Consider the following 72,089-nt stretch of genomic DNA (forward strand, 5'->3'; position numbering starts at 1 on the left):
TATTTGGAGAAGCAGAGATTTGGGCCTAATTTGTTTAATTCTCAAGTTTATGTTCTTCACAATTTATCATTCTCTCCACATTGGGGACTTTCAGAAATGAGTAAGATATAGAACCTACCCTACAAGGCCCATGTTACACATACGCTGAATTACTTAGTATACTGTACTTCTAAAGGAAATATTCTATTCTTCTGATAGAGCTTATTACCAAACAACCATACATATTTTACTAACTTCGTAATATTCTTCCTTTGATTATTCCTTTGCATATTTAAAATTATTTTAAGTTGTTTCTTTCCATTTGTTCCTGGCACAAGAATGTCAAATAAATTTAACAGTTTAATTTTCAGAAATTTCAAATTATCACAATCTTTTCTGAGCAACATCGAAGAAATTAGTATAAGGCGATAGTTAAAACTTAGCTTAATTAAACACTTTCCTTTTTAAATGCCATTTCAGAAATATATGCAAAATGAACACTACATTTGCCTTGCCTAAAATGGGTATACTTCTTCTTTCCGCTCCCCCAGCTTTTAACCTCTGATGAACTAAGTGAACAAGGCAACACTTTCTGACACCACTGATCAACATGGTGTTTCTCATGAAAAGATGAAGCAGAAGTGTCTTCCTTTAGGATGTGTACTAGCCATTTTAACTAGGATAAAACCAGAACTCCGGTCAGTACATAAATTGGATGAACACCACCTCTAAATTACTTTTATTTTTTTTTTTTGCTTGCTTTAGCTCCTAAGTAAATGCAACTCAGATAGACCAGAGAAATGAACCTTGACATGAGTATCATAAGGCTTAAATTTAAATCTTGTAATAATTTAGTGAGTTACTTAAATTCTGAACAATCTTAATATCCTTATATATAATGATGGCAGGATAATATCTATAGACATGGAAGGAAATATTACAACTTATGTAAAAACTCTTGGCACACACTAGTTGGTTACAACCATCAGTCACTTTCACCAAAAACAAAAAAAACAAAAAAAAAAACAGGCAATTTCAATAAAATAAAACATTTTACAGTATAACATTGTCAGGAACATTTAAATAAGACATCATGGAAATCAAGTTTCTAATACAAAGAATTATACGAACCAGGCAGTTATACTAATTTAGAGAAAGACTTTTTTTTTATTGAAGTATCTATTTAAGTTCTGTTTAGTATTGTAATTCTAATTGCTAATATAATTTCCAAGCTATGTTTGATATTCTTTCCATAGTGTCTGTTTCCAATAACGTTTTTAAACTCTTCAGAAAATAATGGTATAATTTGTAACTGTAATCACAATTTGGATGATCTCATTTTGCATTTATAAAGTCAAGGGGCTTCCCCTTAACAATTTATACTTGCCAGAAAAAAAACACTAGTATTAAGCCGACTACATCACCATCAAATAAGACGTAAACCCAATGGGGAAGAAGAAGACAGTTCTAGATCCTTTTCCTCTTACTAATATAAACTTAATCCCGGCTTACAATTAATTTTTGAAATTGTTCTATATCCACCGTAATGTTTAAAGCTTCGTTTCTACCTCTGGGCCTCATCAGTAAAACCCACACATCAACCCTGTTAGCAAAACAACTGGCTTTTCAAATGTGATGTCTTGTAGTTCTTATTTACAATCCTCATCACATCGAACTCAGTAATCTTTCAGTAAGAGTGATTATTAATGCTGTCAAAAGCAGAAGCTGGGATTCAATATTTTTTTTCTTTTCTTTTTTATTTTTAATAAAACTGGATAATTAAGATTGAGCCTACTAATGTGACTCTAGAGCCTCTGGGTAATCAGAAGAGTCCTATGATTGAGTATTAATACAGCAAAGACCCTGTCTTTACTTAAAATTCTACGCGTACTCCAAAATACTTATACAAGCCACAAATGGTTAAATAAAAGTGATAGGAATAGTCACTCATCATAATACAGAGTTAATTAGATATTTCGTTAATTTTTCAGATTCAAAATATAAGTACCACATAAAATTTTATCTGATTGACTTATCTTCTGTAATTTAAGACAGCCATAAGATCTCTTATGTCCACTACAGCGTATGACCTTTTTACTAACTCGGCTGTGTCTTTAACACACTAAGAAACTGAACAATGTTTTGAAGAAAAAAAAAAAAGAAAGAAAGAAATAAAAGGATAAAACAAATCTGACGAGGATAAGAGACATTTTGGAGAAATCAGATGGTTCAAGATTCAAAGTAATGAAAGAAAAAGGTAAGATGAGGTAATGTGTTTTGATTTTTCAGAAAAAGGTCATGATGTAATGAAGATTATCATTCTTAATCAGATCTATTTACTTGCATTCTGAAGAAAGGTGTAGAACAAAATATAAATTTCCAAAGGTCTATTTATTTATCACCAAAAGACACAATATGTGAAGGAGCTGACAAGAATGTTAGGATGTTTGATGTTCATCACCACCGCCAACCCATATTCAGGAAAAAATATATATTTGGCCTAATTTAAAAAAATATATATATATTTGGCCTAATTTAAAAATATTCCTGGACCTCTTATTGATCAATATCTCTATAGAAAGAATGAGAGTATAGCATCTGAAGTGAAACAGTACTATTAGAAAATGATACCATGAGCATTAGGATGTATAATTCATGTTGCTTTCATTTGCTCAGACCATTGTAAAAATCCATAAATCACTTTCTTGTTCATGTATTGCTTAAGTGCAATTTGTCATTTTGCATTAGAGGGCTGCTGCAGCTCATCGGTGCTTTTAATTCACTGTTTAGAGTTTAACAAAACTCTGGCCCCGTCTGATCACTGAAAAGACACTGAAATGTGAAGCCACACCAATATTAACTAGGTTAAACAAAAGGAAGAACACTTCTACTTGGCATATCAAATAATGCTTAATGGAATCTCTAGTATTTTCAGTGCCCGAAAACATGGATTAGTTCTCCGTTGTGTTCAAAGCATTAGAACACAGCAACTAAAGAGTTACCTGAATGATTGTAATAGCATAGGCTATATATATTTTTTCCATGAAACTCTAGTCAACATTCACTCCTTACTGTGGATGAACAAAAGCTAACACGGAGTCTGTGGCATTGGTCCCTCCTCTCTGCCTTCACACCTCTTAGGTTACACTTCTACAAATAAACCTACCACCTCCTGGCCGCCCTTAAGAGATGCAGTGCTGTCCAGGTCCTTTGCGTCTGCTCTCTGCACTCTCCTTGCTGGCAATGACAAGTGCCAGAAACCATCTAGCTCGATCCTGGATGAGCCTGGCCTTTGAAAGACTCCTTATTGACAGTTTTAATTTTTTGTCTTCCATTTCTTATAAAAAAAAAAAATCTCAAAGCTCTGGGCACACTGCAATAATAAGAGGATTTAGAAACAAATTGCTTTCAAGTCAAGTTAAATCACTGCAAACACTCATTTATCCAAACGCTGGTTAACAAACTTGTTTCCCTCCCGCCCTTTCGAGAAAAGGGCAGGGAAGAAAGCAACCCCATTACCTAGTTTGGAATTTTGGAAGCAGGTATGGAAAACGCATTCCTGGGCCCTTAGCGCCCCACTCTTTCTGCTGCACCTAGAGCCCAATGAAACAGACGAATGCGCATTATCCCTCTTACACCAATCAGAACTTTTATGAAAATTGATTTTGAGAATCTCTCTCCAAATTACAAGTACTTTCCTCTTCTGTTTTAGGATGCAATTTGTTTGGGGCCAGTCGGTTGGCTCTCCTGGAGAGGGCAGGGCAGGGCAGCGCGGAGGGTTTCGTTCGCTAGGGATGGCTCCCGCCTTCCGGTTCCAGAGATGGGGGTGCCCCAGCGATTCAGTACTGCACGATATTCTGCATTTCAAAGAGGTCGGTAGCCTTTGCCACCGAGGTTGTTATTTACATATTTGTCTTCTGGAAAATCGGGGGTCCACCAAAGAGAGGGTGCGAAAGAAAAGGAGAAGGGGGGAAAATCGGCTTGATTGACACAACAAGGGAGAAAATAAACCAGTTACACATAAGAGGCACTTTTAAAAAGGTAATCGTAAAGGGTTGTTTTGTTTTGTTTTGTAAGGAGGTGGGCTGTTTAATGGTTCCAGATGTAGAAGGCAAAGAAGGCTATCAATGTCAATATCTGAATTTTGGTCCCCAACAAAACGCTACAGCAATTGTCCTTGGCTGGAGCTACCTGGAGGGAGGCGGACTGCCGGGCTCGAGGCCATCCTCCCCGGCAGAAGACCCCGCTGGCACCCCGCCGGTCCCGGGGCGCCTCAGAGACTACAGGTCGGAGAGGCGAGACCTCTAGAGGACCCGGGTCAGCGTCGCCGGCGCGGACACAGGCCTCTGCGACCCGAGAAATCCTGCAGAGCCCCCAACAGGCGAGCCCTGCCGACCGAGAGCTGCAAGCAAAATTTTCTGGCTTGCCCTATGCTGCTTTCGCCGCTAGGGGGCGCCTGTAACCCACGTTTGCGGAGAGAAGTTCCCGTTCAAACAGAACCGCTACAAAAAAAAAAAAAAAAGGCAGCTCAAGTGTTACAGTGGCTGTAGTGATTATTTACAGGCAAATCTGACCATCTCTCCACGCTCTCATCTCCACCTCTGGAAGGTCTCCGGCTCTCAGCGGACGCCCCAAATCAGCTCAAACTTCATCTGCATTTTGAGAGCACAAACCTCCAATATCTGGATCTGCATTGTCATTCAGCCGCATGGCTCTCACACGCAAACACGCACGCACACACGCGCATACACACAAGTGTTTCCATACGTACAAATGAAAACATTAGAAAATTACCGTCATTAAAAAATAACGTTCCAGGATTCTGACGGGTCAGCTTGAAGACCTCAAACATGTCATTTCGATCGTGCAGATCTAAAGAAAAAAGAAGGGGGGGAGGTAGAAAGTACAGATGCAGTGCCGTATTAATATTCAGATACACTATAATCTCCTTTTCATTGATCCACAGGTCCTTTTATAAAGTGCCGTTCCATTCTCAGTCGCAGACGTGACGCTAAAACCATTTTAACTGCAGCGGTTTTCGCTTGGCTTTGGCCAGTCATCAATTTACTGCAGCTGGAAAAAGGATTAGCCATTTTTGCTGGCATCCTTTCCTTCAAATCGCTCACAGGCAGGACCCATCACCATGAAAGAACTAAGGGGGCGGTGGGGGTGGGGGGAGGGCAGAAGGCACGCACTGGCGGGACTGGCAGGGGCACGCCTCGGTCCGCAGTCACGCCCATGGGCACTCGCCCTCCTTAATTCCTGCCAGGAGGGAGTGGCAGCGCACCTCGGGGTTGGAGAAACGACTCTCCTTTTCCCGCAGGTCGTGGCGGTGTTACTCTGCGGTCATTCATTACCAGGAAGCCATAAGGAACCTTCCTATCTAGTGGCTTAAGGAGACTGGAACAGGGGCTGCTTTAGTGAAATCGACCACCCTCTACCGCCCCTTAATTAATATAAAACTATTTTTTAAATCTTTTCTTGGAGAATTGGCATGCAGATCTCTCTCTAGCATTAAGGAGTTCACGGTAGATTTTAACTTCCCAGGAACTGGGTGCCTGGATGCGCTTGGAGAGTGTGCACTCAGAACGCGTCAAGCGCGTCTTTCGAAACCCGGGGTGGGGGCGGGGGTGGGGGTCCGTTGGGACGTACACAGAGCTGTGCGCGGGCCAGGGAGGAGGGACGAGAGCGCCCTGAGTGTGCCAGCGCGTTCGCCGATACCCGCAGCGGCACACACTCGAGCCGCGCGTGTGCACGCCCCCCGCCCGCTTCCCGCCCCCACCCACCAGAGGTCGCGGCAGCCAGGCTGTCCTCATCTAGTGAGCGTGCCCCAAGCTGGGCGAGAATCGGTGCCCTGGTGTAGCACGGGGGCGAGGGGCGGTGGGGGGAAGGAATTTCCAATTGTCGGCGGAGTCTGGGGGGCGCCGGGGGGAAACCGGCAACAGCCGGCGCTAGCCGCCACGGAGGAGCCCACGGCTGGGCGATGCGCAGGGACATCGGCGGCGCCTGGCAGCGCCCGGCGGTGCCCCGCGCGCCACGCCAGCGAGGCCAGCGTCAGGCTGGCGGGCTCACAGCAGAGCTCAGATGAAAACAAGCTCCCCAGTCGCAGCTCAAAGCGCTCGCAGCTCAAACTAGGTCTCCAAGCGAATTATTATTCTCTTTGGTATGAATACTGTGGGTCTACAGTTAGGCTGGGAAGAGGCCAGTCTAAAGAGTCTGCACGTCTGTAGGGGCGGCCAGCCCTCACCCCTTTGACGTGAACCCCACCTCCGCCCCACACCCACTGCTGCGCACCTGTTCACAACGGCCCCCGCGGACCCTCGCGCTTAATTTGGCACAGGCCGTAACGTGTCCCTTTTTAAAATGCCCTGCCAGTCTTCGCCAGAGCCGCTTAATTAGGTAGCCCGCGCCGATGAACAGCCCCTCTGCAACTTATTTTTTCCCCCGTTCTAGGTGATTTATTTCCACGATCAGTGGCAAGGAAATACCTTAAAGGAAAAAGAATGTTAGCGTCATTGGAAACCCCGCTCCGGAGAGAGGATACCGCTGCTGTTGTTGCTATTGTGGTTTCGCGTTTGCTGATGCAAACAGGGGAACCTCTCTATTCCCTTTCCATTACCTGCGGCTGGGGACTGGGAACTTTCCGTGGCAGAGTCCCCAGCTAGCGCCTCGGGACCTGCCGGGCTGTTCTCTCTCTGTGTGTCACACTCACACTCACAGCCACCACCGGGGCGCGAGTTCTATCCCGCCCCGCCTGGCTGCCAGTGACGCGCCTACTTGACAGCCAGCTCGGCCAATTAGCGGTGCCTCGGTGGGTGGTGCTCCTCAGCGATTGGTTGGCAGAATGAGGGCGCTGCGCAAAAACAGAGAAGCGTTGCGCTCGGAGCTCAGAAACTGCCAGCCGAGATCAGAGGCTCTGAGGCTAAGGCTGGAGGAGGGAAGGACGGGAAGGAAGAGAGACAGGTTAGAGGGAAAGAGGCTTGAGAAGGAAACAGCAAGAAACTGCCCATCACACTTACAGAAAGTCAAATGACGGTGGCGATGAGGACAGAGAGAGACAAGACGATGAAAGCCAAAAAATACAAATAGAGCGAAAAGAGGGGGGAAAAAATGCCAAGGAGAACATCCATCCGGAAAGATGAAGAGAATGAAAGTTTTATGCTGCAGAGCCGTTCTATGCTTTTTCGGCACAACATTCTCTCGCTGTTTTTAAGCCCTTTCGCGTTTGCCCGCCGTTGACACTGAGAGGCATGTTCAGCGGTGCCGGCAGCGTCTCTTCTTCCTGCTCCTCTTCCTCCTCACCTTCCTCCTCCTTCTTTCCCTCCTCCTTCGCCTCCCATCAGCAAGAAGACAAACCGAGGACAGTCTTGAAATATCGAAATTTCCTCCTTGGGATTTGCCAGCGCCGCGTTGCGCCAAGACTGTCGGAATAAAGGACGCTGACTATTTTGTTATTATTTTATTAATTGGTCAGTGAGAAGATTACAGATGAGGAAAGGGGACGCCTGTCACCCTTCCTGCGCTAAGATTGAAAAATGAGGCTGAATTGGGGAAAGCCCTAAAATGAAGCAAAAGGAATAAGATTTTTAAGGACAGAAAGCCACAGGAGCCCCCCGCCCCCCCCCCAACACACACACGGCGCACTTTTATTTGTGTTTTTATTTTTTTATTTTTTTCGTGGTGGTGGGGGAGGTGATTGGGTGGCTGACTGGCTGCGAGAAGCTGCTTCCTTTCCCTTTGGAGATGATTGTGCTATTATTCTTTGCCTTGCTCTGGATGGTGGAAGGAGTCTTTTCCCAGCTTCACTACACGGTGCAGGAGGAGCAGGAACATGGCACTTTCGTGGGGAATATCGCTGAAGATCTGGGCTTGGACATTACAAAACTTTCGGCTCGCAGGTTTCAAACGGTGCCCAACTCGCGGACCCCATATCTGGACCTCAACCTGGAGACCGGGGTGCTGTACGTGAACGAGAAGATCGACCGCGAGCAAATCTGCAAGCAGAGCCCCTCCTGCGTCCTGCACCTGGAGGTCTTCCTGGAGAACCCCTTGGAGCTGTTCCGGGTGGAGATCGAGGTGCTGGACATCAATGACAACCCGCCCTCCTTCCCGGAGCCGGACCTGACGGTGGAGATCTCTGAGAGCGCCACGCCGGGCACCCGCTTCCCCTTGGAGAGCGCGTTCGACCCAGACGTGGGCACCAACTCCTTGCGCGACTACGAGATCACCCCCAACAGCTACTTCTCCCTAGACGTGCAGACCCAGGGGGATGGCAACCGATTCGCGGAGCTGGTGCTGGAGAAGCCGCTGGACCGAGAGCAGCAAGCGGTGCACCGCTACGTGCTGACCGCGGTGGACGGGGGAGGAGGGGGAGGAGGAGGTGAAGGAGGAGGCGGCGGCGGGGTAGGGGGCCTGCCTCCCCAGCAGCAGCGCACCGGCACGGCCCTCCTCACCATCCGAGTGCTGGACTCCAACGACAATGTGCCCGCCTTTGACCAACCCGTCTACACTGTGTCCCTACCAGAGAACTCGCCGCCGGGCACGCTCGTGATCCAGCTCAACGCCACAGACCCAGATGAGGGCCAGAATGGCGAGGTCGTGTACTCCTTCAGCAGCCACATTTCGCCCCGCGCGCGGGAGCTCTTCGGACTGTCCCCGCGCAGCGGCCGGCTGGAGGTGAGCGGCGAGCTGGACTACGAAGAGAGCCCGGTGTACCAAGTGTACGTACAAGCCAAGGACCTGGGCCCCAACGCCGTGCCCGCACACTGCAAGGTGCTCGTGCGAGTGCTGGATGCTAACGACAACGCGCCCGAGATCAGCTTCAGCACCGTGAAGGAGGCGGTGAGCGAGGGCGCGGCGCCCGGCACCGTGGTGGCCCTGTTCAGCGTGACCGACCGCGACTCGGAAGAGAACGGGCAGGTGCAGTGCGAGCTGCTAGGGGATGTGCCCTTCCGCCTCAAGTCTTCTTTCAAGAACTACTATACCATCGTGACCGAGGCCCCCCTGGACCGCGAGGCGGGGGACTCCTACACTCTGACCGTGGTGGCTCGGGACCGGGGCGAGCCGGCGCTCTCCACCAGTAAATCGATTCAGGTGCAAGTGTCAGATGTGAACGACAACGCGCCGCGATTCAGCCAGCCGGTCTACGACGTGTATGTGACCGAGAACAACGTGCCCGGCGCCTACATCTACGCCGTGAGCGCCACGGACCGCGATGAGGGCGCCAACGCCCAGCTAGCCTACTCGATCCTCGAGTGCCAGATCCAGGGCATGAGCGTCTTCACTTACGTGTCCATCAACTCCGAGAACGGCTACCTGTACGCCCTGCGCTCCTTCGACTACGAGCAGCTCAAGGACTTCAGCTTTCAAGTGGAAGCCCGGGACGCCGGCAGCCCGCAGGCGCTGGCTGGCAACGCCACAGTCAACATCCTCATCGTGGATCAGAACGACAACGCCCCTGCCATCGTGGCGCCTCTGCCAGGGCGCAACGGGACCCCGGCGCGAGAGGTGCTGCCCCGCTCGGCGGAGCCGGGTTACCTGCTGACTCGTGTGGCCGCGGTGGACGCGGACGACGGCGAGAACGCCCGGCTCACCTACAGCATCGTGCGGGGCAACGAAATGAACCTGTTCCGCATGGACTGGCGCACCGGGGAGCTCCGCACAGCGCGCCGGGTGCCGGCCAAGCGCGACCCCCAGCGGCCTTACGAGCTGGTGATCGAGGTGCGCGATCACGGGCAGCCACCCTTGTCCTCCACCGCCACCCTGGTGGTGCAGCTGGTGGATGGCGCTGTCGAGCCCCAGGGCGGGGGCGGGGGCGGGGGTGGGGGTTCAGGGGAGCATCAGCGCCCCAGTCGCTCCGGCGGCGGGGAGACTTCGCTGGACCTCACCCTCATCCTCATCATCGCTCTGGGTTCGGTGTCCTTCATCTTCCTGCTGGCCATGATCGTCCTGGCCGTGCGTTGCCAAAAAGAGAAGAAGCTCAACATCTACACGTGTCTGGCCAGCGACTGCTGCCTCTGCTGCTGCTGTTGTGGCGGTGGGGGCTCGACCTGCTGCGGCCGCCAAGCCCGGGCGCGCAAGAAGAAACTCAGCAAGTCGGACATCATGCTGGTGCAGAGCTCCAACGTGCCCAGCAACCCCGCCCAGGTGCCGGTGGAGGAGTCCGGGAGCTTCAGCTCCCACCACCACAACCAGAATTACTGCTACCAGGTCTGCCTGACCCCGGAGTCCGCCAAGACCGACCTGATGTTCCTTAAGCCCTGCAGCCCTTCTCGGAGTACGGACACTGAGCACAACCCCTGCGGGGCCATCGTCACCGGCTACACAGACCAGCAGCCCGACATCATCTCCAACGGAAGCATTTTGTCCAACGAGGTAAGGCTGAAGCGAAAGGACCACCATCTCTCATCTCCTCCATCCGAGAGCCTCCTCTAGCCCGGCCCTTGTATCTCTGGTGCACTGTGTATTTATTTTTAGAATATTAGCTTATTTGTATCTTTGTGAGGGTCAGAATGGGGCGTCACCCTCTCCCACCCCTCCGTGTGTAACCTAAACTTCCTGTTGTCCCTAATTTCCTGCGCTTCACTCCTCCACGTTTATTTTTCATTTCCTCCCCTTGGTGCTTCGCCACCTCAGACCTTCTTTCTTCCCTCTGGCATTTTCCCTTTACAATTCTAACCCCCTCTCAGTCCTTTCCCTTCTCAGAAATCTGAGAGTAAAGGGGCGAGCGGGCGGTGGGGAGAGGGAGATGTGGCGGAGGGACTTGCTGGCCCTGGGAAAGCTCTTTTTCTCTTTGCATTTGTCCCAGGCGTTAATAAAGTTCATTGTTTTGCCCTGTTTATCGATGCTTTCAGTCACGTGTAAAAGTAAGCTATAGATTGTTGAACTTTGCACAGTTGTCTAAACTCGAATGCATGTTGTAGAGAATGAGTTATCAGATCCTTGTCCTCTGAACTCGGGTTGCAGAAAAGCCTTCAGTTCTGCTCTGGACAGCATTTGCAGACGCTCTTGAAGCCGAAGGCCCACACAGTGTGAATTTGAATGAAGTTGTTTTGGCACAAACCCCTGTAAGCTTAAATAAACTAAACGGAAGGCTTAAACGATTGTTGTTTAAAATATATCTTTTAGCTAATAATCACCTTCTTGCCACTGTTTTTGATAAATCACTGCTGTTGGCATTCTTCATCAAAGAATTTGGCTTGTCAATTCTGATTTCTTCTTGAAAGATGGAGAAGTGGCAAGGTTGCAAGGAGGGAGGGAGAGGGAGAATAGAGTTGATCTCTGTAAAAGAAAGTTTGGACCGGAAGAGGTGTGTGGGTGGTGGAGGAGGGAGGGAGGGAGGAGGATGCAGAGGGCCTTTGGAGGGGGGAAGGTTTTGGCGGGAGGGAGGATTATGAACTCTTTCTTGGCAGGTTATTTTATCCATTTGAGTCTTAGATATTACTAATTGACTTTCATGAATATTTGTACAGCTCATTTGTATCTTAAGCACATTTTGAAAATAAACAACAAAATAATTCCGTAAAACATCCAAACTTTTTGCTTATTGAGCGTGCTGTTTTTCTTGTGTCAACCAATGTGCACCTAAACACTTTTTGAGGCCATCGAAAGAGAGACTACAGAGTATAACTAGGTTGACTCTGTTAGAGACAATAATTTTACAAGCCCCAGCAATGAGGTCATTTGCATTCTCGCCTTAAAAACATCCACACATCTAAAATTGGCCTTTTATTTCTGCATTTTTAAACTTTACTGAAAATCTAGAATGAAGCGTCTGCATATGTCCCTTCCCTCATCCAGCAATCAGGCCGAGGTCTTAGGACAGCATGGAAATTCATAAAAATGTACACAATTACTTCAGCTAGAATAAGTCCCTAACCTCAAAAGCAGTCTATTAGTCAAACCCTTAGCATTCAAATGCTCTTGATTTATTTATTTTTTTTCTAGACCAAACACCAGAGAGCAGAGCTCAGCTATCTAGTTGACAGACCTCGCCGAGTTAACAGGTACGGAATCCTTTTTCTTTCCTAGCTTGGTGAATGGACAATTTACCACCTACTCAAAGTAGGAGGAATTAGGTATATTATTCAATATTAAAATACAAATCACATAAAGTATTTCCAATTAAGGTAGAACATAAATACTAATGTTTGGTTTCCTAGATAATACATTTGAAAAAATGCGTATATTTCATTTATATACTACTTAACATATTTGAATATTTTGTCAGTTTACATTTTTACACTGCTTCTGATAAGTCTTCCTAACTGTTCCAGGGGTATATATACAACTGCTGTATAAAAATTATGTAAACAGATACTTAGCTCCAATCATAGAATAATGCCTAAATTTTCATGCCTTAAAGGCTCAAACTGACTACTAATACTCGGTTTGAAAGAGTTAGGCCTAAGTTTATGAAAATGAGCTTTATGCAGAAATAAAGCCAATTGAGAGGCCTATGCATCTGCAGCGCCATCAGTGACCATGTGGTGGCAGAAGAATGTTTTCTGTGTTATTTTATCTTTTTTTTTATTCTAATATTCACATTTTTGTACTTCTAGTTCTGCATTCCAGGAAGCCGACATAGTAAGCTCTAAGGACAGTGGTCATGGAGACAGTGAACAGGGAGATAGTGATCACGATGCCACCAACCGTGGCCAGTCAGCTGGTAAGTGTGATCAAAGGGCGATCTAAATGCTGACTTTGATAGTTGTTGGTTTTTTTTTTTTACATAAATTTAGAAAAGATGATGCCCTAGGTAATTTTTTGTAAGTTTGACGTTGGTACCTCTAAGGAAAGACGGTGTCAACCTATGTTGAAAACTGTATACTCAAAGAGTATTTTGAAATTTCAGTGTTTCTTTTTGGAGATTTAAAATTAGAACTTCATTGTGGAATATGTTAGAATATGAAATATTTCTTCCTTATGTAATGTTCTTTAATGGGATTATATTGCATGCAAAAAGCCATAGATCTCTCACATGGGCCAGTCCCCAGTCTTCAGTCAATTAAGATATTATTAGACCGGTTTATGGATAAGGTAACTGAAGATGAATGAAATTGATCGGTACAAGGTCACAGGAGGATAAGTGGATGACTGGGCACTAGAATCCAAATTTCTTGCTTTCCAGAACAGTGCATTTCATATGCCACCAAGTACTGAATGAGAGAAGGAATGGTGATTGAAAGTCATAAGGAGGTTGAAAGCGGGATTTCCAACCCTGGATTCTTAGGCTTCAGAATGTTAGCAAACATTTCATAATGTGTATTTTCTGAAGTGTCCTCGGTTTCGTCATATTTTCAATAGAGTCCATGACCGGCCAAAAAGTTAGATTCTGCGTATATTTATATGTGGGCCTAATGGTAGTCACTGATGAGGTTGCAATGTGATACATACTTTTTATTTTATTTTACTTTATGTTGTTTACTTTACTTTTTTTCTACATAACTTTAACCTTCACATTTTATAGGATCCCAATAACTCTAATTACTAATATGTAAAGGAAACACTTAAAAGAAATAATATATGGACCTTAAAATAATGAAAATAATCTCATAAACTTTGGGTATTCTTTTCGCTCATTTGCACTTCCCCTGTAAAGGGTGCTTGTGGATTTTTTTTACTTTTTTTTTCTGATTGAGTTCTGTGTTTATCTGGCACATAAGGAAATGGAAAGCAAGTCAACTTCTGTAACTCCTAAAACTGCCCATCATTGGACTGTCTCTGGGTTCAACCCCTTTCGCTTGAGATTCGAGCTTTGTTTTGGTTAATGACATAAGAGTAGAGTGACAGGCTCCCGGTTTTCAAGGTAACACGGGTCCTCGAGAGCACCCATTCCTCAACACACTGGCGGACCTCTGGATGGTGCTGCAACAGTGTGTCAAAGGGCAGGACACGCCTCGTGGTCGCCTGGCAGCAGTGGTCACTGCGAGCCCATCCCTGGGCTACTGTGTGCTGTGTCTGAGGCTGCCTTGGGAAACACAGGCAGCAGGAGGGGGGAAAGGCTGCTCAAGGGTCTCTTTATATTGCTGCAAGTCATTAATATGCACACCTAATGAGACTTGAGAACTGCCAAGAACCCCCGGAGGTCCCTGCCCCTTGCGGGCCTTCACGCTAAGTGAACAGAGCATCTATTTAGTGTCTGGGAACCTGACAACAAACCAGATCTTGCCAGAAGTTTATATTTGAGTACAAAGTCCCTTTCATTTTTGGCCTATATATGGCATATGATTTATTGTTATCTTTAAGAAGCTGTACATTTAGAATTGTGCATTCCCGTTCTTTTCCCGGAGCTTCTGATTGAACAGTCAGCCTTTGAAAACTTTTAAAGCAAAATCTTTAATGGTAAAGAGTAGCTGCAGCATGCTTCCTGGGATACGTTTTATTCCTTTCCCACTCCCCCACTTTGTTTTTTTCTGTAGCACTCCAATCTCAATGAACATTTCAATTAGTTTAGTCCCTCAGACATAATGAGCCATAATAACCTAACCGAAGAAAGAGAAATGAATAAACATCTGCAAAAAGAGCTAAATTCGGAAGATGGATGGGAATATATTCTTATCAATGTGCCTTCCCAGTAGCTATTTTATTTCACAGGCTCTCAGTGTTGCCATTTTGGTAATGTCTCTTTCAAATTATTTGAGACGTCAAAGCATTAAAAGGAAAATTAAAATGCTAAATGGTGTTCTGGAAGACATTTTTAAAAAGTAAGGCTGTTTTCATTTTTCTTGATCAAAATGGCAAAATGTTTTTCTAGCTTTAATTTTTCAACATGTGAAAGCATTACAGAATTAACAGTCTATGTATTTCATTAGCACTTACAGGGCAGCCACTACATACTGGGGACAAGCATAGCTGTTTGGGGGTTGTAATAACACACTTGGATTAAGAAGTAATGCACCTTTGTGTGCTGAACTGCAATCACATTTAATGTGTCTAATTTTGTTGGAAGAATGATTTTGAATGTTTTCTTTTTTAAAGTATAAAATTCTAAATGCAGAGAATTAAAATGTCTTTACTTAATGATTTTTTCCAGTCCATGCTGATGTATACTATAAACCTCACACCAAGTAGCTAGAATATTTTCTAAAAGTTAAGCCCATTTCAGGTAAATAAATACATGTCTTTTATTTCCTTGAAAAGCCAGGTATTAATGACCTTCTAATTTTGTGATATTTGGGAAATATTCATAGCACGTCTATTTTCAAGGTTAGGATATGAAACATTTCATCCTAATAAGCAAATCTCCCTTAGCTGGATTTTAAGTGGAAAAGGTTAGATGATCAAGGAAAAATAACTCTGGCAAGATAGATTCTGCATTCTCTCCTTTAGTTCGTACCTCATTCCATACTGCATTTTATATACTGTTTAGCTTAGTACCTCACCTGTTTAAATTTCCTAACTTTTTCTTTATCTCCACTTTCTTTTTCTATGTTAACATTACTTCATACGCATTTATTTCGATATCCTTCCATTTATTCTTCTATGAATAGTTTTCTTTTTTGTCCTCTCCGCCCTTGCTTTTCCCCTTTCTAAGCCATTTGCAGTCACCAATCTTGTTCATAGAAGGGCTCTAAATACGGAGGCAGCTGCACAGAGAATCACATAAGCTTTTTCAGTTTTCCACTGCACCTGGCTCCATGTGTGAAATTCTTCGGCTTGTCCACAGCTCCGTGGCACTTTCTTTCTGTAGCCTTGTCAAGGTGCTTTCCGTTTTTTTTCAGTGCACTATTGATGTATTGGTTAGATATGGCAGAAATCCAAGGAGATGTGGCAAAGGCATGCACAAATCATCACGAGTGGGAATGCTGATTAATCATGGCTTCAATAGCCAAAAAAATAGTCGAAGTGGACTTTAAAAGAAATATATTTTCAATTTTGTTTCTTATTGTACAGTTAAATTAAAAGTTAGTTGGTTTTTTTTTTCTGATTTAGAATACTGATCCAAAAATTTTAGTTGTATATTCTTAACATTTTAATATAATTGGAGGTACATCTAAGGGGATCTATTAAGTTGTAAGAAGTTTTTTTTTTCCTACTTATTAAATACTTACAATGTGCATAATACTAGGATCGTTTATGAATCTAGTCTTTAATAATAGTGCCTTCTTAAAAATATATTAAAGAAGAAAACCCTAAGAAATGATTCTGTTAATGTTACTTATTGTAGTTTATCTGAAAATCATCAAATTGCACTTGTTAATTTTTCTTTCAATTATAAGGGAACTTAGCTTCTAAATGTGTTTATGTCTTATTATTATGAGATTGACACATGATATCTAGTCAAAATTTGGCTGTACATTAGAAAATAAAGTGATTTGAATTATCACTATATTCAAACTAGAAGATAAATTATATCATGAAATGTATTAAGCCATTGCACAACTACCACAGTATCAACAAGAGAATTCTTGACTTATCATAAATACAAATTTCTCTTTTCCAACTCCAACAAGAATTTAGACACTGGCAAATTAGCTTTTGGCTTTATAAATAAAGCAAATTTACACCATTGTTTGTACAAGCTAATTCAGGTTTCTGGTGAAAATCTGAGCTACAACTTGACAATGTAGAGAAATTTATAGTTGGAAAAACATATATAAGACTAAATATTGAAAGAAAATGGAAAAAAATACAAACATTTTGAAAGAATAGGTAGGGAGGAAATTTTGACATATAAGTTTTGAATTTTCATGATTAAATTCTGTTGATAAATATCTGCTTCCAAACTATATTCTCCTAGTAATTATAGTAATGATTGTGGTTATAGTAAATATCTCTCAGTTTCCCATTGTCAAGTGGTTAGAGAAAGACTGGAAATTTCCTCAAAAAATTAAGTGTTGAATTGTTAAAAAATTAAATTCTTATGTCTTGAAAAAAATTAACGTTTTTTAATGAAGATTTGGGACATGAGAAAGAAATGTACGCATGATTTCATATTATTACATTCATCAGAAAACAGGACGAATTGAATACACACATAATATTTTTGAAATCACAATTTGTTCTCAGTGGTAGTATCACTGCCTCTGACTATAGGGACAAGTTACTTGCCAGTTAAAAAAGATGTATTTTAAAATTTGTCTAAATATATCTTTGCAGAACAGGCAGTCTATCACTTCAGCTGTCATGCCTTGTAGCGCAGATTATTTCTGAGAAGTGGAGAAAGTAAATAAGTAGGAAAAGAAATTGCAAGTAAAATATATATGTTGAGATATTTCTTAGAAACTACCATGACTTCAAAACTGAAGTTTGGCCTGTATTTTTCTGCTATACAAAGCCCACAGTTTCTATAATAAGGACATTTGAATCAAGAAAAAAAAATTAAGTTAAATTTATTTTCTCTTGGGCCTTTAATGTGATCGGTTACAAAACTTCAAGAGCAATGCGAAAGGTACATACATTTTAATATACCGCATGCATTATAATACTGGACATCCCTGTGCTTCGTTGACAGTAAAACTTAAATATTCCTCTGCTTATTTGGTCATTAAAATAATATATTTAATGGGGCTAGTGTCAAATGAAAAGAGAGAAAAAAAATATTACCCTTCCAATGGCTCCCTAAGATGTAGATCGGTAATAGGAAAAATTTATCTGGTTCTCAAACTATATAACTAAAAATCAAATGAAAAAAAATCTATTTTCAAATAATGTTTCCATTACTTCTCTGAAATTTATTGATGCACTATTCGTGTCATTAAAAAAACGTTTCTGTGATATTTTCCTCATAAAAATCTATGTACACTTACTTTATCAGTTCAACTGGTAAAACATATCCTTGCATAATTTGAGCCACCTTATCTTTCATCCTACTTATATAAAGCTGTGTATTACTATGGGCATTCCACTTTAAACGAGTTAGTTTACAAATTTATTAAGAACATTGTATACAAGTGTTTTATTTTTCCCTTCTGTCAAGTAACATTGTTCTTCCAAGAAAAAAAACTTGATCGCATTCCACCACTTTTCTCATTATGCACATAATATATTTTTTGCACAGGTTCTCGACTCATGAGAACTTTATTACATCATCTAAGGGAATTTTAACTACCCGCTGATAATTTTAAAAGACAGAAAACCATACACTTCAGGATAAGAAAATGGATGTGGTTGAAGTATAAACTTCCCATGAAAACAAATTCTACTAAAAGTACCTTCTAACATAATTAAACATCAGAATAATAATGTTGAGAGACTAGTTTCCTAAAATATTTCTGTATGAGGTTATTATATTCATAGTTATAGGAGTACTTGGGTACGGGTCCTCAAAAAGATGTGAAAGATTATTAATGGTCTCATGTGATATATTTTAAATGCTATTTTTCAGTCACATGAGGAAAAAGTTGTACTAATTCCAAATTTTGCATTAAGTACCCATCTTTGTCAGGATCCAATAACACAAGTCTATCAAGTTGACAAGAATTCATTCTGTCAACTCCAAAATTAATGCAACCTGAATTTATTTTTAAAATAAATAATTGTTCATAATAATTTTACTCTTAACATTAGTTCCATTTATCAAAAAGGCCTTTTTTTCCTTCGCACTATAAATAGGGATCATTTTTAGCACCGTGTGTCAACATACAAATTTCTCTGGTTCTGTCTCTAGCATCTCCCTACCTAGTATGTCAGTGTGTATCAGGAACACTCTTTTTCCTCTTCTCTTTCTCTTTCTACATATCTCCTTGCAGAAATAGGGTAAAACATTGAGCTTCTCTGGTGTCTAGAGAAAACGGTGACATGTTTTACAGGCGGTTCTTAGTCTGGTTCCTTATCCCGGCTTCAGTGCACGTTTTCTTTCCTCAACAGTTCACTGATCAGTAATTTATTTCTAGGCTTATGCATGACAACTATCAATGGAATGTTATAATCGAAGACAGACTTGGCATTATACGCAGTTCAGTTTAAAATAAAGTCATTATAAAGTGAGATTAATATATGATAAAAAGCATGGTGTTATTTCTTTAAACACAATTTATGTAATTAACTTTTCTTGACTCCAAAATACTCATGGATAATCTAGACGATTAGTAACTTTGAAAAATTATTTTCTTTATATACACAGCTCTTAACATACGCAAACAAGTAAACAAGTAAATACATACACAAACAAGTAAATCAGTATCTGACAGAATATCATCAGAAATTCAAAAACTAAAACTTGCTCAAGAGCTCATATCACTCATGATATTTATAGAAGAAACAATCAAGTGTGTTCATTAAATAAATATTACTCTGTTGGTTATTAAACAAAAAAAAAATTCTCTAGTCCTTTCAGACTAGGCAGTACTGGAGTTTCTCACACACAGACCGATAGTATTTCGGTTATTTCAAATTGACCCTGTTTTAAAACATATTCAATAAACATGTTACTATGTTAAAAAACAAAAACAAAAACATGAAAATGCAATTTTGGTTTATGTACTTATTTTCTTGCATTAGTGCTAATTATCAAAATGAATATCAGATAGTATCCTATAGGGCTCAGAACTGTTATGCTTTGCTTCAGAAACTAAATGAGCTTTCTTGAGCCATAATGAAATATGTCATAGCCTTGTCAACCTCGTCAATGAGAGACAATGAAACCCGAAGTCGTCATTTGAAATCTTGGTACAGCAAGTCCTCACTTAACGCCACCGATAGGTTCTGTGACTTTAAGTGAAACGACTTATGAAACCAATCTTACCATTGGCCAATTGATTTAAACAAGAGTTAAGTTCCTATGACATCTCATTAATGGTATAACAAAATGATGAACCAATGTCATCTGAGAACCTGCTGTAGTCTAGGATTAGTAACAAAGTGTTCTATGTTGACTAGGACCAGTGTTGTCCAATATAGAACAAGTAATAAGGCATTTGTCAATAGTATCTGCAGTTGACTCACATTGCTCTTCGTTACCTTGGTTTCACTAATTACAGTCATTTGTTCTGAGTTTGTCTGAGGTGGTAAGTGATAAGTGGCTTGTAGTACTACGAGCTACCAGAACGTCATTGAGAAACACCTTTTAAGAAGTCATTTCCTAGGATCCCAGGGAAGGATGTGTTTGGCTAATCATAAAACCTATTTTTTTGTTATTTACTGGTTTATCAATAGGTATGCCACTTTTCTGTTGGATTTCACTTTTTGTTTCATGGCCAGATTTCATAATCTAAATATCAGCTTCAGTGTTTTGCATATTTCCTCCACTTTTGTCTCTAAGGAAAAAAATATCGGATGATTTATCATCATTAGCGATTATAGATTATGAAAACTTTCCATTTGGGTTTTCTCTTTGTTCTGAAATTCCACCGGAGATTTTAAAAGATATTTATTCTTTCTCTACTCACCATTTCCTAGTTACTTAAATAATTTGGAGCCAATCTATCTTTCTCCAAAACCCCTAGTCATTTAGAAACATCTACCTCAGAGGCCTCTTTGCCAAAAGTCCTACCCTTTCCGAGGTAATACAAAGAGATTTTTGATTCCTGTCCGGTTAAGACAGGACGAATGTGAGGACACCTTCACCCATCACTCTGTACGCTGCCTGTACTCTTTCACTTCTAAGCAGCTGATCGTTTTGGTGAAGCCTCCATCTGCAGTTTCTCTTTTTCCTGCTTGCAGGTGTGGATCTCTTCTCCAATTGCACCGAGGAATGTAAAGCGCTGGGCCACTCAGATCGGTGCTGGATGCCTTCTTTTGTCCCTTCTGATGGACGCCAGGCTGCCGATTATCGCAGCAATCTGCATGTCCCTGGCATGGACTCGGTTCCAGACACCGAGGTGTTTGAAACGCCAGAAGCCCAGCCCGGGGCGGAGCGGTCCTTCTCCACCTTTGGCAAAGAGAAGGCCCTTCACAGCACGCTGGAGAGGAAGGAGCTGGACGGACTGCTGTCTAATACACGAGCGCCTTACAAACCACCATATTTGAGTAAGTATTACATAAAAAGCTGTATCAAAGTGTTCCCTTTGAGGGAAGAAAGTTCAACACGCCCGTCTTCCTCGTAAAAATAGAGTTAGGGTTGTTTTCAGAAACAAGGATAAAAGTGACTCTTGGATGCAGGCAGCACTTTACTATGGAAAAGTGAGCTTAACAAGAAGACAGGTTTCTGTGTAAGGACATGGTTGTTGACAACAATCAAACATAACGTTTGATGTAGTTGAAAAAAAATTTCAAATGCTCGTCGTATTTTCTTTGAATATTGCTGTTTTGCTTATTTGATTTCCATATGTTTTGAAGGGCTTAATTAGGGTGGAAAAACATCACTCGACACTTGAGAGATTTCATTTTCTTATCGATGCCAGAGTTATCACCTAATCATTCTTTTACCATAGTGGCGTCAAACACGATAGGCTGAATTCAGAAGTCAGTGCAGTCATGACTTTGACCGTTTCACATAACTTAGTAAAATGTTGGTATGGATTCGAGCCTGTTCTGAACCAGAGGATCTATGTAATGGAAGTATATCAATATGGCAAGATTTTTCATTTATTTAAAATAATAGATTTTTCTAACATTGGGACATTGCAAATTGCACTCAGCTCTTTCAATTTGGGGACCCTAATCTCTAAGTGGATTAATACAACCACTGTGAAAAGCAAAACTGCTTTGAGATATTGTAGTGTATTTCCTTTGAGGATCTTAGTAATGAAATTATACCATTTATTCTCTGCTACATAGGAATCTTTTCCTTTTAGTTAATGGATAAATACTACTGACAATTCAATATTTTTGTCAAACCACATAAAGTAATATTTGATAAGGATAAAACTCATAACAACTCAATCGAAAGATGGCTTTTATCTTGTATAGTAAATCCATCTACGTGATGTCACCTTACTTTCATCTTCTAGTGCAAAAAAGGAAAAAAAAATCGCGGAACCATAAGCTAGAAACAAAAGATAAGATAGATTGCAGATGTATCGTCTCTGTTATGACTGATAAAGTGGGAGGAAAAAAGAAAACAATACTTAAAGAAAAGAAAAAGTAGAAGAACATATATTTTAGCTCTTATGAATGTAAGTGTGAAAGGCCCAGATTGAATGCATCGAGGATGTGGCTACTACTCTGGGTGTTGATAATAAGAATAGACAGGCGTCATAGGATTAAAGAATGGATCTGCCGTTGGATACATACGATATGATGGTAAAAGTAACCAAGTGCTGTTTTAAGAAGGGTGATGCTCAGCTTTTCAAAGTATTTATAAATCCTGTTACCCCTGCATAATACAGTGTTTTAACATTTCAGGACCAAGTATAAATTAGATTTTGTTTTCCTTTATTTTTAAAAGTGATAAAGTATAAGGAGGTCACAAATGCTTATGGAAAGGAAAGTATTGGAATGTCTAACATGGTAACAAAGTTGCAATTTTGGTGTCAAAGTCCTAAAGTTTAACTCGTACATCTGCATATACTAGTGATTTAAAGTAAATTAAAATGAAATTTTAATAAATGAGGACTATTATGCAGTCTTTGCCCCTAAAACTGAATTCTAGATTTAAAATGTTTTTATTATCAAAAACCAAGCTTTTCAAAATTTTATTTATTTTTTCTTTTTTACCCAGAGTTTTTTAAAAAATTTATTGGGATGATATTGGTTAACAAAAGTACATAGGTTTCAAGTATATAATTCAATACATCATCTGTATATTGCACTGTGTATTCACCACCCAAAGTCAAATCTCCTTCTGTCACCATAAATTTTAAGTAGCATATTCTCACTTTAAAGTAAGAATACAGATTATACAGATACATGATTATTGATTTCAGCACACAAAGTCAAAGATCATATGAATCAGAGTAATTCAAGTTTATATTTCTAAATAAATACAAATATTTACTATTAGCACATATCAACTGAGAAGTCTACATCAAATATAGTGAAAAAATCAATTTACCCTCCTTTGCTCTTAGGGAGTACTAATCTGGGTGGAGTTTAACTTACATATAGAACTGAAATTTTAAACATTTACAAATATCTTTTTTTCATTGATCAGTTTTTCTTTTTAATGTTAAGAAGCACAGTAATAATTTTTATTAATAAAAATATTAATGCTGCATATATTTTATTGAAAATGTCTCTTCTTAGGAATCTAATGTTTTCATTTAGAAACCAGATTTCAGCTGTTATGAAATAGCAGTTATGTGTGTGGCTAGAAATCAAAGAATGCATCTATTATTTTATCGAGAAAATTGAATTTGTTTGCATATTATCCAGACATGCATTAGAACAAATTAAATTAGTTTTTAATAACAATTTACTTTTTCTGTCTTAACCAGCACACGCTGCTCAAAATTTAGGGTTTAGGGTGAAGTGTGACCTGGATGAAAAAGAAGCAACACAATAGCTATCTTTTTGTTTTTACTTATATTTTCTGTAATTATTCATATAACTTTAATCATGTCTGAATTTTATTTTTTTTTTAACTTCTAGGGTTTAATGTCATCTTAGACTCACCTAATTATCTTTAAAATTATATCATGGGTCTGATTTAATAGGCATAGTCAATTTTATGATTAATCTAATAATACAAGCTATAAAACAAGATCATCCTTGACCATTTTGCCCCCCACAAATTCGCATAGTGATAGTTGTTAATACCAGTATCGTTTGTCATTGGCAATATATATATTCCCATCTCCTAGATTGAAAAGCACATCCCTTATATAATTAAGCTAAAATTGACACTTACTTGCTTTTAATCAGAATGTTTAAATAATTATTGAGGTAGCAGTTTTGCATTTGTTTCCTTTTTTTTTGCTAAACATTCATTTAGTTTTATAATAAACATAAAGTACATTTTGACATTCAGGAAAGTAGCTGTATATTTAGTTATTTTGTAAAGCTCTAAAAAAGCCTAATGAGGCTACTATCCTTTATAAAATGATGACAGGGAAATAGTGATATGCTTAATAATACAAATGAGATCATTATCTATACCCAGGACTTGCCATTTCTATGCTTCTGATTGCTAAAGTTGAAATTAAGAATTGTAAGAAATCAACTTTTACACAAAAGTAAGTGTATGCACATGTTAAAAAATATACTTTGTGTTTTTTTTAAATGCCTAGAATCATGTTTCCTTTTTTTTTTTTTTTAAGAAAAAATCCACGAAGAGTATATATGATGCATTTAATGAAATAAACTTATTTTTCTAATCAGGAGGAATTTTGAAAACACATCTATTGATACTTTCCTCTTTAATCATGAGCCCTTGTTTCTATTATAATGTTGTCATTTGCTAATACTCTATAAGGACCAAAGGGATACACTGAAAAATTAAGGAAATATATTTAAACACGTAGATTATGGACATCTATTTAAAACAGTGTTTAGATTTATCTTAAAATGTTAATGACTTTTAACTTGGCTTAGCTTTTAATTTTTATTAGATTAATAAAATATACTAAAATATTGCTTTAACTTTTAGTAAAAATTAATCGTTGTTTTTAAGACATTGAAATAAAATGAAAAAATTCTCGAGTTCAAAAATAACATCTTGTTTTTATCATAATTAATGGAAGAATTTTTTAGAATTATAGACATCTTATTTAAAATAACAGTCTTTCAAATGACACAATAAATTGTACACAAAACAATATGGATGGTCTCAGATAATAAAGAAGAAAAATAATTTAAGTTCAAGAATGTAATTGATAAAAGTGATAATATTAATATAATTTAGAAAACCCAATAGTTAAAACAAAATCTTTAATTTCATTTCTGTAATCATTCTTGCTTATGATTTGGCTTCACACTTTGAATATTATCTCGTAAGATTTTATTCAGTAAAACAAGCATGTCTTTCAGTTGAAACCAGCCTAAACAATACAGAAATAAACATATAAGTGAGTATCTACTTGGAAACTTGTCAATTTCTTGTCAGTAAATGGAGTCAGTCTCTAAGACTTAAAGACAATCTTAAGATAAATAACCAAAGAAATTTTATTTAAAATATATTTGTGAATAGCTTTCATTTATTTAAGTCATACAATCATAAATTATATCAAAAATGAAAAAAAAAACTGCCTCGACGTAATGAGTTTTTAAATCCTTAATCCATGAAATTTTCTAGAATCATAGGACTGTGGGGAACCACGTATTGAGAAGTGTCACGGCCCACCTTGCCTTCGTATCATACAACGCTTAGACTTGTCCACGTATGCCAAAAAATCACTCTAGTTGTTTTCTGACCTAATTTTATTTTTTGCTTACTTTCGAGTGTGTTTTTTTTGAAATTTCAACTCTACTCATCCATGTTATAACATAAAAAAAGTCAGAACTTCAAAATATTGCATTTAAAATATTGTTGACACTTTATCTAGACTTTTTTTTTTTTTTTTTTTTTTTTAGTAATCCTCATTTTGGGGACATTCTTTGGGGCATCTATATTAATTCCGCTGAGCATTTCAAGTTTTTAGTTTGTTGAAATTGTACAGCATGTTTTGTTTAGTCACATCTGTTTCAGTCCCTTCATAATCTCAGTCTGTCTTCTGTAAGTTTTCATAATGTTTTGAACTCGATAGTGTGGTAAGAGCATATACAAAATTCAAAATATAATGACTTTTCTGATTGAAACACATTAGCCTCATACTTACATACCCCTGTGTAGTGTTTTCTCTGAGATTTGTATATTCCTCTAATGTCATAGACATAGCATCACTTTATCAAATATTAACATCCGCAAAAAAAAGTATTTTTATATATGGCCTTTTTAACATTTCTACCTCATAATTCATACATCATTAAATGAATGGAGATCTTTTTCAGATTTTTTTCTCTTCTAGTAGATATGTTAATTTCTGTTCACTTTTTCTTCAAGTTGTGCCACATTTTATAAACTATTTCTGAGATGCTTGTGCTCTCATTCTTCTTTATAAATTTAACTAATTTTCTCACTTTTTTAATTTATCTCTTTGTAACAAATCTCTAGATTTTTGAATCATCCCAGTCTTTAAAATAGTTTGCACTCCTTAACTTTGTGGGCAGGAAACAAATGGTAACTCAAGATCAGGAAAAAACTCAACCCCAGTTCATATTCTCTATATATCTACTATAGAATTTAAAGTCCACAGAATTTTAAGGTATTTTACTTCTTTGAAAAAGGTAATCTATTCATAATCCATGTAATTAGTTTCATTAACAGATACAGCAGCTGACTGGAACCTCCCTAGAAAGCTAGATAAATGAAATATAAAACATCTTATTTCTTTAGTTGTTGGGTAATGGTTTACCTCAACTAATATGATTTAAAGTGAAAGCTGTGAAAATCCTTCTGAGTTGCAGATATGAAAAAGAGCAGCTCACACATCTGGTGGTTTCTGTAGGCAATTTGTTTTCTACTTATTTAGATTTCAGTGCTTCTGTGACATCACATGTCATTTAAAATTTATGCTTTTGGGTCCTTTGGAACTAGTAGTATCCAATGCTCTCTTGGAGTATTTAGACTCATTACCCAGCTATGCAGATAATAAGTGCTAAATAATTATACTTTGAAAAATGAATGGATGGATGAATGTTTTTAAAGTACCCAAATTTTCTTTGATAATGACATCATACCTTCATTAACACACGCACCTGCACACAGAGTTTTTATATGTCTAGACAAACTTTCTTTTTTCCTTCCAATTTAATAAAAAGGTGTAAATTAGGTGTATTTCTCTCTAGTTAATACCTACAAGTTTTTCTGGGAGGAGGTAGATTTCGAACTCATTCAAAATATTAAAATCCACTTAAGGTGTTTTGTAAAATATGATGAAGTTTATCAATACTTTGAGATTTTAAACTTCTTTTGACTTGTCTAAGAACTTATTTTATATTCTAAGGAGTTAAATTTATTTTGTATTTCTTGACTTTATTAGAAATTTAACTACTCTCCTTTCTTAACCAGTTTGTAAGACAATCTTTCTTTTATATATTTTGTTTACTAGAAGCTTTCATAATTTAGCTCCGTTTTTATAAAGCTGATAGGTCTATGCTTTCCTCTGGTTTAGTCACTTATTTTTCTTATTTAATTCCCATGTAGCGGTTATTTATTACATGTTATTAATTACATTTTTGAGTTCACAGATAAATGGTTAAATAAAATATTGTACATTTTTAAGGGCATATAGGGAAGACTTAATTGATACAAGTAATTGATAAAAGTAATCTTTATTCAATAGGTTACACCCCTTAGTATGTAAATCTTCATCTACTATTTAAAGCAGTTTATTTAATACATACTTTGCATTTTATTGAGTCAACACAACATATTAATTTTATTTATATACCTCATTTCCATTCTCTTTATAAGTTTTTACATTGGAAGTAAATTTATATAAGCATTTCCCATTATGTGACCTAAGAAATAAAGATTATTAATTAAAATATAAATAGAATTATTCAATGAAAAGGAATATCTACTTGGGAATTTTTTCCTGTCTCTTCATACTGAAGATATATGGGTCTAAATTTAAATGCATTAAGATATTGTATATAGTCTGGAATATACAATTCAATTGCTTATAAATATCATTAAACATTATTTAATACTCAATGTGCCAGACTGTTTTTGAATTGAGTCTGTGTCTTCTGAAATTCTTTTAATAGGAATTTGATAGTGTCATTTAGACAATATAGCTTGGAATTCATTTTAGACTGTGAGGTGCAAGATTGAATAATTCTGCTGAATCAAGACTAATCTCAGCATAATATGAGTCAATTTAATGTTTCCCAAAATATAGTAAAAACTTGGGCAGTTTTATATGGAGGCCCAAGAAACAGTCCCTCATTACTGCATTAGTGATTCCTAATCATCCACATCAGTTAGGTGGGGAGAATATAAAAGATGTGAAAAAAATCAAAACCCAAAATGTAATTACATATAAAAGGACATGGATAAAAAACGGTAAGTTAGAAATTTTGTGGATAAAAATTAGGATTTTGTTCTAATTCTACAATTGATACATTATATGACATATTGTTTACACATTATGTCTAGGCACATAACTATATTCTTTCTCTTAGACATGCATTCCTTTTAACTCTAAGAATTGAGAGTATCATATGTGAACTTCATTTCAAGAACACTTCTATAATCTGTACAATAGATTTATCTAAATTATCAATGATAGCTTTTAAGTCATTAAGTTTGACAGTGATTATAAATGTTTTCTGTGTTCTATTTTTATGATTCCGTTGTACAGATATATTTGCACATTATGCATCTTGTATAGAAGTATTATATGTTTAATTTAATTTATTTTTAATTCTATCAATTACCAGAAAAAGAACAGTGATTATGTTTAACACAAGAGTAAGTTTACTTAACTAATAGCTACTTCATTATCAGAAGCTGTTAACATGACAATATGGTGCTTATTGAGAAACAGATAAGTGACACAATCAATTTCAGTCTGTTCCTTTATTTTTTTAAGATACTGGCTGTACTTTTTGAGAACCAACTCTCAAAGGATAGGTAGCAAAATTAACCATGACACTGTAGAGGAAATAGATGTCTGTTTCCAGTATCAATGCTTTATGAAGAGGATGTTATTTTTATTGTTTGTAAAAATGTTTTAATCCCTAGGGCTTTTTTATTTTCTAACATTGGCATTAGCCAGAATCCTACAATACATCCCAAATTACAGATAATATTGTTGGATACTTAACTGTACCTTTTACATGTACTAGAAATTTGATATTAGTGTGTCATCAGATGTTTTAAGGCTAAAGTATTAACCAAGAACTATATTTTAGCTGAAAATTGGATAGTTACATTATTTCATAAAAAGCATATTCATAAATGCTGTAGACAAAAATTTCAAGTACATGTCTTCAGAAAGAAAAAAAAAGATCTAAACATAGAAGTAATACATAAATAAAATCAGTAGCAAACATATATCTCCTGGATTAAATTTTGAGTTGCCCCGGTTATAGAAATAGCCAGAATAGAGGGGTTGCCATATCTAACTAAACATATCATTGTGTTATGTCCCAAAGTGCAGTACATAGTAAAAAGTGTCGAGTCAACAATGGCAACAGTAGACAAAGTACATATAATAAATTGTTTTGATGATGTACACCTGAGGGTGTATGTAAAATGAAATATTTCACATGCGGGTTTAATCTAAATGGTGGTAGGAATAAGCGGTAGGAACGGATATGAAGTTAATGTTATAGTTTGATAATTACTATTGTTTTATTCTTAGAAAATGTATAGAAAAACCTAGAGTCTGGCCTGTAAAATTAGAATAAAATTCTTGTACCTTTTTTCACCATTAGTAAACCTGATGCCAGAACTAATCCTCTTGCTAGTTAAAAATACTGTGGTTTTAAGGATTATTTGCCCTAGAATTAACTCATCAAATAATTACACCGAAGTCATGAAATTTAGATGTTTTGATAGATATATCTTGAGTCTTGACATACTTCAATCTTTTGGATAAGAACAATGGCAATAGAGAACAATATTACATAGAATATATACAGTTATGCTAAATTATATTTTTAGACATTTTTAAAATAACAGATAATTTAAAGGATATACGAAAATAAAGAGAGTAGTGTACTAAACTCTTCATTTTTTCCTACTTAAACAATAATCAATTCTTGGCCAGATTTGTTTCATCTAAATGCTAATACAACTGCCCCTTAATTGAGATTTTAATGTAAATCCAGAGACCCTACTGTTTAATCCATTTATATTTCAGCATATGTTTATTAAAGATAAAGTTTATTTTTAGAATAACCTTAATAACCTAATTCTTTATAAAGTTTTTCTATCAGTTATTATTCACATTTTCATAATTTTCTCATAAATATTACTTATATTTACAGTTAATCTATTGATTTTAATTTGATGATTAAAATGAGGTCCATAGATAGCACCTCATTTTTATTTTTAAACTTTTTATTAAAGTATAATATGCATATAGAAAAGTACAAATTCATAGATGCATAACTGAAGAAATTTTCACAAAATGAGAACGCCTGAATAATCAGTGACCAAAATATTGACTAAGGACTGTGTCCAGTAGCCAAAACATTACTGGTATCTCATTAAGTCCTGCGTTTTGTCCTCTTCCAGTGTCTACAACCCAAAGGGTTACTACTATCCTGGCCTCTAACCAAAAATATTTTTTCTGAGTTTTAAAATTTATATAATGTGAATAAATAAAATAGTGTATTTGAGTTTCACTAAAGTTTATAAGCTAGTTATTCTTTCTGATAATATAGGGAAAACAATCAGCAGAGCCCATATACACAGGCATAAATGCTAAAAAGCCAGTTTAGTGAAAATGTCTTTTCTTTGGATATGATTTCTTTTACTATCTTTAGAATTCTCCTCATATCCAGTCTTTTAGAGATGCTTCATACTTGTCTTTATATATTTCTTGATGTTTGAAACATAGTCTTCTGTTACTTCGTGGTGTTTTCTAGAAACAAATATTTCAATATGTTAACTTGAATACTGGATTATAATATTTGAAAAATTCAAATGTCTGTACTTCATATTTTTTGAGCCTAGATTAGAGGATTGTGGGAAGCTGAAGACGATGATGCTTAAAAAAGACTGCATAAAGTAAAGAGATTACATTTTTAAAAAATAGTTTATCTGAGGTAGTTTAAAGGGATTGAGCGACTATGAATTTAGAAGAAAGGGGGAGAGGTGACATTACGAATGTTAAATGTCTAAACAAATACCACACAGATAGATAGCGAAAAATCCATCTGTCTTTACTGAGAGTACAAAGAGAAAATGGATATATATCGCATCCTCAGAGATTTACATTACATGTAATAGGAAATACCCGGCCCCTGACATTGGCACTTGCTCCTGGGAGCTATGGAAATACTGTAGCTTTACAACCTGCAGACCTGTGCGTTCGCCCTCCCCGATGTGGAGGAATAGCACTTTGTAGCCTGTCGTGTGTTTCTACAGAATGCTCTTCCCCAAACTGGGGCTGGTAAGGGAGCAGGGAGGATGAGGCTTAATTTTACGAGAGGCAAAGGAAAGGAATCGAGAAAGCCTGGGTTTTTGTCTATTTCCTTCCCTTCCTGTTCTACATGGATGACTTCTTATCTTTCTTATTTTGGAATTTTGAAAAGGGAAAAAAAAAGATTTCTTAAACCCTTTTACCCTCTCACACATTGAATTGCAACAGATGATAAAATGTCTGGAAACAAGAATTAAGGATTCATAGTTTTAGAAGAAAACTTGGAGAAATGTGTAGAGTGCAAAAGCTGAGTAAGAAATGGTCGTATATATGTATACATACATACATATGCAATAAAAAACATTGTGTCTTAAAATTATGGATTACAATTGGAAGTTTTAAGACTTCATATTTATGATAATATTTATAAAAGGAAGACATGACTATAGATTTTAAAAATTTATTTTGCTTGTCAAATATTGAATCTTCTCTTTATTGAGTTGGCTTATTTCTCTTGCAATAAGAAGTTTCTCTTTTTGGTATTATATTCTCCTCTACTGAATTTTAAGGAAAGACTTTGTTTTTTCTAGATTACTGTGAAAGTCTCACAAATCAAAATGAAATAGTCATTATTAATGATTTGAGGTCAAGTTGCCTACTCTCCTTAAACCTCTTAGTAATGCATACTTTCTTAATTATTTTGGAAGTTATAGCAAGCATTCTGTATATATGATCATTATGTTTTGATTGATACTTTAGAGGATAAATTAAAACATAGTATTGGTAATGTGGAAGCATGAATTAATCACACACTTTAAAAGTATAATGAAAAGAAAAATAATCATTAGCTAAACATGAAATACTAAATTGAATAACAATAGTATTAGTTACTACTGAGTGCCTATTTTATAGACATGTGAAGATGAAATAAAACACAATAAAGGCACCAATTTCATAAATACACAACCAGTGTTATGAGGTGACAGTCATTTTCATCAATCAAGGATTGTGAAATAAGCCTTATGAATCTCAGGCTGTCATGAATAATTTTAGAGTTAGATATATGAGTATTTTATGATTAAATAAGTATACTTAACTTTATAGTGTTAAAAAGATTGTTTGGTATGAGACAATGTAGACATGCTTTTTGTTGACAGATTGGAGTGGATTCTAATTCCTTTAAACTTGTATTAAGCTAAGGACTTGAAATATATATTTTTAAATTACTTTTAATTTATATTATAGAATGGTATGAAGATAATTATTCCTCAGATTATAACAACAAAATGTTACCTTGTATTGAAATTACTGAGAAAGGTAATTTTTTTTGAAATGCAGACTTACATTAAAATTATTTTTAAGAAATAGCTGACATTGAGTAATTTCATTTTCATCTCTCCCATTTAAACTTGAGCTTGAGTTCTGGAATATAATCCTCGAGAATATAAATTTCTTGCTTAGGTAGAATTCTTTATAGAAATTACATTTTCATATGCCTATAAAAAGTGTGCTAATATATCTAATATGGGGGCATATTACCTTCCCTTTAAATAAAAACATTTAAGGCAATTTACAAAGGGCATATCGTATTGCTTCAATGTTCATTTTAAATGTATGCCCTTTTTAATCATTAAAGTTTCTCATATTTCAATAACTACGTAATTTCAGAGGGATGTCAATAGGTCCTATTACTTGTTGTCCTATTATAGTTATTGTAAGGTAGTGAAATGGCAGTTTAGAACTGTAAATAAGTTTTTAACCAGCTACTTTCAGCAGGCCTTCCCAAGCTACTGATGAAGACAGTGTGATGCATATTCAACAATACTTCCTGTTAAGCTCTCACTACATCCTACACAGGGGCTTCAGCGTCATTTGCCCTAGAACTAGGTGATATAAATGTGCTCAAGGCCTGCTATATAGGAAAATGATTATGGATTATGGCTCATGAACTCATCACAGCCCGATGTGAAATAAGATCAATATCTTAATTTACATTTACAATAGAAATATAATAACTGAATCAACTAAAGCACTCCTGAGAGATATCCATGGGAAAATTAGAAATACTGTGAGAACTCTGGCTAAGACTATAAAGGGCAGGAGATCAACTTCATTATCAGTGATCGCACATAGGCTCATGCAGCCCCATTCAGTGGAAGAATATTGTGCCTCCTGCACAGATCAGATACGCAGATCAGGTCATCTCAGTGTCACCTGCTCCGGACCATCTTAGAAACACACAAAAGTATTTTTAACTATCAGTATCCTCCTGCTTCAAACCTCGTGCAAACCACCAGCTCCATTTTGAGGTCATTCTGAAAAAAAATAAAAATGAATAAACTAACCTCAGGCACATGACAGTACTAGTGAAAAGTTTTCAGCGCCCTTTATGATGTACGTACAGCAAAACTTGCCCGTTTAGTTGGATCGTGGTGTCCTAAGGAAATATTTGAAAAAGACTCTAGTCATTATTTTCAGAATAGTTTTTTCTAAGCATCACTAGTTTTATCCATTTTTGACTCCATGATAACTTGAAACCTTTCATTTCAGAAGATGGCATTTTCTGATTTTGTTCTCAAAGTATGCATGCACTTCCTTTGGATTGCTGTATAATTACAGGAGTGGGTGGGCTTTGTAACTGCCCTCATGACAGAGAAGTGACATGGTGTGGTGAAGACTCTCAGTTACGGGGCTAGTTGGCCAGGGTCCAAATACTGATCCAGCCAGTTACCAGCTGTGTGACCTCTGTAATTTCTTTACCTTTCCTGTAACACATTTTCCTCATCTGTGACATGGAGCCTCAAAAGCTCATTGTGAGCATTAAATTATTTAACATATTTAAAGCAGTGAGTGCCTGGGTCAAAGGAACCACTCATTAACTGTTCGAGGCAACCATATATTCGGTTAAAATGGGAACAATGACATCAGCCTGATATGGAGAAAATTAAAATTCTGGGCTTAAATAGAACTAATCATACTCTCTTTTACTCCCAGAGAAAAATCCAACTCCAAATGTTCCTTTTACGATATATCACTGTTTTACATCTGCAGTCTATATTTTTTCACATAATATGTATGTTTTAAAAGTACAGTATGCCTGTTTTCCTTTATCTGTGAAACCAATGGAACAGATAGAATATAACCAAATATATAATCTGCAGAAAGACTGTTTTATTTGTTTTGTGCTGATGCTAGTCATAAAGCATGATTCTAACTTTTATTATTATTTTACTTGTGTATTTACGGTGAGTAAAGATACTTGATTATGTATAACAAACTAAAAATAATCTGAAAAATTTACTCTTTTGAATCAACAGATTTTTGTTTCACTGTATGGAACAGCGTATTATGTTCGATGATCATAGAAAGATAATTTATACTTCTTGAGACCAAGATTTTTAAAACGTGGCACAAATGGCCATATCCAATTAGACTTAATCTCTATGTCGGCAATTGTCTTAGCCCATTACTGTAAATTCTGGCTTTATGCAGAGTTTTGTTTTCCCAGGAATTCTGATATCCCTCAGAAGCCCTAAAATCATTACACAAAGTAAATGAAAACATTCCTTCAGTGTGGACAAGTGTGTCTTTTTATAAGATATACCAAAGATGTCTATGTCTACCACAAATCAGTATTCGGCCACATGGAAGCTCAGAGATTTTCTTGCCTCCTTTTTCTTCACTAAAAGGCTGATATCTGATAAACCTGATTGTCTCAGGCAGCTTATATTTATATTTTTGTAACTTTGTCTTTCAAAATCAGATAAAACTAGCAAGTGATTCACAAGCCCATTTGAGAAATGTCTAAGAAACTGCTCAAACTTTATTTTCTGTTAATGGTTTATTGATTAGGCAATCTGTATAATTCTCATAATTTTTTGATTCTGCGTGATTTCTGTCTTCTGTCTTGAAATTGCAATGTCAACTGTATTAAGCATTTCTCTCTTCTCAAAATGCTCTGGTTTTTTTTTCTTTTTCTTTTTTTGTCAATTACAGTTTGCATTCAATATTATATCAGTTCCAGGTGCATGGCATAATGGTTAGACATTTATATAATTTATGAAGTGATCCCCTCAATAAGTCTAGTACCCACGTGGCATTGGATATTGATATTATAACATCATTGACTATATTCCTTATGCAGTGCTTTACTGCAGTGGTTTTCAATGATTCCAAATTGTTTTAAGTTTCTTATCTCATTAACAGATGAAAGAGATATTTACTTTATTAGAACAAAATATATTTAGTTATCTTTGGGAAGATCCCTTAGCGTATAATCAAGGAAGGATTTCTAGAACGCTATTTTGGGGCCAATATCAGAGCACCAACTGCATGATTTAACTGATAGAGAAAAAGGGCATTCTAGGAGCGCAGAATGGCACGAACAAAATTGTGAGATTAGCAAATAAATATGGAGAAGTAAATATCCTTGGTTGCCAAATCTATCCAAGAAATCCAATGGAATAGTGGAATTTAAGGTTTGAGAGTTATGTTTCGGATAGATTAAGACGTGCTTTAAATAATAATACCAACAGTTACAGTGGTTAACAATTATTAAGAATGTATTATGAGCCTGGCACTATCCTAGGACTTTTTAGATCCACTTAAACCTTACAATAACCAAATGAAATAGATATTCTTACTCTCTGCGTTTTACAGATTATAAAACTGAGAAAAAGATGTCCAGTAACTTGCCCATGGTTTCATGGTTAGTCAGGGAGAGCCAGGCTTTTTAGTTGAGGCCGCCAGATTCTAGAGTAATCATTCCTAACCAATTCTCGACTTGAATACCAGGCTTAAGAAATCGGACACTATTCATAAGGGAGTTAGGAAGGATTAGTTGTGTGGGCTGTATTTTTGCTTTTGTTTTACTAGCAGAGTGTTATTTCAGTTGTCAAGTTTTGCAGCCACAAAAGCCTGGTGGAGAATAAAAATGAAAGCATTTCTATTAGAGACATTTAGAAAAACGAATCTATAGTATTAGAGTTCTAAATGTGGCAGCAAAAGGTAAAGGCTGCAGCTGTCAAGAAATGGTTCTCGTCTTGAGACTGGATATTTGAGAGAAGATCACAATTCAAAACTACTAGTACTGTTACTACTACTAATAATAATCATGACAATATTAGTAAAATAAAATTCATGTTCTAGCAGGGAGTCAGTTTTGATGGGAACACTGATAACCAACTAGGAACACCCTTTAGAGAGCATTTCAGTAGAATGGAAAAAGTGAGATAAATTATGTCTTATATATATCAAAAGTATGGAATTCTTTATACTGTTTAAACAAATTAATTATAAGACAATGTGAAAAACAAGTGTACTTTTTTAAATTAAGTATTTCAGAAGTAAAAAGTAGACATGAGAAAAGATAACTGAAAATACTAAGAAATGTATTGATAGATAGATAGATAGATAGATAGATAGATAGATAGATAGATGATAGATAGATAGACAGACAGACAGACAGACAGTGAGACAGACAGAGATATAGATAGATATCGAGGGGTTATTTGGAGATACAAAAAACGATCAAATGTATTTGACTTTTAATTACTTAAAATGTTATTTTAAATGCCATAATTACAGTTTTCTCTGAGTTTTCAGTGTTTCTGTGAGTTGCATAGCAAGTGTTCCTAGGGTGAGATTTACTTGTGCATGTCTCCCTGTGAAAGAATAACCCTGAAAGCAATACATATATATATTATATATATATATATATATATTATATATATATATAATATATATATGTATATAATTTTTTTTTTACGCCTGTAGCACCTAGTATTCCTAGGTGGTCTCCCATCCAAGTACTAACCAGGTCTGACCCTGCTTAGCTTCCGAGATCAGACAAGATCGGGCATGTAATATTTTGTTTTTTAAAAAAGATTCAGTTTCACAGTTATAAAGTGAATTTAATATTAATCTGTGATAATTATCTGTCTATTTTTCTTTGTTAAAATTTGTAGGAAAACTGTCCCATGCCTTTCTATAGGTCCCTAACTTATATTGCTCCTGACACTTCCTGAGCCTTGAGACAGTGGGAATCACTTCTTTGAGCAGCTCATTTCACCACATTTTTTCTTTCACAATTATCCTTAGACTTTAGTTATCAGCCGCGAAACACTCAGACAGTCCTTTTGATGGCAAAATGTTGTGTTACATTTGGAAGATTTAGGGTGATGACATGCAAACCATTTCCAGATGTATAAAGTGTAACCCTTAGAACATCGACTGGGTTCTGTGAGAAGACACAATGTGTATGTTCTTCGGTGTTCCCCAGATCCAGGCCTTTCTTCCCAGCTCGCCAAAATTAATGAAGGTCCCTCTACTTTTCTACCTGCTTCTATACTCAGATAATTATTTATTTATATTAATAGACATTTAACTTCAGTATTGTCCTCTTTAAAATTTGTGGTAGGCTCTCTGTTGCAGCCACAATAATTTTCACATATTTACTAGCTTTAAACTTTTTAAAAGAATATTTAATCTCTACCTGCATTTTTTGCTTGATGTCATTTGATGATTGTCATCTTCTAGAAACAACATTTTCCCAGGGCCCCATATTTTGACACATTCTAGTCTCCCGCTGGAATGCTCTCTCTTTTACAAATCCATTCCTCACCACGTCCTACTGGCCATCTCTTTCTTATCAATCAAGATTCAACTCCTTTTACCTTTAATGAGAAACCTTCCCAGATAAAGAGATATGTATCTTCTTCTTGTAACTTATATATTTTTTACACATGATTGCTATTTTAAAATATCTTGTAGAACAATCGTTAGCTCCTTGAACTGTTAAATCTTTTACAGAAGAATCCGTGTGTGTTCATTTTAGAGTTACAAGTCCCAGACCTTTGTCTAGAGCAAACGAAACTCCATAAATGTTTATAGACTGTGTCAGCGAATTAGTAAATGAAACATCCCAAAACCAAGGAAGCAAGTATGTTTTATGTTTTTCTCTTTAGTAATCTAGGCATCTTCTCTACTTGTATAAATTAGTGCACTTTTAATAATCTCTGAATCCCAAAACAAACAAACAAACAACCCCCCAAAACCTAACTATTCCACTCTCAATATATTCTCCCCTGGATTTCATCTTTCAGCTTTCCATGATTATAATGTTCTTATTCTGGCCTTAACTAAACTAGTTTCTAATTTTTTTTTTTTTACCACTTTCTCTCCGACAACTCCTTAAGCCTCATGTTTCACTATCACCAACTGCTAATTTCACATATAATTTATAAATATATATGTAAACATTAAGGAAATATAAGGTTATCTTAAACATGAACATAGAAGAGAATCCATTGTAGGTACTGATTGTGGGCAGGAAGTAGTTGACAGTACAGGGTAACTATGGCTAGAGGCAATTTATCTGACTTTCCTTTAGGTTTCTGGCATTTTCATGTAACAGTTTTTAAGCTTTGGGTATTTTTACTCACTATTATCACATAAATTATTTTTGGGTTTTTTCTTCTATATTGTATGATTTTTTTTTTATGGCATTGTGGTGGCTAATGAGAATCTCAGATGATTTTTCTTAAAATAACAATACAAGATTTTGATTTTTTTAGTTAGAACTTTATTACGAGGTATGTAGGTGGGTTTGTACATTTGTCATATTTTAATGATATAGATATTTTATATATAAAAATACATCACCAATACTGTTTAACCAGAATCTCTTACTAGCTCCAACTAAAGTTAATTACTTAAAATTTGGGCTTTTCCTAGATTTTTTGTGATACTTTTTATAGATAATTAATGTATAACATGACTTCTACTTTTATTTAGTTTATTATGTGGTTAAATATGTATAGTACTTAAGATGAACCCCAATCAAACCCAAAGTTTACAGCTTCGAAATATAACTATTTTAGGATCTAAACCTTATCATTAATTAGAACATAACTAAAATTACTTTAAACCTTAATAAGTATAATATAATATTATTTCAACAATTTAACATTTTTGAGATGGTTTTAAAGGTAAATATGATTCACTCCCTATCTATCTTTAAATCTCTACCTGATGATAGATTAAATTGAAAGGGTAAGGGGGAGGTGGTTTAATGATTTCTAGGATATAATTAAAATTAAAATGTATACCTAAGCTTAGATTGTAAAACAAATAAATTCATATTATGTTTATTATGCAAAGAGGAAAGAACATTTTATCTAGTATGTTATATTTATCTCACAAATCTAAGATTTCACTCCAAATGCTTAAAATTTTTTAAATAAATTAAATAACAATTTAAGATTTTATTCACGTATGATAATTAAGCAATTAGTCATTGACTATAAGTTTACATTTTAAATAACTGAATTTTATTTATCTCCTTTTGAATTCTGACATATTAATTTTAAATAACTTTTTGATGGAAATATATATACCATTTATTCCATGAAATATAACATTACAAAATACTTAGAAAATATAATGCGACATTTTTCTAGAAAACACAGTGTAACATTTGCCTCAGTGGTAAGTAATGTCATCTGAAGTGTCGTGAAACAGTTACCTTGGAAACAGGCTTGCCACTTTTACATGTATAATACATGACACCCAAATATTGCATGGAGCCTATGTATACTAAAAACAAAAAATCATTCATTGTTTATCTGAAATTCCAATGTAAGTGGGCATCCTGTATTTTAGCTGGCAATTCCTCTTACGGTGTCATTGAAGCCTGTTGTCTTAGATTCCTAACTTTAGTGTGGGAGTTTTTTAGACACAGAAAAACAGTGGTCAGCTTTTACTTTTCAGTGTGTTAGCATTTCAGACCCCCTCTGAGCCTGCAATTCCTTTTTTTAATCTGCTATTTGTTACAAAAGCAACTGAATTATGCCAGGGGAAATAAGATCATTAAGTATATTGAATAAATGGCCATGCTTTTACACATAGTTTCTTAGTCATGTGTGTTGTGTGTCTCTTTTTTGAAAACAAACTTGTGTAAATTGTGTTTTATGTATTTTATTTACCAGCTGAGATGATTTTCCACTTATTTTCATCGCTTAATTATCTAAGGTTTTAGTTAAATTAGTTTGAATTGTTACCCCTGTTCAGTAGGCTATTAGCTATGAATAAATTAGATACATGGCTATGTATTTTTTAAATGAAGGTGTTATATATTTATTTCTGAGATTTTTCCATCTTTCATTGCTAGAGTTTATGCTTGATTTTCATATAAAAGATGAAATTGTGCATGTCACTAGTACTTGATCTAATATTGTGATACAATAATGTTGTTTATTGCAAATAGATCTACACAGGCTCAATATCCCTATACTTAGAGGCATAATCAATCCCATTCAAGCATCTTCACACCTTCTGCTTTGAAAATTAATGCTAATTTCAACCTTATAGGAAAGTTACTAATTTCATCTCCTATAATGTTGTTTTGAAGGAAACTACTTAAAATACAAGTATCTAAATGTCATTAAATACTATCAGCTCCATAATTCTCAAAGGAAAAAAAAAAGAACTATTTATTCTTTAAAGGAATACAGATCTCTTGTTAAAATTTAAATACACAAAATAATGATATTTGCCTAACTTAAAGAATTCTTTGTCATTATTAAAGGAAGATATAATTGAGCGGATTGTCTTCAAAAGAAATTTTGAGGGTACTTCTTTGTCATTGTGAAGAATGTGATTTTCAAATAGTTCTGGAACAAATCACAGTTTCTATATTTAGTGGACTACGGTAAAGGATTTTAGAAATTTTTTCGATGATATGATAAACATGGAGAGCAATATATGTTATGTGAGTTCCACTTCCTAAATATATGTCAATGCAGGATCGAAGCATTTTAAAATTAATTCAGTCTCCAGACTAGATTTTAAGATACCAGTGAAGCAAGGGAGTTTGATTATCAAGGAAAGCCTGGCATAGTGGCCAAAGTCTTCTGGGTCAGGTCCTATCCCATTATTCCCCGCTTCCCCCACTTAGGGGAAACTTGGTGAGCATCCAAGGCATAATTTTTGACAGTTTTAGAAAAGTTTAGAATAGAATCTTTCAGTCTATAACATTCTATGCAAGAGTAATGTCATAGTAATTTTTTTTTTTTTAACAATTAAGAGATTACTGTTTTTAGCGTTTAAACAAGGTATTTAGAATATCGGCAATTCTTGTGTCTAGCTGCAAACATTATACAAGGTTAATGTGTTTTTTTTGATATCTTGCTCAAATCAGTTCAGATGATGATAATTATCAAAGTATATTGTCTAATTAAAGGAGTTGATAGACTATCACTGTTTTTTGTTGTAGAGTTCAAAGCACTCAATTAATAGAATTTATTAGAGATAAAAATTTTAAAGCTAACAAAATTGAGTTATTGTAATTACCTTATTAAAAATATTAGTGGTAGTTGACATGGTCTCAGAAACTCACAGAGTAGGTATTTCCTTGTGAACCAGCTGTACATGTATAATTGTCTTTGTGAGGAAGTAGTTTTAAATTACGTATACACACAAACACATGCAAGTCTATAGAAATTTCTAAAAGCCCATGGATCCTCTCTCTGGAAGGAACTCATGATATTTCAGAGAACTCACTTCCTCGTAGGAAACTATCTGAGAGTAATGGTAGATTGCCGTGCTGTGGACAAATAGAAGCCCCCATTTTCAAGCCTAGATCTTTTACTTAACAACAAAAAACTTGATTTAAAAATAAACTCTAACCAATACTATATTCTAAAATTTTCACTACTAGTAAATTCAGGGCCTTGCACAAGGCTTCAACTCTGCTCGATCTCCACGGTAACTTCCAGCTTATAAAATAAATTCCTTCTTTGCATACACCATTCTTCATGAGAAAATGAGGCCCATTTAATTATTAATCCATGGCTTCAAATTGATATGTAGTGTCTATCACTACCCAAATATAGCAGTGTTGATAACATTAGATTCTTAGGATAGATGGTAACTATTCAGGGAGCCAGGGCTGCTAGAGCTAGAATGTCTATGTAGAGAATATTATGCTCCAAATGCTTATTGTCTTCTCTCTTACAGTTAATTCACTTTACTCATTCATTGATGTGCATTTCACACTTGTCAATTTCTTATCTCTTAAAATACCCATGCTTTTATCTTTTAATTTAATAAACACTTATTGATTGCAAATTATGTTGTAAGCATTGCAAACTGAACTAAAAATAAACACTTGGCTTTAATAGATATTTCTTACATGAAAGAATTGTTCGAACTATTTATTTCACAAATTTTTTTTTTATAAAAGACTAATCAAGTTTACATATGGGAACCCTTCCTCCAAATGAACTCATTTTTTCTAGATATATTCTATAATCCTTAAACTGTGTCAAACTAGAATAAACAGGCATACTGTTTGATGAAAGGGAAAAAAAAACTAGCATGAGGATGGTGTGAACATTATGAAATAAATATAAGAACTCAAGTCTATGCTACACTAAATTATTAGTATTGGACAGAAAGTCAATATATATTAGCAGAAAGCTTTTGGTCTTTTTATAATTCATAACATAATGAGTTTATATTTTAAATTTAAAATCGTTTTGTATTTTTTTGTGAGGAAGAAAACATTTACAACATGAATAATTCACAACTATAATTTAAAAAATAAAAGCAAATTTAAAGGTGTTCAAGTGAGAATATAAAAGACAAATCAAGCAGTGACCCACTTTTAATAGTTAATACTACTTTATTCATTTCTGAACTCTAGGGTTAAACAGAAAAAAAGAAACTTTAGAGAGATTTTTAAAGAGAATCCTCAAAAATGGTTCAAGAATAGGACATGGGAAAGTAAAAAGAACTGATTATTCAGTGGATTCATCTCTAATAGAGGGTTGCTTTCAAACTCTCAGTTGATGATCTGCTTTTACATAAGGAACAGAGAACAATGTTTCTGACCTCTCCAAGGGGTGATCGGCTTAAACTCTTGTACATTAGATTCACCTTAAACATAAAGAAGTGTCCTGACTGAGGCTCATTAAACATTTGGATGAGCTCCGGAGTAGGATGCTGATCGTAGCCTCTGAAGCGTTGCCCTATAGTGAAGAGTCTCAGTCTGTGTTCTGTGTTTCAGTTGCAGAAATAGATTAGATCACGTCACAAGCTTTATTTGTTGCTTCAGCATCTATGGTTTATATTGTCATAAAGTGTACAAGCGGGTATTTTACTTCCTGCTATGGAAGTGTAGGAATGTGAATATTCAGATTATTCAATCGTCATTTCAATTTTGTCATATAATACAAAACAATTTTTCACCAGGCTTTTAACATATTATTAAGTGTAAATAGGATATCAGTATTGATATTTTTATAATTTTTTTTGCAACATACATATTTACAATTATTTTTCTTAAGTCATTAATAGGAATTTTTAAGTGTTCCATAGTTTGATATGGTAATTTAGAAATTATCACAGGCAATAACAACATTCCACTATATAAGAAAAAATATGCATCATGGGACGTTCATTAAAAATTATATATATATATGCTAAACATATACATACGTATATATGCTAAATTATAAGAAGGTAGGCATTCAAATATCTCTTTTCGATTTGATTTTTTTATCTGTAGTTTAGACAGTAAGATAGTGTCTTAAATTGACATTTTTATGACTCACTATGAAGAATTAATGCAGTGAGTGAATAAATAGAGGTAAAAAAAGAAATAGTAACAGTCTCTTCCCTATTACTATTGATTTGATTGAAAAGAAAATCTTCCACCCACATCAAGTGACCAATTCTCTACAAATGCTGATGAATAGCTGGGGAAAAATGTACTTATAAAATAAAAAGAAGAAGCAGAAAGTCTCCAAATATGCTTTGACAATTAAAAAACATACAGAGAATACCTCAGAAAGCATAAAGATTCAGTGTATTTGGCCCATTCTCTCCAGCCTGAAATGCTTCAACAAATGCATAGCCATAATAATTAATGTTGTCATTGGCTCTGGCTCTGTAATGACATAGATTTTATATATATATGTGTATATACATAAATATATATACACATTTTGTGCTTCTTGTCCAATACTAACCCATATAGCTCCAAAACAATGATTATTCAGTATTCAAACTCACCTCTTAAAAGCCTTGAAACAGAATGAACATGGCTATAACTTTAGTAATAATATTAATATTTTGTTCTCGCTAGTTTGCCTGGCAGTACTTTACATTGGGCAAATTAGCTTCTGAAATGGAGGAATTCTTCCCTTCCCATTCTAATTCGCCTGACTCTCAACCCCAGCCTTTATACTTGTCCTATTTAAATTTGCATTCCTGAATAAACAGAGAGGTCATAGAGGTAAATTTAATAAAACATGATTATATTATTCAGACAACTACTGAAATAGGTGTATTTTAAATAAAAGCAGCACACAGGAACCCTAAGCAGTAATTAATATATGACTTTTAGGCTAATGTTCATATATAAGATATTGAGTATAATGTCTGCTAAACATCTATATTTTTATAACTGTGACTCATTTTAAGACATTTTTTGTATTCTGACTAGATCAAATGAACATATAATATCTATGCTAGTAGCTTTTCTCATAATCTTTTAAACTAATTAGAAATATTTTACAAATTTAAAGATATATTAGGCTGATTAATTTCTGCATTTATACTAAGATGTAACTTTTCAGCATATTTATTTTTTTTCACATAATGAATTAGTTTATAGGTTTAATATAGGTCACTCCTGAGATCCTTTTGAATTTGAACAACTAAAATGATGTTTCCTATAAATCAGTATTTTCTGAATTATACTATTTAAAGAAAAAAGACTTCAACCTGTAAGTAATATTTCCAACTTATTTTGAAAAGAATAATATTTTTTGTAGGGTGATCATATCTCCTGGAGTGTCCTGATTATATCTTATATAATCATTAATAGTGCTCTTTTTTACTCGCACAAATGTTCAGTTTGGAGAACAAGTTATGTGGTCACTATCATTTTTTTGTTCCAATTCATTTTATAAACTTGAATTTCTAAGGGGCTATTCTATTTAATGAAGAATTTTAAATTCTGATTAGTATAAACAAAATATAGTTAAATCGTTTCTAGTCAAGATATCATAAAACAGGAAATTTGAATTTAAGGGTGTAGGAAATTAAGATTCGATTATTTTAAAAGATTCTTTAAAAAAAAAGTCTCTAGTTGCTAATAGAATATCTGTGTGCCATTATGATCAGATAAGTTATAATGGCTAACATGTAGTCTCATGTTTTAACTAGCTCAATTATAATTCATGATATTATATGATATTATAAAACAAAACATGTTTTGATTATTTTTCATACTGGTCACTACGCCATACATGCATCTATTCATTTGCACTTTAATTTCTGTCAGTGGTGGTACCTGACTTCTATAATTTTTATTGTTATGTCTCTGCGAAAAGATGAACTAGTGAATATATGTGTTTGATGGTCTTTTCAGAAACTGAGTTTGTGAGGAAAAAATAAATGAGAAAATCAGGGAAAATAAACTATGAAAATATATAATTATATAATATGCTCGAAATGAGTGGAAATACCTTAGGAGAGGCTTTGTGCTGATCACCATATTCCTCCATTTCTTAAAACCAACTATTTGATAGATTGAAACAATTCAATTATGCTACTGAGCGTAGTTTTTAAATTTTAATGTGATATGCATATACATGATTCTTATCACAATTGACCTATCTTGGTTTTCAGCACATTTTTATTATATATCTATTATGTGCCAGATACTGATGTAAGGGATGCAGTTTCTGTTCTCATCATGCTCGTGGTCAAATTTTACAAAGATTATAGATAAATGGGAAGAAATATCCTTTATTATTATAAGTAAATACAATCCTTAAAATTATAAAATCCAAATGATTGAATCTGGACATTCTGCTTCATAATTCAATACGTTTTATAAGACTGGACCAAATTTGATATCTTTTTCTCCCTTTCACTTTTACCCTCTTTATGAGAAAACTGATTCCTTTCAGGGAATAAATTTACTTATTAAAAAAAAAAGTTTTAGACCATGAAAAGGTTTGGTTTTTATATAATTTAAAAAATTAGGTAAAACCAACCGAGAACATGTGAATCATCTGTTTCTTTCTAAACAGCATAACCTCTTTCTAGTACAGTTTTCTCTATTATATGTTGATTTACTGTATATAATTTAGAGTTTATTAAATTAAATATGTAACTAGTTGTTTTTAGATATTCTAAAGACTTGTTTGGACATGTAAGGGTCACACATTTTTTTCTATACTCTGATTGTGTATAAATAGTGAAGTAGGGATTGGTTTATAGATAATTGTAGAAAGTTAATCTCCACATAATTGATGGTTAGTATATAAAGTATACATTTCCCATGAAAATCCGACTTGTGTCAAAACTGTCATCTTCAGAAAGCCCAACAGCAGAATGACTGTGGACACTGAAATATTTTGACACTGTGAGGGTCTGGTATGGGGATACAACCCATTTTCATTGTATCTACTTCCATCGCAATAATGTTCAATTCTGAACACCGAAAACCAAACTCACTTTCTTCTTCTTCTTCTTTTTCTTTTTCTTTTTCACAGCACGGAAAAGGATATGCTAGTCAATTCTACAGGACTTCCCTGAAGCAGCATGATTTGCACAAAGTCGACCAACAAAAGCATCAACTTTTCAACTTCATTATCTTGGCCATCCAGTTAGTTGCGTGTAACTGAGTATTAGACTGCCTCCGGAGTCATCGTGGTCAATTATAGGACCTAATTGCTCTCAGCAGGCCTGAGAAATGAGTTGAAATGTGCAGAACTGTAGAAACTTTAGGCAACTGATTTTGCCTCTCCGATCAGTGTGTGCCTGTTTACAGCACTATATATCTTTCTCTCTCCAAATGTCACTGAGCCCTTTAGATGTTTATATTCACCACGAGAAGCCAGTCATAAGGATAAAGAAAATTTGTGCATTATAAATGCAATATCACTGTTTTAAACTTGACTGTTTTATATTATCTTTGTGTGATCAAGTGTTCCCCCAACTATTTCAACTTTACAAGAGAGATTGTGATTATGTTATTTTCACCTGTGGGTCATAAAAAAATATTGTATTCTGAAGACTCACAAAATATCAAAGACATTCTGTAGTTTATACACCGTGTTGCAAAGTGTTTACTGTACTATTTCAAAGCTTCTGAATAAATATAAAATATATATATTATATTATATAATTTTCCTAAAATGTGGTACAACTCAGTTGGTTTTTAAATGGATTCATACAGTCCACATCATACAATAAAGTAAAAGGTAATTCAGGGTCCCAAAGATAAACGTACTAAGAAAAAATAATCATTAACAGTTTCCTCCCAGTTTTCATATCTTATTCAACCCTGTTTTTCCTTGTTGAAAAGAAAACGAAGCTCTAAGATACAAAATTTTGTCAAGAACTTGTACTGAATTTTCAATGCCAAAGATATAGCTGTCGATGTTATTGGAAAAGCACTGAACATGTACTATCAAAATATCTAACAATCTACATTATTTCGATTCTATTTCTATGGCTTTGAATTTAGAATCATTTAAAGCTTTTATAAAGAATCTATAAATTCATCTGTATTTGTTGTTAGAAAAAAACAAACACTGGGTGTCTGTACATTTTGTGGTGTAAAATATGTAACTGAAGATTACTATTTTAAGAGGTCCTCAATCATATAACTCACACAGAATTTTATTTTACATAATTTTGCATAGTTTTGTGACTTCTAATAACGAGGCATATATAATCTATTTATAACTCTATATGAACATATAGAGATATATAAATATTTGAACTGGTAAAGAATAACTATAAGATATAAAAAAATCTCTAAATTTAAAGCAGATTAAATAAATTTGGAGATAGAAACATGGTACATTATTGTTTCAGTATTATGTGTGAAAATTTTATAGCTTAAATATAGTTAGTGTCTTAATGAGAAAATTCTTCATGAGTCAACCTTGAAAAGTGAAGCTTGCCCTTTACTTTGCATCAAAAAGGTTATTAAATTTAATAGGATGCATTTTTTTGCATATTTCTTCTCTACCGTTTTTTGCTTGTTGAAATACAATTAAGAGAGTGAAAAACCAGAGAATGTGAGATACTCTTCTAACAAAAAATAGAATTATCAAAGCTCCCATTAAAAACAAATCTTCAAAATTATATCTAAAGTTTTGCCCAGTCCAAATTACAGACCGCTTTTGAAATATTTCCCTTACTTTTTAACTGGTTTTATTTTCAATGATAGTTTGAGCTATGCTATGCTATTAAAGAATAGACTAAAAACACATAACAAATATTTTCCATCCAATTTTATATTACTTAAATGGGAATATTTTCCCTAGATTTAACATTTAAAGGCATACAGATATTCATAGGTCTTTGATGTGTATATTTAAGTGATATTTTAGTATCACTTCTTTGACTGTTATCAAATTAGATGTTTAATATGTCATAATCACAATCAATTTATATAATGGAATAATGTGTGAAATGTCCCAGGCTTTTTGGGACCCTTTAAAAGTATATGAAGCTAATCCATCATCCATGACACAAAAAGCACATACATGCAGCAGTAAAATTTTCTCTAACTTTTCGCATTATTACATTAATATTTCAAATGATGGACCATTTTAGTAAGAAAATGTTTCTCTATAATTTAACTGGAAAAAAAGTCTGTTTGTTGTAATTGCTTTTTAAACAAGAAAATGATTTTCTTGTTAAATCACTCTGCTTTAATTAATTAAAATCTTTTAGTCATCATTTTACAATTATGGGGGAAAACCCACATCCATCTGCTTTATTATGTGCATTGAAAATAAGGTAATACTCACTTCATATATAATAACTAAAGTAATTCATTTGACTTAAAGAAATTTTCTTTAATTTAGCCTTTTATATTATTGCATATAATCACCCTTGTACCAGCTACTTATATATTTGTGTATTAGTTTTTTTAATATATTATAATAACCAGTTATACTAATTTGCATTTTGTTCTTAAATTTCATTGTCAACCTATAGAAACAAATGACAAACAAAACAAATCTTTTGCCTAATCTGTGGGGTAAAGAATTATTTAAACATAAAATACTAAATGATTAGGTGACTAGTCAACTCAACTATTTATTGCATCCAGAATAAATCAGATGTTAGCACATTGGCTAAAATGCTACATGCTTATGACGGGGACTATAAAATGGAAAATTCAGCCAATAAATAATTGAAGGTTTCCAAATAAAAATTTATTAGATTCATATGAAAGGAATTGTAGAATAGGTTTTCTATTTACTCTAGACATACTAATAGCTAATCTTCCATAATTTTATAGGCATATCAAAAATATTCAAATCATAAAACAGTATTTCATCGATAAATTATTTCAGAAAAGATAATCATGATATTTACTCCTTGTTAACATGGTTAGTTTTAGAGTAGTAAAAGTCAAAATATTTTCCTGTGGAAACAGTGTCAATGTTTCAAAAGTATGTCAAATGACAATTTTTAGAAATACTTCAGCCACATGTAAAATTCTGATTTTTAACTGTGAATATAATTTTGTGAAATCATTTTAAGTCAAATCTTTAAATTTCACAGCAGAATTACTTTATAGATATAATGTCTACTTCATTACAAGTGCATCATCTTCCTTGGGAAATATAAAGGAAATATACATATTTTAATTTAGGAAGATATTAAATGCAATGCCTTTATCAAACATTGCAAATTAAGTACTATAGTAGAAGATTTAAATATCTTAATTACTCATTCTCCTGTTTTATTTCTTAGTAGTGTTATAATTTGCTGTCAGATCTTTTGTAATGTAGAAACCCTCTTGCTTCTCTAATAACAGAAAGAAAGAAATCCTCACAGTTCTCAACATAAACTTTAATAGCTGTGCATTATATTGAGCTATTTTACTTTCCAAAAGTTATTTACTGGAGTAAAGTTGATCTTTAACATAATTACTCAGTCAAAATGTTGCAAATGTTAAATAGGATAATGTCAATTATTCAAGTTTCTGATAATATCACTGTTATTTTTCATTTTGTGTGTTTTCCCCTCCCCCTCACATTTCTATGTGTGTTTTTAATACCCAAGGAACTAAAAAAAAATACTTAAAACATTGGTATACTTGATAATTTTTTCTGAAAATCTTATATTTTTCATATTGCAATTTCTTGGGTTCTGTATCTTTTTCAACTCTAATTTTGTAGTGGTAAAGGCTTTGCACTTAACATCCTTTATATGTTCCTTTTTAACAAGGAAAAACAGAAAATGACAAAATTCCATATTTTTTATGCCATGGAGTAGTAAAATTATTTTATATATTGTTAGCACTTCAAAGAATAGCCCTCTGCTAGGTCAAACAAAATCCTCATACAGCAATTTGTGAAGCTACTGTTTAAAACTTGGAATAGGTTTTAGATTATAGCATTCTGTGAGAATGTGGGTAGATGGGTGCCGCCAGAGTATTGCAGGCAATAATATGACTAAAATTCTAATACCTTTAGTGTGCATGCATGTATTTCTAATCACTGTTTTTTTAAGTATTTGTAAAATTAGAAAAATGGTTTTTATTTCTTGAAAACTTGTCACATCCTTACTTTGAAGTTTTACACTCCAGATGTTTTTGAGTTGCATGAAAATGTTGCATTAATGATGCAAAAAAATTAATTTTCACATGAGACTCAAAAACTTCTGAATAACAGAACTCAGACTTCCAATACATCCATACATCCTTGAGCTGAAAATAAGCAGGGAATTTCAGCTCTAGACACATATTTGAGACAGTTATCTGTGAGTGAAAACAGGGTATTATAACAAAAGATAAGTTTAAATCTTAACTATAGTGTTTGTTACTGTGAATGCTATAATAATACATAAGTAAAATGAGTGTAAATGTAATATATTATTTTATACTGCTGTATACATATGAAATCAATAAAACTAGGATACATATTATGCCATTTTCCATGCATGGATCTTCCACTGACGCCTGTGAGTAAAAAATCAGTGGCAAAATATGGCCCTAACTTTAAAAATGACAAATGCTGATTTAGTAATTTTAGTCTTGATATAGCAGGTCTAAGGGGACATCTGTTCAAAACTGAGTCTCATTTGAAGCAACATATGCTAGGTTTAAAGGATTTCACTATATTTATAATTTTGAAAGCAGGCATTTAGTCCCATATGATTTTCATGATACCCACAATGAATATTTTAAATACATATTTTTTCACCTGATGTTATATTTTCTTTTTAACTTTTTTGCTTTGTAGTGATACAAAGGGTCCACAAGGATTAATACAGAGGTTGTACATAGAATGAGTTCCCTCAAGCAATAAAAGGAAAAAATATATATATTTCATCTAAAATTTTAGAAACAGATTATTTCATTTTTAAAGTTAATGGAAGCATAAGAAAAATATTCAGATGGGTATCATTTTCCAAAAAAAGTGAATTAATGTGTAGATTTTTTATAATGTAGGAATACTCTGAATGAATCTTGTAAAAATTTACATTCTAAAATAGCTGAAAGGTAACAGAAGAAATGCTGTGATTCTTAATCTCATGTGTGGTTTGTTAAACTGATTTTCTTGCATTCAAAATACACACATCTGAAAAGAGGTTTATTTTATGAAGCAACAAAAGAGAGGGTTAAGAACTTCTCTTGCTTTGAACATCAAATAATGCCAACCCTATGGCAGAAAAGAACTAATCAAATACACTCAATGATAGCTCTCAATGAAACATCAATGGTTATAATCAGAAGTCGTTTGGGTTACTTGTAGACCTGTGCCTCGCATCTCTTACTTTTAGCCTTTCGAGGAATCATATCATGAACTCTTCTATTTAACCAAGATTATAAATTTTCAGAGGTAAAATTAAATTGTATTAGACTACAAACATGCAATGGAAGTCCGAAGATGAGAAGATATAATAATGCACAGTATATCTGCCTTCAAGAAAATTCCAGTTTGCTTTGGGAACCAAAGAAATTATAGAAAAATATTAAAGAAACAAATGATTAAATAATTAAGTAATCAAAATTTGTGGTCAAAACTCAACCGTGGGTCATGACAGCAATTTAATATATGAAGAAATTAACATAAAAATGAAAAGAAGTAAATAAGAGTAGAAAAAAAGTAGAATAGAAAAGTATCAAAACATTATTTATGGTAAAAGCAAATAGTTCTTCATGAAACTTTTTTCAGATACATGTGTGAAATAGGTCACAATGTGAAATATATTTCTTACTGTGAATCATTTTCCCAAATGTTTGAAAAGCACTGCACCATATGATCTCTATTTCAAATTTAAACTTATTTAATACTGTGGAAAGACAGGGAAGAGCTTTTCAAAAAGTTACTTCTCAAGCGAATCTCAGTCTTCATCTTTGTAAGAATATGAAGTCTACTTAGTTGTAGAATTTTTGTGAGAATTAGGTAAATTGATGCATTTGAAATGCATAACACACTGCTAATGTACAATAAGTGGTACATTTTATCATTTATATTATTTTCCATGAATTTACCACTATGTTTGGTTACCAAAAGTATGGAAAACAACCTAGAAATAGATTTTTCCCCCCCAAATCCCAAACTGCTTTAGAGTTGTATTTAAATGGTGCTGATTTCAAAACTTCAAGATGAAAATAGACATGACCTTGGTACCCACTAATCAGCTCCATTCACCTTTGCCTCTGTTTACTGGTGGTATGGAGCCCAGGAAATAAAACTCACCGCTACTGAGTTCCAGTCATCTCTATCAACCACCTGTAGCCAATCTCAAATTTCCCTCTGTGCCTAATATTGAAAAATATATATTTATGACTGCACTAGGCCATATTTACCTGATTTTTTTCGCTTGACCCCAATGTACTTTCTGGGTATCTTTTCATTCCCATGCAAATAAATATTTGTTGGAATTACTACATATTTGACAGAATCACATTTTTTACATGTGACTTATTATATTATAAAAATGAATTTGGATAGTATCGGCAGCTTCTTGACATAATTGGATTTTTTCTTAAATGGTTCTAACTGTAGACTTCTTGAAGTTGTCATTTCTTAGCTCATCAGAGAGAGAGAGATGGTGACAGGTATTAATCAACATGAAAGAGACTTACATGGAAGAATACATGAAGAGAAAGGATCATGTTATAGGTAAACACATTTTATGCGCTTCTATTAATTAGTGTTTAGAACGTCAAAGTGCCTGGTTGGAAGGTAATAATATTTGATCATCAACAAGCCGGTTTGGAGTTCTCTGCACTTGGGCAATCGATGGTCAATTTCTTTTGACACTGTGTAAACACCACCCTTATTTATTACTGGGCTACACAGACCACAAAGAGGCAATATCATGGTTATAATAAAATATTCCAAGTAAATTCAAATTAGAGAGAGAAAGTAAGAAATAAGATAGAGAAAAGAAATAGCAAAAATATGATCATTATCTTTATTCTTCAATAAGATTTAAGAGACTGAGAAGCAGTTTTGATTTTTGAAGTCCATGAAGTCATATCCATATGTCAGTTAAAACAGGAGAAAAGTTATGAAAAGAAATAATCATTAGGTAATTATAGTTAGAATATGACAAAGAATGAGGTAAAGTGATAGAGTATGCCCTAGGAAGGAGTAAGAAATAAAAGAGATGTATACATTTTATTACTACTGGTAAACTCACTACTCCTCTGTAGACACTTGCTTTGTTTCTATGTTTCTTTGACAAAGATATATGAATCCACATGTGAGCATTTGCACATATTACTCCATTCAAAGGTGTATCAATAATCCTAGTAATGTACTTGCAATTATAGGAACCAGAACAGGGAACAAATTGGTAATACCAATGACAGACCAGGCGGAATCACGTGACACTGGCTAACATTTCATAAAGCTATATGACAAGGTTGCAACACTGTGATGATCAGTTAAGGGTTTTGCTGCTAAATTGAGAAGCAAGTCTCCGACTACAAATCAGTTACATGGAGCGAACAAAACATATTAGGTATTTTTAAATTTTAGATATCAGCACAGAGTTAGTTTAAATGTAATAATTCTTTTAACATACTTTCTAGAAGAGTCTTTTTTAGTATGAGGTATAATAATTAAAAGATGGAAATAAATGCTGCAAATATCTAAACCCTACCTAATTTAGATTTAGTAAGATAACTCATAACATTAAAAATAATAAATCAAAGAAATTGAGCTAAGGAAACACCCCATGTTGTAAATCTCTAGCTAAGCAGCAAATGAGCACAATGAACATACAGACTGGACTAGTAAAAACAGAGGGGGAAGGACAGAATTGAGAGTCATTTCAGAGCACAAATATTTTATACTTCCTCTCTGATTAGTCAGTCAGCAGACTGATGAGGGAGAGAGAGAAGGTAACGTGACTGGGGTTTTCGGTTTGTCTGAGTGGATCCTGCTGCCTTTCATAAAAACAACATAAAAGGAAGGAACTTGTTTGTGAGGAAGGTAATCTTATTTGTAGAAGAGCTTGCTAATTTTCACTTTCTAACTCAAGTTTTACTATGCTTGTTATCCAAGTGGAAACTAACTGTATTATGTTCCAATATTTCCAAAAAATTTTAGGTTTTTCCTTATATCAAATGATAGTCTCTCTACTACTTTCTACTTTATTCTCTGTAATAACCGATTATTATTATTATCATTTAAATTATATCTCAAGTTGTTTTTTCACCGTTTATTTGGAAATAATTTTATAAATATGTAATACGTAAATTACAAATATTTTTAAAGGGTTTTTTTTGTGTGTGTGAAACTTCAGCTAGTGTATATGCCAAAATTGCACTTGACTAATTTAAAAAGGACAGACCAAAACTTCTGGTTCTTTTTGTGACACATACATGACACTACATAATAAAGGGAAGAAATGTAAATTAAATAAATAAGAGATATAACAATTGTGAAAATATTATTTATCTTCTCTTTCCACCTGAATGCAAATAATGTTTTCAGCAAATGTTTGAAAAAGTCTTAACATCTTCATGTTACTGGACCTGTATTCAACTACTGTCTAAAACTCTATTAGCAATTAATCTTGTCTCTATGCTGTTTTTCTTTATGTGAACCCCACAGAATAATAGAATTTAGTGCAGGCAGAATAATAGAATTTGGTGCAGGCAGAACAAGGTCTTTAAAATATTCTGGTCCTAATCCCACCTATGAAGAATTAGACAAATACAGACCAACTGAAAGAAGAACCTAACTATAAACTTATCATTTACCCAAACTCTTTCTCTAGACTGAATCCTTAACCTATTCTGGGCTGTTTCCAGTCTCTATCTTATTTTAACTTGAAATCCTAGAAGTAACTGTACATAAAAATATACAAATGAGTTATAGCATCTAGAACTTAACTTTATATTTTAAAATTTTAATGCTCTCTCTATGAGACTTGCTCAACTGTAAAGATGATTCTCATGTATAAAGCACCGTGAAATTTGGCCTCTAAAACTAAGAACAGTTCTGAATGTCCTTTTACATTTTAAATTTAGAATACATTTTTTAATATATGCATTTTTATTTCCCTTAACATGTTATGCTGGCAACAAATAAGCAAAATTAGAGTCGAATAAATATGAGTACATCTCTCAGAGAAATCATATTTAACAATCTGCTGCTTCACCAAGGATAGATCTGAACAACCTGACTTTATGAAGTCATCACACCATCATCCCAACTCACAAACTGACTGAATTTAGTTCATTTACTTCAACTATTTTAGTCAAATACTGAAGTAAAAATAAGGTGGGTAAAGGGTTGTTCTGTCTACTATTCACCATATTGACGAGGAAGTGATTTCCACCCTAGGGTTATGGGGATAGGAAACACATAGCACCTGACATTAGACAGAGAGATGAGATCTGGGGGAGAAGATCTGGGGGAGAAGGACACCACATATCACAAAGGGCCACTCTGGGGTAATGCTCAGGGCTAGAGAGAAAACCAGAGGCAGGTTCTCTTGCAGGTGGGATCTGTCAGAGAGCATCCAGGTTTGGCTCCAGAACCCCAAAAGATCTAAAAGATGTGAACAGATAAACACTGTGGGTGCTGAGAAGTATCATGTCCTCTTTGTTGACTATCTGGGATGGAGCAGCCTTCAGTTTACCAAAGAATTTTCAGAAATTTGACAGAGGTAGTAGGGTCTTGCAGTATGTATGAGGCAATGGCTCATCTCTTTTTTGTAAGCTCCTTTGTGAGAGTTTGTATGTCCTTAAAGTGTGTGTCTAACAAGTCTCTTCAGAAGAGGATGTCATCAGTGTAATATTCATACCTGTGCCCCTGGAGAAGTGTGAAAATATTAGCATCTTAGCAGAAAAGATTGTATGTGATAGCAAGGCTACTGAGGGATATTGATTGTGTCACCGTAAAGGTGAAGGCAAACTGTGGCTGAGAGGCTGTTGAAACAGACATTGAACAGAACATATTAGCCAACTCTATAATAGCAAAGTAGGTACTGCTTGCCGATTAGATTGAATCAGTAATTTCAGAAATGTGGGTATTGAGTGTGGGGTCATATTGGATTGAACCATAACATTAAGGCTGTGGTAATACACCGTAAGAGGCCAGTCATTCTTGCCAGGTTTAAGAACAGGCCAAATTGTGCTGTTAAATAGAGAAGCAGAGGGGCTAACAGCCCCTTCACTCATGAGGTCTAATATAATAAGTTTCAACACTGAAAACCCTGTTTTAATTTACATTGATTCATAGTAAATACTTTAACTTTGAGGGGGATTCCATAGGGTCCATTTTGTTAGGCCAATTGTAGTGCCAAAGACTTAATTTAATTATAATGCATTACTTACTGCGTCAGAAGATCCTTGCCTACTATGGAATTTTGCTAAAATTAGAGCAATGGGTGCTATGACCATGGGAATTTTAGGAAAGGCTATAGTTTGATGATTAAAGTGAAGTTTACTGATATGCCCTCTGTTTTATATTTAATAACTCCCTTAAAATTATAAGGGGTACTATATTTAAATTTAGTGGAATCCCCAAATATAACTGTCATTTAAGTCCCAGTATTGATTAAGTTCATGGGGATTTGCTCTTTGATACATTTCAGTAGAATTTAGTTAATTCAGAATTAATGTTATAGAGGCACAAAACCCATCAATGCTCTTATCTTTTTATTGCATATACTCTTTTAGTAAATTTGGAGTTCCGACTGGGCCAAATTATATACTTTTGTTTTATTTTGGTGTTGCTGTTGCCTTCTCCTCCTATATCCAAGATTTATTAATTCCTTCCTTCCTTCTTTCCTTCCTATTTTTTAACCCCCCACTCGATGCATTTGATATATATATATATATATATACATACATACATACATACATACATACATACATACATACATACATATATTTTTTTTACTCCAGAAAGTCTAAAGTCAGTATCATCAATGGTGTGGCTTTCTCCAAGGCTGGTTGCGTTAGAGGTGTTAAGGAACCTCTTTGTTATTCCACAGGGATTCTGTGGGTGTTTTTCCATATCTCCCCGAGAATTGGGATCTCTGTGGCAGCAGAAAAGTCGACAGAGAATGGCATAATGGAAGGGTTCTGGGCCCAAAACTCAGAAGTTGATCGTTCAGAATCAACCTCTGCTATATCCCTATTGTTTTCCTCTCCTGCCTTTCTTCCTGTACAAATTTCCTCAGTATATTTTGGATTTATAGTCACGTGAAGTACTTGTGGCTTTCAGTTTCTGTCTCTTTCTGATTACCTGTGGTGCATACCTTCCGGGAAGTTGAGGAAAAAAATGTTTGGGAGCCCAGCAACCTGCCTAGAGACAGCTATTTCCTCTTCCAGGGAATGTCAGGAAATGTCCCCCAAAAGGTCACCTCCAGGAAGGTCCTTTTGTTTAGGGTCCTGGCTGAGCGATTAAGCCCTGTGATTGGGTTAGCCTACTGACCTGCTGGTAACCAGCAGTGCTAAGAAAATCCCAGGTACATTGGCTAAAGCCTGTTCATTGGAAGAGTAGTTGTGTCACCTTCTCCAATATTTTTAGAAGAGCTGGTACCCAATGCTCCTTCCACTGCCATTGCTGCTGCTGCTGCTGCTGCTGCTTCTTCTTTCTTCTTCTTCTTCTTCTTCTTCTTCTTCTTCTTCTTCTTCTTCTTCTTCTTCTTCTTCTTCTTCTTCTTCTTCTTCTTCTTTATGATTATGATTATGATTATGATTACTATTATTTTCATTTGTATCTGGGCCATGTGTTGCCACAGAGGTGTTCTTTGATACTTTTGGGGGTCTGCAAAATACCTGGGACAGCAACAAAGGAAACAGCACAGGAAATGGGCTAGGTAGCTACCCTTGCTAGAATGACTCTTATTAAGTGACTTAGGTGCCATGCTTAATTTCTCTTGGGTGATAATCATCTTTCTTTCCATAAACCTCACAATGAGTCATCCCTGAGCTCCTGTTGAGGGTGTACCATTACAAATAATGTGCATGTGGCTACACCAAGCACTAGTGATGGTTGTCCGCTCATAATAAAGAACAGTATTCTAAAATACTGAAGATAAGCTCTGCCTTGTGTAATGGGTTTGTTGAGTGTGTTTATCTAGTGATTTCTCTGGGCCATTTAATTAAGGAACACCCAATGTCAATATGTTAAGTATATTTTTCTTCTTGGGCTAGTTGGATACCAAGAGAAATATCAGCCTGGGTACTTAGAATCTGAGAGCTAATTGGGGAAAGATGGCCAGGAAACTCAAGATTCAAAGTTATCTTGGAGACGATGAAGGTCTGATGATCTCACATCAAACCATGCCTGTGGTCTTCCAATCTAGACATCTCTGTTCTAACCTCCTAACCAGAGAGGATAACTGGTCACCTACATGTGCAAGGAGGGCAACTTCGAAGTCTAATACTTTCTCCTTGACATTTTTGAACTTTCTTTTTACTTTTATATTCACTCCCACTAATTTATCTTATCAATTCCTGAGCCCTTAGAATTTTCTGTGGGATAAATCAGACTTCTTCATATCTTAACTTTTAATTAAGAGTTAAATATTTTTAAAACTACTAAATCAATTACGACTTATTAATCTACTTCCAATCTTCTAAAATGTTGTCACAGGTGTTTCCTTACTTGTTTGTCTTCCAAAAAGTTTTTTCCTTTAAAATGTTCTTTTCTTATTAGTAGTTTTAGGAAAAGTCAGGGTCATGTATAAATTCATCTTCTCTCTCTTTAACTGAAAGCCTGAAAATGAGATTTGGACATAATGAGCAAAGTCTTATGAGTATAACAGAAAATAGCATGAAGAAATCTGCTCGTAGATTATTGAAAGTTTGTGGGATTCTTGCTAGCATATATTTGTGTTGTTATTAGAGCAATATAGAAAGCATTGATATGTTTGACATTGGGTCACATTTGGGAATTAATAATTTAAATGTAAAATATAAATAATTAATTTCTCTCATTACATATCAATAAATAAAATCACAAAATATATGTAGTTCCAATTTCCCCCAGTGCAACTGTTACAATATTTTTCATTTTGGGTTTGTAATAACTTAATCCTTATATTGACACTAACAATATTTTAGATTAATAATGTTCCAATCAGATATATGATATGCCCTGTTATATTTGATATAGATTATAATGGTAATTATTTAATCAATTGTATTAAAGGTTATAAATATAAATTAAAATGCAATTTGAACTTAAAGAACTTTTCTCTCATCGTGTTGGTTTATTCATCATATTACTCTAATTTGAATAGTGCCTGAAATTAGTGTCCAAATGGTATCAGGCATCTTGCAAGCTTTAGTACTTGAGGTCAATTTAATTACACTGTGCATGACAGAAACTAGGCCATTTGGGTATTGCCTTTGCCACCAGCAATTGACACCTGAGTGTTAATGAGCTGGTAATTAAAAGCTGGCACATACAGACACATTTTTCTGTCTGGGACTAGGTAACCATATGCTACATAACTTCGGTGCTAAGTGTTTCGTTAGCTCTAGAATTTACACAATTTGTGAGTTTTTGTTTTTTTTTTTTTTTAACTCAATTTATCCAGGTAAAAAAAAAAGATAAAAGCAAGTACTTTAAAGACATAAGTACTCATCATTTTCAAGTTCCGAAACTTTCTAAAACTAAGATTATATATTTGGAGAACAGATAGCTAGAAACTTTCTAAAACTAAGATTATATATTTGGAGAACAGATAGCTAGAAAAATAAAACTGTAGAATTTGTGTGGTAACAACGACTTTTGGTTTAAACCCACATTTACGAGACTTATATTTTGAAAGTCTTTTGTATTATAAAACAGTACCAAAAGCATGAATGCTTATATGTGGGGTAGGAAGTCTTTGGGGCAGCCATAATGATGTCCACCTCCTGGTACCGATTCCCTTGGGTAATCTGTTTTAAAGGGAAGCAAGATATAGTAACCCACTTCTAAGAAAAGAATGTGGTAGAAAGGAGGGTTAATTATGAAAAGGCTGTGGTTTCCATCTGGGGGAACTTCTTGTACCTTCTCTCACTCTCTTCGGGATTTCTTGTAGAGGTGTTGTAGAGGCAGCTCTGGCGAGAGGAATATGGAAAGAGATGGAGGCCCAACGAAAACCATGCGAGTGATGAGCTTGCAGTCAGACTTCTGTCAAAAGTTGCAACTTCGAAGGGAGGCTGGAGCTCCTGCTAGTTGCTTAACTGCAGTCTCAAGAGAGACTGAAGCCGGAGGCACCCAGTTAAGAAGCTACACAGAGTTTTATACCACACAAATTATGAGAGAATAAATATTTGTGATTTTAAGCTGCAATGTTTGGCGGTATATTGTGATGCTGCAATAGATAACTAATAACGATACGTAAGTGAGAATACTATCGTCTGCTACAGCTATATGAATTACTGATTTTTCTAGTTGCGAAGTTGCCATTTTCACAGCAATAAGTATAATGTACATGCACTATTTCTTTGCTTTTCTCTCCAATCTTCAGTTCTCTTTTCTTCTGCTCTTCCTCCTACCTCACAAAAAATGTCCTCACCATTATCTGCATTAATCTTCTATTGGCTTAAAAAAAAAAAAGTTCTCAGCAGATTAAAAAAAATATATTAAATTTAGTGAATTTTAGTTGTGAGAATTACTTCTAATTTTCTTCTTTGAAAGAGTTTGCTTTTCCATGAACCCTCTGTAGGACATACAGCCTTTTATATGCAGATCGGTGTAATTACACTTTGAAATAGTTTTATATTCCCTGTAGCTTAAACTGAGACATGAAAGGCCAAATGTTATATCCGACGGAAGGATATAAAAGAACATCTACATCAATCCAAAATGAGATATAGAAATGAACAGCTTTTTCCACAGCGATGTCAGTTTTTGACAGATTATTGAAAGATCTTTATAACTGCCGGAACTGCCCTGGGTAGCATAAAAACCCTGCCTGGGGATAGCTTCATCGGTTTGTATGTATTATTCTTTCAATACCAAAAGGTGAGTAGATGTTAAGTGAAACAAGTGAAATACCCTCTGACAAAAGCTTTAATTCTCTTCCCCAAAGATGACACCCGGCCCCACATGGTAAAACACAGTGTGATCCGCTGATGGAATGATGGAATCAACTACCCAATCTGTCACGCTAGAGAAGGCCGCCTAGATGACGAGGTTACACGTTAGGAAGTCGACAGAAAACCCACACGGCAATCGTCACCTCTGGAAATCTCGGTGACAGACAAGGGCCTTTTCTGCACCAGAAAGAAGTTTATCGCGCCAGTGACAAGAGAATTTAAGGTGCCACATTCTTTCTCATCACCAGTAGGAAGGAAAAAAGGAATACGATGGATTTTTGTATATTCCAAAGCTTGAAATCTACATTATATTTGTTTAAAAACAGACAAAAATCTAATTTTAGGTTTTTTAAAGGAATAAGCACTGCTAATTTTTAATATCTTGACTGCTTTGAGTTAAGTAAAAGTACATCTTAGAATTCTTATTTTGTTTCAGCCATGAATAAAGAATGCTTTTCAACATTAAGGGCATATTCTTTCCTGAAATTATAACACAAACAAAAGAATGAAATGCCCATCTCATCCGGGTTTGTTAAGTAAAGAGACATGTGTCTTAAAATTGAAGACAAAAATGTCCTAAATTCTAGTGTTTCTACAATGTGAAGATATTAAATAGAATTGAAATCAGAACGAGAGAGGGATAAAACTTTTTGAACAAAATATATGATTTGAAACACACTGACTCAAGCAGAATCAAGTAGGTGATGTATATTATACTTTGGTCTTGGCTAGAAAATGTTATGTGTTTGACACTTTACAAAGATTACCGCTTATTAATCTGTGAAGTACATATGGAAGAAAATGATGATAACTCAGGTAGTAGATGACAAACACTTAATTGTTAATTAGCTCTGCCTTTGCAATTTGAAAAAAAAAATACCAATTTTCTGCCTCTTTTTTTGAAATGATTGTCATGGTTTTGAAAAAATTCAAAAGCTTTAAACATATAACTCAATTTATAGATTAAGTTAATACTAGTCTCCATTCATGTTGATACTATAGGAAATATATAGACTATGTGTGATGGACAGCATGATTTCTCTGAATGTACTCTATTTAAAATGGTGTGACCTTGGTAAAGTTTTGCAGTTTATTTGGAGACTCAAAACAGTTCTCATATCTAATGTAGGTTCATAAATTAAATTTTAGTTGGGAATGATTTTAGACAAAACAATCTCTCTTTTATAGAGAGAATCTTTTGAGATCTGGGGCAGGGGCAGATTTATACCATACATTCACATGAAATACCTTGTTCGAGGTAGAAATAAACAAACAAATCAATCCCATAACAACCCGCAAAGATGCTCGTAGTTATTAGCAGTGGGAATAGTAGCTCTAATTTATATTGACAGGTGTTACAAACAATCTTTTCTTGATAATGATGATAAAAGAGCATCTCTACCATGATTTTTTAAAATAATTTCTAACTGTGGCATAAACTAACATAAGTATATAGAACTCATCTTGAAATCAAAACTAAGATAGTTCTGATGTTAAACTGAAAGCTAATATTTATTGTTTCATGTGGGACAGGTACTGTGTAGCCATCACAACACATATAAAAGATGCTATTTTAAAGTCATTTAAAGATATGAAGCTGTGAAAACTGTGTGCACTTGATTATTTCTTAATTATAAGGCTAGTGAGTATTGAAGCTGCGAGTTAACTTCTCACTTACGAATCCCTGATATTAGCTACCTTAAATAGTATGGGAAGGAGGTAAAATGAAACAATTAAGCAAATAATGTTTCATGAGAAATGTCCAAAATATATATTACATACTGAATCTTGAAGAAAAACTATTTTCAGATAGATAAATCTCTCTTATATTAAACTTGCATAGCCATGTGGTCACTGTGGCCTGGTAAGAGTAAAATAGATAGGTTTTGGTGGATGGTGGATTTATAGATACAAGTTATAATGTCTGTCTCCTGCATGGGATCTTCAATACTCATAGCGAGGATTCGCTTTTTACGCCTTTGATTATCCTAAGCACTCTGCACAGTTCTAGGCTAATAGTAAGCTTCATTTTTTTTTTAATGAGTGAATTTAATATGCAAATATATCAAAGAGCTCTGTGACTTCCTTTTTTATTATAAATAGCTTATACTATATTCACAGGAATATATGTTAACAGGTCAAAATAATCTCATGACTAGTAGAATTCATTTTCAGCACAGGTTTCTCTAGGGTTAATCGCACTACTTGAAACAATAAAAGCATAATTTTAGTTGTCGATTGTCTAAATTCCATAATTCCTTCTTTCATTATTGTTTGTTTTGGTTTGGCAAAAGAAAGCATGAAAAAAATATATTGATCTCAATTATCAAAAAATGTCATAGATTTTCTGTTTATATTTATATTTATTTGTAGAGTTCTGATCATATTTGATATTTCACAGCTGTGAAAATATCACAAATGACTGTTCAATAGTACTTGATTAAAAAATTATAGACTGATTTTTAAAATTGGGCACTGAAATTCGGGTAAATGGTTTATTTAGCCAAATGTTAGATTGAATATATAATGCATTAGCCCTAATTTGAGTGGTGGCAAGTTTTATCATGTGAACTAAAAAGAAATGATTGACCTTATTATTCCAAAAGCAATATGCTAAATTATAACTAGTGTTACACCTCACATCCAGTAGTAAAAATTTTTTCTTTTGTAATTGTTCTTTAAAATTCATTTTAAATACAAAGAACAAAATCCAATGAGGGAAATATTAGCAGTAATTTCTCTTATAGTCAAAATAAAGAGCTATTTGTGGACAAGTTTATGATATGCTACAGTTGATTAAATTCAGTACCATACTATGTGTTATAACATTCAGAAAGGTTTTTGTGATTTTTTTTTTTACAAGATCTATAAAACCACTGAATGGATTCCATTTTGTTTCACTTTATTGAGAACAATATATGTTTAAGGCTTATATATTATATATGTGTGTGTATGTGCATGTATGTGCATGTGTGTATGTGTGTGTGCATATGCTTTAATTTTTTCCATGTAAGCCTAACAAAATATTTCTTTGGTGAAATTTGTGTAATCAATACCAAATATTTATAAAGCATAGAGTTATTTTTTCAGGTTCTAATATATTTTATACTAAATTATTTTCAAAATCTAATTTTTGTTTCTTGCGTTTCCCATCTGGTCTTCATACATTATCATTCTATGATATGTTTCCAAAATAATGCTGGGAAATAGAGTGTTGATTTCTTCTTTACTAAAATATATTTTCATTATTTTTGAAGTAATGAAAACATTTCTATTTTTGTTGAGTTAGCTGACAACACCTTTTTCCATTATTTTATTTTTAGCTGGCTAAGTTTAAACTTGACTGTGTGCCTTTTAAAATTCAAAGTGAAACAATTAGACCATTTTACTTTCATTTTCCATCAGTTGAAGGATTAATTACTTCAAGTAGAGGACAATATAATGGCTAAATTTATGGCCAAAATGACCATCGTTGAAGATATTCTTTTCTTTCTGAAAAGAGTTGTGAAGTCCATCATAAATTTGCCAAGGAAAAAGACCCTCAGTTTTTTTTCTCAGTATCTGTCACTCTTCTACAGTCCATTTTTATGAAAAGGAAGTAAAATAATAAATTAAAAACCATTAGGTATGAAAGTTCAATCACATCTTCCTAAAATATACTCTTTCACCATTTAAGGTCTAGAGGTTTTTATACACAGCTAAGAAGACTATTTTTAATTTCATACTAATGAGATCACAAAAAATTGCCTAATATAACTTGGAATTTTCATGATAATTTAGATTTACATGATTTTCTTGGATTACGGAAGTAATTCAACAGATTTATACTTTGTTTTGTTATTAAACTAGTTTTAATCTTCATATGCTCATGGAATATACATGTGACAGTACCTAATAAATATAAAATAACGATTCTAATGCCTATAATACATTCAAGGTACAAAAAGAATTGAAAATAAAAATAAAAATTTTACTTTACTTACCGTAGTCATTCCAGAAACATAAAACTGCATCAACAATTGAAATTTAGAAGAAATATAAAAGTCATATAGTATTACTCTCTCATAACTGGAAGCAAACCTGTTTAGACTCCATAATATGCTACATTCATATAGGTTGCAAACAAATGCATGTTTTATTTTTCTGAAAATAAATCCTCCAATGATACTTTGCTACGTCATCATTTTCCTCATTTAAACACCGGAGTTTCCTTAGGTACCATAATATATATCTTTTTAACTTCACCGTTCCTCTTTCCATTCCAAAAATTTTAAATATGCATTTGTCTTTATTAGTCACAAACTGGTTCTAGTCTTCTAAATTAGAATACGGCAGTGAAATATTATTCTAGTTTTAACTTCTTAACTCCCAAAGATGTGTTCCAGAGAAGGCTCTACATGTGAGAGTCCTTCATATAAGTAAAGATTACTTGAGGAACTGTATTAAATCATCTTGTCTACAGAGTGAAGATCTCTGCTTTCTTTAATCTTCTGTTGCTATGTCAAATTGTCAAGTATTTTAGCTGTCTTTCAGACCTTCTCCAAAGAGCTTTCTCTTGAATTACACTGTTCAAAACTCTACATACTCTCTTAGCAAAATTACGACCATTGCTTATGATGGCAGAAGGATTGCTGTATCTGTTTCCTTCATTTTGTATTCCTATATCAAATTTTATTTAAATGTTATTCTTTTTAACTTACAACTGTGCCATCTGTCACTATTAATTTTCCTCTTTTCACAACACTTTCTTCTCTTGGTTTTCATCATATTGCATTCTATTACTTCCATGTGGGTATCTTTGTGTCTACTCAGTTTAATATATCTACTTTCTCCTCTATCTACACACTCTCTTTTCTTGGGCTCTGGCCCTGGCATTAGTCCCTCTTTACTTTTCTTGGGTTATCATATTCACCATCATGGTTTTAACTATCATTGATATACCTATGCTTATGAATTAAATTTCAACCTTTCCCTATCTCTGCCCATCTTGCTAGACATTCCCATGTTCATACTCTAAAATATATAGTATACTTTTGATAGTCTTGATTTTCTGAACCGAAGTGCCTCTCCCATAGAGAGTGCTCAGCTCATGTTGATAACAAATTTGCTTTATTGTGCAACTAGGTCAACTGTTCATACAGAATTGCATTTGGTTAAATATATCATATATGATTGTGTATTTATTTGTATATGGCACTAGTTCACAAAGATTTTGGTCAAGACCTCTTGTACACTCCTGAAAATCATTGAGAACATCCATGAGCTAGATTCTTCTAACTGCTTTCACATCCAATCTCTTGCTGTATAGTTTTATGATTAAAAAAATCTGAAGTAAATATCTGTATAAGGCACACAGCTATGTGGTGAGAAAGAAAGGGTATTTTAATTGGACTTTCAGATAATTGCAAATATATTTCTTTGGTATTACACTAAAACTTGACGAATGGTTGTTTCTAAAGGCTAGTGCCAATGCAGAATCTGAAGTCATGTCAATAAACATTTTTGAACTCTGTATTATTATGAAAAGTGTTCTGACATTGTGGACCTCATAAAAAACGTGTCTCAGGGACCCTGGGCATTCTCGGACTATACTTTGAAAATCATTGGCATATAGAATCATAAATTTTTAGGACAGGTTTTTCTATGTACAAGGCATGGTATTAGGTGATCTGGAAAATAACAAATAGGAAGGCTAGCCAGTTGAGAGACCACACTCTAATTTAGGAAAATGTTAGGTCAAGGGCTGAAACAATGGAGGTCGTAGATGAGCTGGTTTTGACAGAGTTTAGACTGTGTGGGATTTAAGAAAGAAAATATTTCAGAATTACTCTGAGCTCTCAAATTCTAATATTTTAGATAGTGATTCATCACCTGATACAGGTTCCAATAAAAGGATCCCTACTGTCCACACTGCTTCTTACATATTATTTTTCCCAGGCCTCCTACCACTTTGATCATACTTTCTGGAGGAAATCTAATTTGATAACATTGTTGTTAAAACGTGGTACTGAAAAAAGAAAATTCAAAAGCAAGTGAATCAGTACAGAGTATCAGTTTATCTTCCATTAAGAAAGTGAAGAAATTTGAATTTATCATTGATTTGAAATAAATTGTTAATTGTGTCCTAGAATAATTTACTTAACCTATTCCTGACTCAGTTTTCTCATCAATAAAATAAGGTTATATCTAGAGACAATCTTTTTGTTCTCTTCATATAACTCTATGATATTATGCTGTAGTGACAATATTACATATTATTTAAAATAAATTATATTATAATAATTTGTTATATGTTACTGAAAAATCTCAATTTTTTTTTGTTTCAATAAATATTACTTCCCATCAGCGGTAATACACTAATTAGATTGATTATATTTCAGGCATTATTCACTTTAACTAAAATTGACTCTAAATATATTTATGAGTTAAATCAAAAGGTTAATACATTCAATAATTAATTGACACTCTTTCTAAAATATTTATCATGTATTCCATTACTGATCAAGATGATCGTTTTAGTTTCAATGTCTTAAAATAAAAATAGAAAGTATCCATTTGTTTTAAAAAATTATTAAGCATATAGGCATTTATTTTCCTATCTTTTGACACCTCTAATTCCTCTTTATAGCTATTAGAACAGTTATCCTGGTTCTGTTTAAATAGTCTGAGTGATACGTAGTTTATAAACCCTCATTTCATTATTTAAAAGCATATGTTTTTTAAATATATTTTTAGAGTCAAGTTTTTCCTGCTTATAATTTCAACTCATTACTCCTAATGTAGCCTTTGGAACTACAGCGAGTCTCTTATTCTAAGAAAATATCTCTCAACATTTGTAGATACTTTTTATCTTTGTACTTAAAAATTCTAATGTTGAAACATTATTTTCTCTGATATTCCAATTTCTTACAAAATCTAATTTTAAAACATTCTTCCAGTCAAGTCAGTGTCCTCTAAATAAAATTAATTTATTAGCACTTTTATTAAATCTTGGCCCTCTAAATTGCACATAATACTCCAGACATGGCTTTGTATATAGAAGATATCATGATTTATACAATAGCAGTGTGTTTAAATTATAATTTGAAGAAAACTATTTTTTTCTTTATAAATCACCTAAAAGTAATATTAAATCAAGAAAAAATAATTTGGAAATCAAAAATGGTAATTATAATTTTTGAAATATTGTTACTTCTTAAATTGTGTTTTGGGGGTAATTGATACTTATGATTTTATATTATTATTTTATACCAACAAAATAAAATTATAAGCACTTATTCTATGAAAAATATATCAATTGTATATACCTCATAGAGGGCTATATTAGTTGAGAGAAATTTTAAATACCTTGGATATAAAATACATTATAGATTGTGTTAAGGTTTTTACTTATTTGTTTAATTGTTTGTTTTGTCTGTTCAGCATGGTGTACTTTTTCTTCTAAAAATCATCACTTGTTTCTTTTGAAAACATCTGCTACACTACCTGTGGTCTGGTGAGGTTATCATTCATTGGCCTAGACCTGGACTATGGGCTTTTGGAGCAAATGCAGAAAAGTGTCCCATTGTCCAGTTTTTCTGAAGTTAGTAGGTAGCATTTTTATCTTCTTTTTGGATTTTACCTCATAGGGATGTTAAAAATGGGGCTGCTGAAAGTTCATCCTTCCTAGAAAATAGATGTAGCCTATTTGCAGAAGAAAGGAATGAGACTAAGAGACAAAGAAAACCAAAGAAAAACAAAACTAAGCAAATGATGTCATTTATGTGAATTCTGAATTCCAGGTGAAATAAATGAACTTTTCATCACAAATGAATTTTTGATGATGTTCTAGTCTATTCAACTGAATGTATCCTGATTAATACAGAAGACACTTAACTTTTCTTAAAATGGATATTGAATAAATTAAATCCATATTTTAAATTGTCTTTGGTTAATTTTTACTTTTCTCACTGTACAGAATTTGAGTATCCAAGAAATATTACCTGGAAGAGGTAAGATGATTCTACCTTTCAGTTCAATTTTTGCAATACAAGAGAAAATACTGTCTAATGTTTTCTAGAATAGGTCATTACCTATGCCTTTTATTTTGAAAAAATAATATAAACTCTGTTATTTTATTCAATATTTGATTTATAGTGTTCCCTAAATGTATTTTATAAGACTTTGTAAATTCCAGAATAATTAATGTAGAAGTGAGGAACAAATTTCTATTTGAGCGTTTATAGATCCCTTCTAAGTTTCTAAAAATATTTAATACTCTGTCTCTGCTATGATTTGACCACAAAGCTGGCAATTAGTTTCCTTCTTTTAAAAATCGATTATGCCAATAATGAGCACTTATCTTAAGTTTGGCAACTTTACTTAGTGGTTTGTACTGAAAATAAAGTTTTCTTTGCCTTATTTGTGGGTTCTGAAAAAGATTAAAAGCTCTTCTCATATGAGCTTCCACATAAAGAGACATTAATAGGTGCCATTTAGCACATTACTGAGACAGTGAGCTATATAGCATGTGCTACTAACTTTTAAGAGTAAATATATGTCTTCTGAAAAATCTATATTTTTACTATGCAGTGATTTAAGTATCAGAATTAACAAAATACATTATGAAGCTAATTTACAGGTATATTCTATGTTTTGTAACATAATGTAGTTGTTAAAATAATTTTATTTTGAAAAACCTTCAATGTATTTAGAAAATATTTCAGTGGGAAAAGAAATTTTCAAAGACTGCTTTGCAAGTACTGCCAAGGGAAAATGTGCTTTCTTTATTATATACTGTATTATGTAGTTAACATTTTTATGTATAACATAAGGGGAAAACTTCGTCTGTGAATACTTTGGTTATTACTATTCTCAAACCAATTTATAGTGACTGGCACAAATTGTCATAATTGCTTTATGTTGAAAAATACTTCATGCTTTGTTTTACTTTACATGAATTTAGATAGAAATGTTAAAGTTCTTTCATTTACAGATTGATTTTAATTTTATTCCTTTCTTTAATAAAGGCTTGAGTGTATTATACATTTTAAAAGAAATATCTCTACTTTACATTATTACTGCTATTAAATTTTGTCAATTAGCTTGTAATTATACTTTGTTTCAGTAGTTTTTTACTAGTGTTAAAAGTACACAGCTGTTTCCTTGACTTATTGAAGTCTAATATAACAGTACAGTTTTTGTTTCCCAGACAATGCAAGCAACTGAGAATACTTAACTACATTTAAATATATAACTATACTCCTCCTGCCATTTTATGAGTGTGTTTAGTGTGCACAGTGAACTGTAAAAATCAAAGTAGAAACTGATGATACACTTATTAACTTTGATAATCACTCAGACAAATGCTGTTTACCAAAGTAGTATTTTAAGTGTTAGCGGAATCAATTTATTTCTACTGTTGATTCTACGTATTTTCATTTCATGCCCAGAATATTCTATTAGATTAAAAAAAAAAAGAAGAACCATGGAAGTTGAAATACTATAATTATTAGGAAACATAAAAATATATTAAAATTTGAAAATTAGCCTCAAGGTAAACTCAACCGACCTCAAATTTTTATTCACATGATCAAATTAAAATATTTCTGTTACAACAAAAGCCAGTATTATAAAGTAAGGAAAAAATAATGATTTTTACTAAGTGCGTTTTATTCACTGTGCATAAAATATTTTAATACTTGCAATTTTCTTTTGAAAAGAAGTTAACATACCATCTTGAAGCCATTTCTAAAACTTTTTTTTGAAAAATTATTTATATGATTATAACACTAAACTGAGTTTTTGTTTTTTTAAAAAAATAAATCAAAGCATGGGGGTGGTTTTTGTCTGTATTGGTATTATGATATAAATTAAATTTAGTATTTGAACCTGTGCTTTCTAAAAAGCCAGAATATAATATTGATGTACCATTTAAAATTAATTAATTTAAATTTAGTTAATAAAAAACCTGTCATTCTAAAATATAAAATGATAAATATCAGCAATATTAGATTATGCTATTGTTAAATAGTTTATCAAAATAAACCTTAGAATGCATCTTTTAACAAATAGTTGGTATGAAATACATTGCTATACTAAAGACTCTTTCAAAATACTTCCTGATACTTTTTATTAATTTCTGTATCGAAAGGGGTTTCTAAGTCAAAAAGCTGGCAAGCAGGGTTCCTATATGGTACAGGTGACCAGGGGCTGAAAACTAAATTTCAAGTTTTTTGTGACCCTGCATTTTAAGAATTTGAGATCTGAAAAAAAATATTTAGAAATCACGAAAGAATGAAAACACATCGGATGGATAAAAGTGTTTTAGATAATGATGAAAAAGAGAAAAATGATACTAGACTTATTGAAAAGAAATAGATGTAACTTAAATCATAAATAACTCAGAAAATCAGTGTTTAACAATATTTTAAAAATAGAGAATGATTAGAAATTCTCAGTAGGGTTCTATTCCATGAAACAAATAAAATGTCATCCAAAGACAGAATAATCTACAATTTAAAAAATAAATAAATAAGATTTAACTTAATTTTTTTATAAAAAGAGTTGTAAACAAACAAGATTCAAGAAAAAAACAAGTGACACAAGTGTCAAAATAATGAAAGATAAATATATAGTAGAGATAAATGAGATTTCTAACCTAA

General features: G+C 34.2%; 1 protein-coding gene and 1 long non-coding RNA gene across 3 annotated transcripts; one reads left to right on the plus strand and one right to left on the minus strand.

Annotated features, from left to right (window-relative positions):
* Nucleotides 1-3,776: 3,776 nt before the first annotated feature.
* LOC120616262 (uncharacterized) lies at nucleotides 3,777-6,671 on the minus strand. The gene is made up of 3 exons (XR_005656557.1): nucleotides 6,599-6,671; nucleotides 4,774-4,851; nucleotides 3,777-4,481 (listed from the first exon to the last, which is right to left on the minus strand). It is a non-coding gene; the product is annotated as an uncharacterized LOC120616262 (long non-coding RNA).
* Nucleotides 6,672-6,879: 208 nt separating this feature from the next.
* Nucleotides 6,880-47,910, plus strand: PCDH10 (protocadherin 10). 2 transcript variants are annotated; one of them, XM_039879652.1, is made up of 5 exons: nucleotides 6,880-10,353; nucleotides 11,926-11,984; nucleotides 12,540-12,646; nucleotides 20,584-20,889; nucleotides 46,448-47,910. In XM_039879652.1, exons 1-5 carry the CDS (start codon nucleotides 7,723-7,725, stop codon nucleotides 46,465-46,467), a joined length of 3,123 nt encoding a protein of 1,040 aa, XP_039735586.1. In that variant the 5' UTR covers nucleotides 6,880-7,722; the 3' UTR covers nucleotides 46,468-47,910. The 2 variants fall into 2 exon arrangements, with proteins under 2 accessions (XP_039735586.1, XP_039735585.1); XM_039879651.1 differs by lacking the exon at nucleotides 46,448-47,910 and having other exon boundaries at nucleotides 20,584-21,509.
* The last annotated feature ends 24,179 nt before the right edge of the window (nucleotides 47,911-72,089 follow it).

Source organism: Pteropus medius, unplaced genomic scaffold (assembly GCF_902729225.1).
Source record: "Pteropus medius unplaced genomic scaffold, Ma_sr-lr_union100, whole genome shotgun sequence".
Lineage (NCBI taxonomy): Eukaryota > Metazoa > Chordata > Mammalia > Chiroptera > Pteropodidae > Pteropus > Pteropus medius.

Bases quoted from the DNA above. Each gene is read 5' to 3' on its own strand.
- PCDH10 (XM_039879651.1), top strand. From the start codon at position 7,723: ATGATTGTGCTATTATTCTTTGCCTTGCTCTGGATGGTGGAAGGAGTC. The intron at 11,985-12,539 runs GTACGGAATCCT...TTGTACTTCTAG, and splicing joins AGACCTCGCCGAGTTAACAG to TTCTGCATTCCAGGAAGCCG. The intron at 12,647-20,583 runs GTAAGTGTGATC...TCCTGCTTGCAG, and splicing joins CAACCGTGGCCAGTCAGCTG to GTGTGGATCTCTTCTCCAAT.